Here is a 72089-nt window from a genome sequence, read left to right on the forward strand (position 1 = left end):
CACGTTCTGGTTCAATTGAGTTTTTCTGCAAATTCTAAGATATACTTGGGTGTAACTCCCCAGGGAAACATCAGATCACAAAATGGGTTGGTTTTTTAGCATTCCCGACTCAGGACACTACTAATATACGTTTGTTTTTCGGATCTGAGCTTTGGTTCAAAAGTAACACGTTCTGGTTCAATTGAGTTTTTCTGCAAATTCTAAGATATACTTGGGTGTAACTCCCCAGGGAAACATCAGATCACAAAATGGGTTGGTTTTTTAGCATTCCCGACTCAGGACACTACTAATATACGTTTGTTTTTCGGATCTGAGCTTTGGTTCAAAAGTAACACATTCTGTTTCAATTGAGTTTTTCTGCAAATTCTAATATATACTTGGGTGTAACTCCCCAGGGAAACATCAGATCACAAAATGGGTTGGTTTTTTAGCATTCCCGACTCAGGACACTACTAATGTACGTTTGTTTTTCGAATCTGAGCTTTGGTTCAAAAGTTACACGTTCTGGTTCAATTGAGTTTTTCTGCAAATTCTAAGATGTACTTGGGTGAAATTCCCCAGGGAAAGATCAGATCACAAAATGGGTTGGTTTTTTAGCATTCCCGACTCAGGACACTACTAATATACGTTTGTTTTTCGAATCTGAGCTTTGGTTCAAAAGTTACACGTTCTGGTTCAATTGAGATTTTCTGCAGATATACTTGGGTGTAACTCCCCAGGGAAACATCAGATCACAAAATGGGTTGGTATTTTAGCATTCCCGACTCAGGACACTACTAATATACGTTTGTTTTTCGAATCTGAGCTTTGGTTCAAAAGTTACACCTATGGTTCAATTGAGTTTTTCTGCAAATTCTAAGATATACTTCGGTGTAACTCCCCAGGGAAACATCAGATCACAAAATGGGTGGATTTTTTAGCATTCCCGAATCAGGACACTACTAATATACGTTTGTTTTTCGAATCTGAGCTTTGGTTCAAAAGTTACACGTTCTGGTTCAATTGAGTTTTTCTGCAAATTCTAAGATATACTTGGGTGTAACTCCCCAGGGAAACATCAGATCACAAAATGGGTTGGTTTTTTAGCATTCCCGACTCAGGACACTACTAATGTACGTTTGTTTTTCGAATCTGAGCTTTGGTTCAAAAGTTACACGTTCTGGTTCAATTGAGTTTTTCTGCAAATTCTAAGATGTACTTGGGTGAAATTCCCCAGGGAAACATCAGATCACAAAATGGGTTGGTTTTTTAGCATTCCCGACTCAGGACACTACTAATATACGTTTGTTTTTCGAATCTGAGCTTTGGTTCAAAAGTTACACCTATGGTTCAATTGAGTTTTTCTGCAAATTCTAAGATATACTTGGGTGTAACTCCCCAGGGAAACATCAGATCACAAAATGGAGTGGTTTTTTAGCATTCCCGACTCAGGACACTACTAATATACGTTTGTTTTTCGAATCTGAGCTTTGGTTCAAAAGTTACACGTTCTGGTTCAATTGAGATTTTCTGCAAATTCTAAGATATACTTGGGTGTAACTCCCCAGGGAACATCAGATCACAAAATGGGTTGGTTTTTTAGCATTCCCGACTCAGGACACTACTAATATACGTTTGTTTTTCGAATCTGAGCTTTGGTTCAAAAGTTACACCTATGGTTCAATTGAGTTTTTCTGAAAATTCTAAGATATACTTGGGTGTAACTCCCCAGGGAAACATCAGATCACAAAATGGGTTGGTTTTTTAGCATTCCCGACTCAGGACACTACTAATATACTTTTGTTTTTCGGATCTGAGCTTTGGTTCAAAACTAACACGTTCTGGTTCAATTGAGATTTTCTGCAAATTCTAAGATATACTTGGGTGTAACTCCCCAGGGAAACATCAGATCACAAAATGGGTTGGTTTTTTAGCATTCCCGACTCAGGACACTACTAATATACGTTTGTTTTTCGGATCTGAGCTTTGGTTCAAAACAAGATATACTTTGGTGTAACTCCCCAGGGAAACATCAGATCACAAAATGGGTTGGTTTTTTAGCATTCCAGACTCAGGACACTACTAATATACGTTTGTTTTTCGGATCTGAGCTTTGGTTCAAAACTAACACGTTCTGGTTCAATTGAGATTTTCTGCAAATTCTAAGATATACTTGGGTGTAACTCCCCAGGGAAACATCAGATCACAAAATGGGTTGGTTTTTTAGCATTCCCGACTCAGGACACTACTAATATACGTTTGTTTTTCGAATCTGAGCTTTTGTTCAAAAGTAACACATTCTGGTTCAATTGAGTTTTTCTGCAAATTCTAAGATATACTTGGGGGTAACTCCCCAGGGAAACATCAGATCACAAAATGGGTTGGTTTTTTAGCATTCCCGACTCAGGACACTACTAATATACGTTTGTTTTTCGGATCTGAGCTTTGGTTCAAAACAAGATATACTTGGGTGTAACTCCCCAGGGAAACATCAGATCACAAAATGGGTTGGTTTTTTAGCATTCCCGACTCAGGACACTACTAATATACGTTTGTTTTTCGAATCTGAGCTTTGGTTCAAAAGTAACACGTTATGGTTCAATTGAGTTTTTCTGCAAATTCTAAGATATACTTGGGTGTAACTCCCCAGGGAAACATCAGATCACAAAATGGGTTGGTTTTTTAGCATTCCCGACTCAGGACACTACTAATATACGTTTGTTTTTCGAATCTGAGCTTTGGTTCAAAAGTTACACGTTCTGGTTCAATTGAGATTTTCTGCAAATTCTAAGATATACTTGGGTGTAACTCCCCAGGGAAACATCAGATCACAAAATGGGTTGGTTTTTTAGCATTCCCGACTCAGGACACTACTAATATACGTTTGTTTTTCGAATCTGAGCTTTGGTTCAAAAGTTACACGTTCTGGTTCAATTGAGATTTTCTGCAGATATACTTGGGTGTAACTCCCCAGGGAAACATCAGATCACAAAATGGGTTGGTATTTTAGCATTCCCGACTCAGGACACTACTAATATACGTTTGTTTTTCGAATCTGAGCTTTGGTTCAAAAGTTACACCTATGGTTCAATTGAGTTTTTCTGCAAATTCTAAGATATACTTCGGTGTAACTCCCCAGGGAAACATCAGATCACAAAATGGGTGGATTTTTTAGCATTCCCGAATCAGGACACTACTAATATACGTTTGTTTTTCGAATCTGAGCTTTGGTTCAAAAGTTACACGTTCTGGTTCAATTGAGTTTTTCTGCAAATTCTAAGATATACTTGGGTGTAACTCCCCAGGGAAACATCAGATCACAAAATGGGTTGGTTTTTTAGCATTCCCGACTCAGGACACTACTAATATACGTTTGTTTTTCGGATCTGAGCTTTGGTTCAAAAGTAACACATTCTGTTTCAATTGAGTTTTTCTGCAAATTCTAATATATACTTGGGTGTAACTCCCCAGGGAAACATCAGATCACAAAATGGGTTGGTTTTTTAGCATTCCCGACTCAGGACACTACTAATGTACGTTTGTTTTTCGAATCTGAGCTTTGGTTCAAAAGTTACACGTTCTGGTTCAATTGAGTTTTTCTGCAAATTCTAAGATGTACTTGGGTGAAATTCCCCAGGGAAAGATCAGATCACAAAATGGGTTGGTTTTTTAGCATTCCCGACTCAGGACACTACTAATATACGTTTGTTTTTCGAATCTGAGCTTTGGTTCAAAAGTTACACGTTCTGGTTCAATTGAGATTTTCTGCAGATATACTTGGGTGTAACTCCCCAGGGAAACATCAGATCACAAAATGGGTTGGTATTTTAACATTCCCGACTCAGGACACTACTAATATACGTTTGTTTTTCGAATCTGAGCTTTGGTTCAAAAGTTACACCTATGGTTCAATTGAGTTTTTCTGCAAATTCTAAGATATACTTCGGTGTAACTCCCCAGGGAAACATCAGATCACAAAATGGGTGGATTTTTTAGCATTCCCGAATCAGGACACTACTAATATACGTTTGTTTTTCGAATCTGAGCTTTGGTTCAAAAGTTACACGTTCTGGTTCAATTGAGTTTTTCTGCAAATTCTAAGATGTACTTGGGTGAAATTCCCCAGGGAAACATCAGATCACAAAATGGGTTGGTTTTTTAGCATTCCCGACTCAGGACACTACTAATATACGTTTGTTTTTCGAATCTGAGCTTTTGGTTCAAAAGTTACACCTATGGTTCAATTGAGTTTTTCTGCAAATTCTAAGATATACTTGGGTGTAACTCCCCAGGGAAACATCAGATCACAAAATGGAGTGGTTTTTTAGCATTCCCGACTCAGGGACACTACTAATATACGTTTGTTTTTCGAATCTGAGCTTTGGTTCAAAAGTTACACGTTCTGGTTCAATTGAGATTTTCTGCAAATTCTAAGATATACTTGGGTGTAACTCCCCAGGGAACATCAGATCACAAAATGGGTTGGTTTTTTAGCATTCCCGACTCAGGACACTACTAATATACGTTTTGTTTTTCGAATCTGAGCTTTGGTTCAAAAGTTACACCTATGGTTCAATTGAGTTTTTCTGAAAATTCTAAGATATACTTGGGTGTAACTCCCCAGGGAAACATCAGATCACAAAATGGGTTGGTTTTTTAGCATTCCCGACTCAGGACAATACTAATATACTTTTGTTTTTCGGATCTGAGCTTTGGTTCAAAACTAACACGTTCTGGTTCAATTGAGATTTTCTGCAAATTCTAAGATATACTTGGGTGTAACTCCCCAGGGAAACATCAGATCACAAAATGGGTTGGTTTTTTAGCATTCCCGACTCAGGACACTACTAATATACGTTTGTTTTTCGGATCTGAGCTTTGGTTCAAAACAAGATATACTTTGGTGTAACTCCCCAGGGAAACATCAGATCACAAAATGGGTTGGTTTTTTAGCATTCCAGACTCAGGACACTACTAATATACGTTTGTTTTTCGGATCTGAGCTTTGGTTCAAAACTAACACGTTCTGGTTCAATTGAGATTTTCTGCAAATTCTAAGATATACTTGGGTGTAACTCCCCAGGGAAACATCAGATCACAAAATGGGTTGGTTTTTTAGCATTCCCGACTCAGGACACTACTAATATACGTTTGTTTTTCGAATCTGAGCTTTTGTTCAAAAGTAACACATTCTGGTTCAATTGAGTTTTTCTGCAAATTCTAAGATATACTTGGGGGTAACTCCCCAGGGAAACATCAGATCACAAAATGGGTTGGTTTTTTAGCATTCCCGACTCAGGACACTACTAATATACGTTTGTTTTTCGGATCTGAGCTTTGGTTCAAAACAAGATATACTTGGGTGTAACTCCCCAGGGAAACATCAGATCACAAAATGGGTTGGTTTTTTAGCATTCCCGACTCAGGACACTACTAATATACGTTTGTTTTTCGAATCTGAGCTTTGGTTCAAAAGTAACACGTTATGGTTCAATTGAGTTTTTCTGCAAATTCTAAGATATACTTGGGTGTAACTCCCCAGGGAAACATCAGATCACAAAATGGGTTGGTTTTTTAGCATTCCCGACTCAGGACACTACTAATATACGTTTGTTTTTCGAATCTGAGCTTTGGTTCAAAAGTTACACGTTCTGGTTCAATTGAGATTTTCTGCAAATTCTAAGATATACTTGGGTGTAACTCCCCAGGGAAACATCAGATCACAAAATGGGTTGGTTTTTTAGCATTCCCGACTCAGGACACTACTAATATACGTTTGTTTTTCGAATCTGAGCTTTGGTTCAAAAGTTACACGTTCTGGTTCAATTGAGATTTTCTGCAGATATACTTGGGTGTAACTCCCCAGGGAAACATCAGATCACAAAATGGGTTGGTATTTTAGCATTCCCGACTCAGGACACTACTAATATACGTTTGTTTTTCGAATCTGAGCTTTGGTTCAAAAGTTACACCTATGGTTCAATTGAGTTTTTCTGCAAATTCTAAGATATACTTCGGTGTAACTCCCCAGGGAAACATCAGATCACAAAATGGGTGGATTTTTTAGCATTCCCGAATCAGGACACTACTAATATACGTTTGTTTTTCGAATCTGAGCTTTGGTTCAAAAGTTACACGTTCTGGTTCAATTGAGTTTTTCTGCAAATTCTAAGATATACTTGGGTGTAACTCCCCAGGGAAACATCAGATCACAAAATGGGTTGGTTTTTTAGCATTCCCGACTCAGGACACTACTAATGTACGTTTGTTTTTCGAATCTGAGCTTTGGTTCAAAAGTTACACGTTCTGGTTCAATTGAGTTTTTCTGCAAATTCTAAGATGTACTTGGGTGAAATTCCCCAGGGAAAGATCAGATCACAAAATGGGTTGGCTTTTTAGCATTCCCGACTCAGGACACTACTAATATACGTTTGTTTTTCGAATCTGAGCTTTGGTTCAAAAGTTACACGTTCTGGTTCAATTGAGATTTTCTGCAGATATACTTGGGTGTAACTCCCCAGGGAAACATCAGATCACAAAATGGGTTGGTATTTTAGCATTCCCGTCTCAGGACACTACTAATATACGTTTGTTTTTCGAATCTGAGCTTTGGTTCAAAAGTTACACCTATGGTTCAATTGAGTTTTTCTGCAAATTCTAAGATATACTTCGGTGTAACTCCCCAGGGAAACATCAGATCACAAAATGGGTTGGTTTTTTAGCATTCCCGACTCAGGACACTACTAATATACATTTGTTTTTCAGATCTGAGCTTTGGTTCAAAAGTTACATGTTCTGGTTCAATTGAGTTTTACTGCAAATTCTAAGATATACTTGGGTGTAACTCCCCAGGGAAACATCAGATCACAAAATCGGTTGGTTTTTTAACATTCCCGACTCAGGACACTACTAATATACGTTTGTTTTTCGGATCTGAGCTTTGGTTCAAAACTAACACGTTCTGGTTCAATTGAGATTTTCTGCAAATTCTAAGATATACTTGGGTGTAACTCCCCAGGGAAACATCAGATCACAAAATGGGTTGGTTTTTTTAGCATTTCCGACTCAGGACACTACTAATATACGTTTGTTTTTCGGATCTGAGCTTTGGTTCAAAACAAGATATACTTGGGTGTAACTCCCCAGGGAAACATCAGATCACAAAATGGGTTGGTTTTTTAGCATTCCCGACTCAGGACACTACTAATATACGTTTGTTTTTCGAATCTGAGCTTTGGTTCAAAAGTAACACGTTCTGGTTCAATTGAGTTTTTCTGCAAATTCTACGATATACTTGGGTGTAACTCCCCAGGGAAACATCAGATCACAAAATGGGTTGGTTTTTTAGCATTCCCGACTCAGGACACTACTAATATACGTTTGTTTTTCGGATCTGAGCTTTGGTTCAAAAGTAACACGTTCTGGTTCAATTGAGTTTTTCTGCAAATTCTAAGATATACTTGGGTGTAACTCCCCAGGGAAACATCAGATCACAAAATGGGTTGGTTTTTTAGCATTCCCGACTCAGGACACTACTAATATACGTTTGTTTTTCGGATCTGAGCTTTGGTTCAAAAGTAACACATTCTGTTTCAATTGAGTTTTTCTGCAAATTCTAATATATACTTGGGTGTAACTCACCAGGGAAACATCAGATCACAAAATGGGTTGGTTTTTTAGCATTCCCGACTCAGGACACTACTAATGTACGTTTGTTTTTCGAATCTGAGCTTTGGTTCAAAAGTTACACGTTCTGGTTCAATTGAGTTTTTCTGCAAATTCTAAGATGTACTTGGGTGAAATTCCCCAGGGAAAGATCAGATCACAAAATGGGTTGGTTTTTTAGCATTCCCGACTCAGGACACTACTAATATACGTTTGTTTTTCGAATCTGAGCTTTGGTTCAAAAGTTACACGTTCTGGTTCAATTGAGATTTTCTGCAGATATACTTGGGTGTAACTCCCCAGGGAAACATCAGATCACAAAATGGGTTGGTATTTTAGCATTCCCGACTCAGGACACTACTAATATACGTTTGTTTTTCGGATCTGAGCTTTGGTTCAAAAGTAACACGTTCTGGTTCAATTGAGTTTTTCTGCAAATTCTAAGATATACTTGGGTGTAACTCCCCAGGGAAACATCAGATCACAAAATGGGTTGGTTTTTTAGCATTCCCGACTCAGGACACTACTAATATACGTTTGTTTTTCGGATCTGAGCTTTGGTTCAAAAGTAACACATTCTGTTTCAATTGAGTTTTTCTGCAAATTCTAATATATACTTGGGTGTAACTCACCAGGGAAACATCAGATCACAAAATGGGTTGGTTTTTTAGCATTCCCGACTCAGGACACTACTAATGTACGTTTGTTTTTCGAATCTGAGCTTTGGTTCAAAAGTTACACGTTCTGGTTCAATTGAGTTTTTCTGCAAATTCTAAGATGTACTTGGGTGAAATTCCCCAGGGAAAGATCAGATCACAAAATGGGTTGGTTTTTTAGCATTCCCGACTCAGGACACTACTAATATACGTTTGTTTTTCGAATCTGAGCTTTGGTTCAAAAGTTACACGTTCTGGTTCAATTGAGATTTTCTGCAGATATACTTGGGTGTAACTCCCCAGGGAAACATCAGATCACAAAATGGGTTGGTATTTTAGCATTCCCGACTCAGGACACTACTAATATACGTTTGTTTTTCGAATCTGAGCTTTGGTTCAAAAGTTACACCTATGGTTCAATTGAGTTTTTCTGCAAATTCTAAGATATACTTCGGTGTAACTCCCCAGGGAAACATCAGATCACAAAATGGGTGGATTTTTTAGCATTCCCGAATCAGGACACTACTAATATACGTTTGTTTTTCGAATCTGAGCTTTGGTTCAAAAGTTACACGTTCTGGTTCAATTGAGTTTTTCTGCAAATTCTAAGATATACTTGGGTGTAACTCCCCAGGGAAACATCAGATCACAAAATGGGTTGGTTTTTTAGCATTCCCGACTCAGGACACTACTAATGTACGTTTGTTTTTCGAATCTGAGCTTTGGTTCAAAAGTTACACGTTCTGGTTCAATTGAGTTTTTCTGCAAATTCTAAGATGTACTTGGGTGAAATTCCCCAGGGAAACATCAGATCACAAAATGGGTTGGTTTTTTAGCATTCCCGACTCAGGACACTACTAATATACGTTTGTTTTTCGAATCTGAGCTTTGGTTCAAAAGTTACACCTATGGTTCAATTGAGTTTTTCTGCAAATTCGAAGATATACTTGGGTGTAACTCCCCAGGGAAACATCAGATCACAAAATGGGTTGGTTTTTTAGCATTCCCGACTCAGGACACTACTAATATACGTTTGTTTTTCGAATCTGAGCTTTGGTTCAAAAGTTACACGTTCTGGTTCAATTGAGATTTTCTGCAAATTCTAAGATATACTTGGGTGTAACTCCCCAGGGAAACATCAGATCACAAAATGGGTTGGTTTTTTAGCATTCCCGACTCAGGACACTACTAATATACGTTTGTTTTTCGAATCTGAGCTTTGGTTCAAAAGTTACACCTATGGTTCAATTGAGTTTTTCTGCAAATTCGAAGATATACTTGGGTGTAACTCCCCAGGGAAACATCAGATCACAAAATGGGTTGGTTTTTTAGCATTCCCGACTCAGGACACTACTAATATACGTTTGTTTTTCGAATCTGAGCTTTGGTTCAAAAGTTACACGTTTTGGTTCAATTGAGATTTTCTGCAAATTCTAAGATATACTTGGGTGTAACTCCCCAGGGAAACATCAGATCACAAAATGGGTTGGTTTTTTAGCATTCCCGACTCAGGACACTACTAATATACGTTTGTTTTTCGAATCTGAGCTTTGGTTCAAAAGTTACACCTATGGTTCAATTGAGTTTTTCTGAAAATTCTAAGATATACTTGGGTGTAACTCCCCAGGGAAACATCAGATCACAAAATGGGTTGGTTTTTTAGCATTCCCGACTCAGGACACTACTAATATACTTTTGTTTTTCGGATCTGAGCTTTGGTTCAAAACTAACACGTTCTGGTTCAATTGAGATTTTCTGCAAATTCTAAGATATACTTGGGTGTAACTCCCCAGGGAAACATCAGATCACAAAATGGGTTGGTTTTTTAGCATTCCCGACTCAGGACACTACTAATATACGTTTGTTTTTCGGATCTGAGCTTTGGTTCAAAACTAAAACGTTCTGGTTCAATTGAGTTTTTCTGCAAATTCTAAGATATACTTGGGTGTAACTCCCCAGGGAAACATCAGATCACAAAATGGGTTGGTTTTTTAGCATTCCCGACTCAGGACACTACTAATATACGTTTGTTTTTCGGATCTGAGCTTTGGTTCAAAACAAGATATACTTTGGTGTAACTCCCCAGGGAAACATCAGATCACAAAATGGGTTGGTTTTTTAGCACTCCAGACTCAGGACACTACTAATATACGTTTGTTTTTCGGATCTGAGCTTTGGTTCAAAACTAACACGTTCTGGTTCAATTGAGTTTTTCTGCAAATTCTAAGATATACTTGGGGGTAACTCCCCAGGGAAACATCAGATCACAAAATGGGTTGGTTTTTTAGCATTCCCGACTCAGGACACTACTAATATACGTTTGTTTTTCGGATCTGAGCTTTGGTTCAAAACAAGATATACTTGGGTGTAACTCCCCAGGGAAACATCAGATCACAAAATGGGTTGGTTTTTTAGCATTACCGACTCAGGATACTACTAATATACGTTTGTTTTTCGAATCTGAGCTTTGGTTCAAAAGTAACTCGTTCTGGTTCAATTGAGTTTTTCTGCAAATTCTAAAATATACTTTGGTGTAACTCCCCAGGGAAACTTCAGATCACAAAATGGGTTGGTTTTTTAGCATTCCCGACTCAGGACACTACTAATATACGTTTGTTTTTCGAATCTGAGCTTTGGTTCAAAAGTTACACGTTCTGGTTCAATTGAGTTTTACTGCAAATTCTAAGATATACTTGGGTGTAACTCCCCAGGGAAAGATCAGATCACAAAATGGAGTGGTTTTTTAGCATTCCTGACTCAGGACACTACTAATATACATTTGTTTTTCGGATCTGAGCTTTGGTTCAAAAGTTACATGTTCTGGTTCAATTGAGTTTTACTGCAAATTCTAAGATATACTTGGGTGTAACTCCCCAGGGAAACATCAGATCACAAAATGGGTTGGTTTTTTAGCATTCCAGACTCAGGACACTACTAATATACGTTTGTTTTTCGGATCTGAGCTTTGGTTCAAAACTAACACGTTCTGGTTCAATTGAGATTTTCTGCAAATTCTAAGATATACTTGGGTGTAACTCCCCAGGGAAACATCAGATCACAAAATGGGTTGGTTTTTTTAGCATTTCCGACTCAGGACACTACTAATATACGTTTGTTTTTCGGATCTGAGCTTTGGTTCAAAACAAGATATACTTGGGTGTAACTCCTCAGGGAAAGATCAGATCACAAAATGGAGTGGTTTTTTAGCATTCCTGACTCAGGACACTACTAATATACATTTGTTTTTCGGATCTGAGCTTTGGTTCAAAAGTTACATGTTCTGGTTCAATTGAGTTTTACTGCAAATTCTAAGATATACTTGGGTGTAACTCCCCAGGGAAACATCAGATCACAAAATCGGTTGGTTTTTTAACATTCCCGACTCAGGACACTACTAATATACGTTTGTTTTTCGGATCTGAGCTTTGGTTCAAAACTAACACGTTCTGGTTCAATTGAGATTTTCTGCAAATTCTAAGATATACTTGGGTGTAACTCCCCAGGGAAACATCAGATCACAAAATGGGTTGGTTTTTTAGCATTCCCGACTCAGGACACTACTAATATACGTTTGTTTTTCGAATCTGAGCTTTGGTTCAAAAGTAACTCGTTCTGGTTCAATTGAGTTTTTCTGCAAATTCTAAAATATACTTTGGTGTAACTCCCCAGGGAAACTTCAGATCACAAAATGGAGTGGTTTTTTAGCATTCCCGACTCAGGACACTACTAATATACGTTTGTTTTTCGAATCTGAGCTTTGGTTCAAAAGTTACACGTTCTGGTTCAATTGAGTTTTACTGCAAATTCTAAGATATACTTGGGTGTAACTCCCCAGGGAAAGATCAGATCACAAAATGGAGTGGTTTTTTAGCATTCCTGACTCAGGACACTACTAATATACATTTGTTTTTCGGATCTGAGCTTTGGTTCAAAAGTTACATGTTCTGGTTCAATTGAGTTTTACTGCAAATTCTAAGATATACTTGGGTGTAACTCCCCAGGGAAACATCAGATCACAAAATCGGTTGGTTTTTTAACATTCCCGACTCAGGACACTACTAATATACGTTTGTTTTTCGGATCTGAGCTTTGGTTCAAAACAAGATATACTTGGGTGTAACTCCCCAGGGAAACATCAGATCACAAAATGGGTTGGTTTTTTAGCATTCCCGACTCAGGACACTACTAATATACGTTTGTTTTTCGAATCTGAGCTTTGGTTCAAAAGTAACACGTTATGGTTCAATTGAGTTTTTCTGCAAATTCTAAGATATACTTGGGTGTAACTCCCCAGGGAAACATCAGATCACAAAATGGGTTGGTTTTTTAGCATTCCCGACTCAGGACACTACTAATATACGTTTGTTTTTCGAATCTGAGCTTTGGTTCAAAAGTTACACGTTCTGGTTCAATTGAGTTTTACTGCAAATTCTAAGATATACTTGGGTGTAACTCCCCAGGGAATGATCAGATCACAAAATGGAGTGGTTTTTTAGCATTCCTGACTCAGGACACTACTAATATACATTTGTTTTTCGGATCTGAGCTTTGGTTCAAAAGTTACATGTTCTGGTTCAATTGAGTTTTACTGCAAATTCTAAAATATACTTGGGTGTAACTCCCCAGGGAAACATCAGATCACAAAATCGGTTGGTTTTTTAACATTCCCGACTCAGGACACTACTAATATACGTTTGTTTTTCGGATCTGAGCTTTGGTTCAAAACTAACACGTTCTGGTTCAATTGAGATTTTCTGCAAATTCTAAGATATACTTGGGTGTAACTCCCCAGGGAAACATCAGATCACAAAATGGGTTGGTTTTTTTAGCATTTCCGACTCAGGACACTACTAATATACGTTTGTTTTTCGGATCTGAGCTTTGGTTCAAAACAAGATATACTTGGGTGTAACTCCCCAGGGAAACATCAGATCACAAAATGGGTTGGTTTATTAGCATTCCCGACTCAGGACACTACTAATATACGTTTGTTTTTCTAATCTGAGCTTTGGTTCAAAAGTAACACGTTCTGGTTCAATTGAGTTTTTCTGCAAATTCTAAGATATACTTGGGTGTAACTCCCCAGGGAAACATCAGATCACAAAATGGGTTGGTTTTTTAGCATTCCCGACTCAGGACACTACTAATATACGTTTGTTTTTCGGATCTGAGCTTTGGTTCAAAAGTTACATGTTCTGGTTCAATTGAGTTTTACTGCAAATTCTAAGATATACTTGGGTGTAACTCCCCAGGGAAACATCAGATCACAAAATCGGTTGGTTTTTTAACATTCCCGACTCAGGACACTACTAATATACGTTTGTTTTTCGGATCTGAGCTTTGGTTCAAAACTAACACGTTCTGGTTCAATTGAGATTTTCTGCAAATTCTAAGATATACTTGGGTGTAACTCCCCAGGGAAACATCAGATCACAAAATGGGTTGGTTTTTTTAGCATTTCCGACTCAGGACACTACTAATATACGTTTGTTTTTCGGATCTGAGCTTTGGTTCAAAACAAGATATACTTGGGTGTAACTCCCCAGGGAAACATCAGATCACAAAATGGGTTGGTTTTTTAGCATTCCCGACTCAGGACACTACTAATATACGTTTGCTTTTCGAATCTGAGCTTTGGTTCAAAAGTAACACGTTCTGGTTCAATTGAGTTTTTCTGCAAATTCTAAGATATACTTGGGTGTAACTCCCCAGGGAAACATCAGATCACAAAATGGGTTGGTTTTTTAGCATTCCCGACTCAGGACACTACTAATATACGTTTGTTTTTCGGATCTGAGCTTTGGTTCAAAAGTAACACGTTCTGGTTCAATTGAGTTTTTCTGCAAATTCTAAGATATACTTGGGTGTAACTCCCCAGGGAAACATCAGATCACAAAATGGGTTGGTTTTTTAGCATTCCCGACTCAGGACACTACTAATATACGTTTGTTTTTCGGATCTGAGCTTTGGTTCAAAAGTAACACATTCTGTTTCAATTGAGTTTTTCTGCAAATTCTAATATATACTTGGGTGTAACTCCCCAGGGAAACATCAGATCACAAAATGGGTTGGTTTTTTAGCATTCCCGACTCAGGACACTACTAATGTACGTTTGTTTTTCTAATCTGAGCTTTGGTTCAAAAGTTACACGTTCTGGTTCAATTGAGTTTTTCTGCAAATTCTAAGATGTACTTGGGTGAAATTCCCCAGGGAAAGATCAGATCACAAAATGGGTTGGTTTTTTAGCATTCCCGACTCAGGACACTACTAATATTCGTTTGTTTTTCGAATCTGAGCTTTGGTTCAAAAGTTACACGTTCTGGTTCAATTGAGTTTTTCTGCAAATTCTAAGATATACTTGGGTGTAACTCCCCAGGGAAACATCAGATCACAAAATGGGTTGGTTTTTTAGCATTCCCGACTCAGGACACTACTAATGTACGTTTGTTTTTCGAATCTGAGCTTTGCTTCAAAAGTTACACGTTCTGGTTCAATTGAGTTTTTCTGCAAATTCTAAGATGTACTTGGGTGAAATTCCCCAGGGAAACATCAGATCACAAAATGGGTTGGTTTTTTAGCATTCCCGACTCAGGACACTACTAATATACGTTTGTTTTTCGAATCTGAGCTTTGGTTCAAAAGTTACACCTATGGTTCAATTGAGTTTTTCTGCAAATTCGAAGATATACTTGGGTGTAACTCCCCAGGGAAACATCAGATCACAAAATGGGTTGGTTTTTTAGCATTCCCGACTCAGGACACTACTAATATACGTTTGTTTTTCGAATCTGAGCTTTGGTTCAAAAGTTACACGTTCTGGTTCAATTGAGATTTTCTGCAAATTCTAAGATATACTTGTGTGTAACTCCTCAGGGAAACATCAGATCACAAAATGGGTTGGTTTTTTAGCATTCCCGACTCAGGACACTATTAATATACGTTTGTTTTTCGAATCTGAGCTTTGGTTCAAAAGTTACACCTATGGTTCAATTGAGTTTTTCTGAAAATTCTAAGATATACTTGGGTGTAACTCCCCAGGGAAACATCAGATCACAAAATGGGTTGGTTTTTTAGCATTCCCGACTCAGGACACTACTAATATACGTTTGTTTTTCGAATCTGAGCTTTGGTTCAAAAGTAACACATTCTGGTTCAATTGAGTTTTTCTGCAAATTCTAAGATATACTTGGGTGTAACTCCCCAGGGAAACATCAGATCACAAAATGGGTTGGTTTTTTAGCATTCCCGACTCAGGACACTACTAATATACGTTTGTTTTTCGGATCTGAGCTTTGGTTCAAAACAAGATATACTTTGGTGTAACTCCCCAGGGAAACATCAGATCACAAAATGGGTTGGTTTTTTAGCATTCCAGACTCAGGACACTACTAATATACGTTTGTTTTTCGGATCTGAGCTTTGGTTCAAAACTAACACGTTCTGGTTCAATTGAGATTTTCTGCAAATTCTAAGATATACTTGGGTGTAACTCCCCAGGGAAACATCAGATCACAAAATGGGTTGGTTTTTTAGCATTCCCGACTCAGGACACTACTAATATACGTTTGTTTTTCGAATCTGAGCTTTTGTTCAAAAGTAACACATTCTGGTTCAATTGAGTTTTTCTGCAAATTCTAAGATATACTTGGGGGTAACTCCCCAGGGAAACATCAGATCACAAAATGGGTTGGTTTTTTAGCATTCCCGACTCAGGACACTACTAATATACGTTTGTTTTTCGGATCTGAGCTTTGGTTCAAAACAAGATATACTTGGGTGTAACTCCCCAGGGAAACATCAGATCACAAAATGGGTTGGTTTTTTAGCATTCCCGACTCAGGACACTACTAATATACGTTTGTTTTTCGAATCTGAGCTTTGGTTCAAAAGTAACACGTTATGGTTCAATTGAGTTTTTCTGCAAATTCTAAGATATACTTGGGTGTAACTCCCCAGGGAAACATCAGATCACAAAATGGGTTGGTTTTTTAGCATTACCGACTCAGGACACTACTAATATACGTTTGTTTTTCGAATCTGAGCTTTGGTTCAAAAGTAACTCGTTCTGGTTCAATTGAGTTTTTCTGCAAATTCTAAAATATACTTTGGTGTAACTCCCCAGGGAAACTTCAGATCACAAAATGGAGTGGTTTTTTAGCATTCCCGACTCAGGACACTACTAATATACGTTTGTTTTTCGAATCTGAGCTTTGGTTCAAAAGTTACACGTTCTGGTTCAATTGAGTTTTACTGCAAATTCTAAGATATACTTGGGTGTAACTCCCCAGGGAAAGATCAGATCACAAAATGGAGTGGTTTTTTAGCATTCCTGACTCAGGACACTACTAATATACATTTGTTTTTCGGATCTGAGCTTTGGTTCAAAAGTTACATGTTCTGGTTCAATTGAGTTTTACTGCAAATTCTAAGATATACTTGGGTGTAACTCCCCAGGGAAAGATCAGATCACAAAATGGAGTGGTTTTTTAGCATTCCTGACTCAGGACACTACTAATATACATTTGTTTTTCGGATCTGAGCTTTGGTTCAAAAGTTACATGTTCTGGTTCAATTGAGTTTTACTGCAAATTCTAAGATATACTTGGGGGTAACTCCCCAGGGAAACATCAGATCACAAAATGGGTTGGTTTTTTCGCATTCCCGACTCAGGACACTACTAATATACGTTTGTTTTTCGGATCTGAGCTTTGGTTCAAAACAAGATATACTTGGGTGTAACTCCCCAGGGAAACATCAGATCACAAAATGGGTTGGTTTTTTAGCATTCCCGACTCAGGACACTACTAATATACGTTTGTTTTTCGAATCTGAGCTTTGGTTCAAAAGTAACACGTTATGGTTCAATTGAGTTTTTCTGCAAATTCTAAGATATACTTGGGTGTAACTCCCCAGGGAAACATCAGATCACAAAATGGGTTGGTTTTTTAGCATTACCGACTCAGGACACTACTAATATACGTTTGTTTTTCGAATCTGAGCTTTGGTTCAAAAGTAACTCGTTCTGGTTCAATTGAGTTTTTCTGCAAATTCTAAAATATACTTTGGTGTAACTCCCCAGGGAAACTTCAGATCACAAAATGGAGTGGTTTTTTAGCATTCCCGACTCAGGACACTACTAATATACGTTTGTTTTTCGAATCTGAGCTTTGGTTCAAAAGTTACACGTTCTGGTTCAATTGAGTTTTACTGCAAATTCTAAGATATACTTGGGTGTAACTCCCCAGGGAAAGATCAGATCACAAAATGGAGTGGTTTTTTAGCATTCCTGACTCAGGACACTACTAATATACATTTGTTTTTCGGATCTGAGCTTTGGTTCAAAAGTTACATGTTCTGGTTCAATTGAGTTTTACTGCAAATTCTAAGATATACTTGGGTGTAACTCCCCAGGGAAACATCAGATCACAAAATCGCTTGGTTTTTTAACATTCCCGACTCAGGACACTACTAATATACGTTTGTTTTTCGGATCTGAGCTTTGGTTCAAAACTAACACGTTCTGGTTCAATTGAGATTTTCTGCAAATTCTAAGATATACTTGGGTGTAACTCCCCAGGGAAACATCAGATCACAAAATGGGTTGGTTTTTTTAGCATTTCCGACTCAGGACACTACTAATATACGTTTGTTTTTCGGATCTGAGCTTTGGTTCAAAACAAGATATACTTGGGTGTAACTCCCCAGGGAAAGATCAGATCACAAAATGGAGTGGTTTTTTAGCATTCCTGACTCAGGACACTACTAATATACATTTGTTTTTCGGATCTGAGCTTTGGTTCAAAAGTTACATGTTCTGGTTCAATTGAGTTTTACTGCAAATTCTAAGATATACTTGGGTGTAACTCCCCAGGGAAACATCAGATCACAAAATCGGTTGGTTTTTTAACATTCCCGACTCAGGACACTACTAATATACGTTTGTTTTTCGGATCTGAGCTTTGGTTCAAAACTAACACGTTCTGGTTCAATTGAGATTTTCTGCAAATTCTAAGATATACTTGGGTGTAACTCCCCAGGGAAACATCAGATCACAAAATGGGTTGGTTTTTTAGCATTCCCGACTCAGGACACTACTAATATACGTTTGTTTTTCGAATCTGAGCTTTGGTTCAAAAGTAACACGTTCTGGTTCAATTGAGTTTTTCTGCAAATTCTAAGATATACTTGGGTGTAACTCCCCAGGGAAACATCAGATCACAAAATGGGTTGGTTTTTTAGCATTCCCGACTCAGGACACTACTAATGTACGTTTGTTTTTCGAATCTGAGCTTTGGTTCAAAAGTTACACGTTCTGGTTCAATTTAGTTTTTCTGCAAATTCTAAGATGTACTTGGGTGAAATTCCCCAGGGAAACATCAGATCACAAAATGGGTTGGTTTTTTAGCATTCCCGACTCAGGACACTACTAATATACGTTTGTTTTTCGAATCTGAGCTTTGGTTCAAAAGTTACACCTATGGTTCAATTGAGTTTTTCTGCAAATTCGAAGATATACTTGGGTGTAACTCCCCAGGGAAACATCAGATCACAAAATGGGTTGGTTTTTTAGCATTCCCGACTCAGGACACTACTAATATACGTTTGTTTTTCGAATCTGAGCTTTGGTTCAAAAGTTACACGTTCTGGTTCAATTAAGATTTTCTGCAAATTCTAAGATATACTTGGGTGTAACTCCCCAGGGAAACATCAGATCACAAAATGGGTTGGTTTTTTAGCATTCCCGACTCAGGACACTACTAATATACGTTTGTTTTTCGGATCTGAGCTTTGGTTCAAAACAAGTTATACTTGGGTGTAACTCCCCAGGGAAACATCAGATCACAAAATGGGTTGGTTTTTTAGCATTCCAGACTCAGGACACTACTAATATACGTTTGTTTTTCGGATCTGAGCTTTGGTTCAAAACTAACACGTTCTGGTTCAATTGAGATTTTCTGCAAATTCTAAGATATACTTGGGTGTAACTCCCCAGGGAAACATCAGATCACAAAATGGGTTGGTTTTTTAGCATTCCCGACTCAGGACACTACTAATATACGTTTGTTTTTCGGATCTGAGCTTTGGTTCAAAACAAGATATACTTGGGTGTAACTCCCCAGGGAAACATCAGATCACAAAATGGGTTGGTTTTTTAGCATTCCAGACTCAGGACACTACTAATATAAGTTTGTTTTTCGGATCTGAGCTTTGGTTCAAAACTAACACGTTCTGGTTCAATTGAGATTTTCTGCAAATTCTAAGATATACTTGGGTGTAACTCCCCAGGGAAACATCAGATCACAAAATGGGTTGGTTTTTTAGCATTCCCGACTCAGGACACTACTAATATACGTTTGTTTTTCGAATCTGAGCTTTTGTTCAAAAGTAACACATTCTGGTTCAATTGAGTTTTTCTGCAAATTCTAAGATATACTTGGGGGTAACTCCCCAGGGAAACATCAGATCACAAAATGGGTTGGTTTTTTAGCATTCCCGACTCAGGACACTACTAATATACGTTTGTTTTTCGGATCTGAGCTTTGGTTCAAAACAAGATATACTTGGGTGTAACTCCCCAGGGAAACATCAGATCACAAAATGGGTTGGTTTTTTAGCATTCCCGACTCAGGACACTACTAATATACGTTTGTTTTTCGAATCTGAGCTTTGGTTCAAAAGTAACACGTTATGGTTCAATTGAGTTTTTCTGCAAATTCTAAGATATACTTGGGTGTAACTCCCCAGGGAAACATCAGATCACAAAATGGGTTGGTTTTTTAGCATTACCGACTCAGGACACTACTAATATACGTTTGTTTTTCGAATCTGAGCTTTGGTTCAAAAGTAACTCGTTCTGGTTCAATTGAGTTTTTCTGCAAATTCTAAAATATACTTTGGTGTAACTCCCCAGGGAAACTTCAGATCACAAAATGGAGTGGTTTTTTAGCATTCCCGACTCAGGACACTACTAATATACGTTTGTTTTTCGAATCTGAGCTTTGGTTCAAAAGTTACACGTTCTGGTTCAATTGAGTTTTACTGCAAATTCTAAGATATACTTGGGTGTAACTCCCCAGGGAAAGATCAGATCACAAAATGGAGTGGTTTTTTAGCATTCCTGACTCAGGACACTACTAATATACATTTGTTTTTCGGATCTGAGCTTTGGTTCAAAAGTTACATGTTCTGGTTCAATTGAGTTTTACTGCAAATTCTGAGATATACTTGGGTGTAACTCCCCAGGGAAACATCAGATCACAAAATCGGTTGGTTTTTTAACATTCCCGACTCAGGACACTACTAATATACGTTTGTTTTTCGGATCTGAGCTTTGGTTCAAAACTAACACGTTCTGGTTCAATTGAGATTTTCTGCAAATTCTAAGATATACTTGGGTGTAACTCCCCAGGGAAACATCAGATCACAAAATGGGTTGGTTTTTTTAGCATTTCCAACTCAGGACACTACTAATATATGTTTGTTTTTCGGATCTGAGCTTTGGTTCAAAACAAGATATACTTGGGTGTAACTCCCCAGGGAAACATCAGATCACAAAATGGGTTGGTTTTTTAGCATTCCCGACTCAGGACACTACTAATATACGTTTGTTTTTCGAATCTGAGCTTTGGTTCAAAAGTAACACGTTCTGGTTCAATTGAGTTTTTCTGCAAATTCTAAGATATACTTGGGTGTAACTCCCCAGGGAAACATCAGATCACAAAATGGGTTGGTTTTTTAGCATTCCCGACTCAGGACACTACTAATATACGTTTGTTTTTCGGATCTGAGCTTTGGTTCAAAAGTAACACGTTCTGGTTCAATTGAGTTTTTCTGCAAATTCTAAGATATACTTGGGTGTAACTCCCCAGGGAAACATCAGATCACAAAATGGGTTGGTTTTTTAGCATTCCCGACTCAGGACACTACTAATATACGTTTGTTTTTCGGATCTGAGCTTTGGTTCAAAAGTAACACATTCTGTTTCAATTGAGTTTTTCTGCAAATTCTAATATATACGTGGGTGTAACTCACCAGGGAAACATCAGATCACAAAATGGGTTGGTTTTTTAGCATTCCCGACTCAGGACACTACTAATGTACGTTTGTTTTTCGAATCTGAGCTTTGGTTCAAAAGTTACACGTTCTGGTTCAATTGAGTTTTTCTGCAAATTCTAAGATGTACTTGGGTGAAATTCCCCAGGGAAAGATCAGATCACAAAATGGGTTGGTTTTTTAGCATTCCCGACTCAGGACACTACTAATATACGTTTGTTTTTCGAATCTGAGCTTTGGTTCAAAAGTTACACGTTCTGGTTCAATTGAGATTTTCTGCAGATATACTTGGGTGTAACTCCCCAGGGAAACATCAGATCACAAAATGGGTTGGTATTTTAGCATTCCCGACTCAGGACACTACTAATATACATTTGTTTTTCGAATCTGAGCTTTGGTTCAAAAGTTACACCTATGGTTCAATTGAGTTTTTCTGCAAATTCTAAGATATACTTCGGTGTAACTCCCCAGGGAAACATCAGATCACAAAATGGGTGGATTTTTTAGCATTCCCGAATCAGGACACTACTAATATACGTTTGTTTTTCGAATCTGAGCTTTGGTTCAAAAGTTACACGTTCTGGTTCAATTGAGTTTTTCTGCAAATTCTAAGATATACTTGGGTGTAACTCCCCAGGGAAACATCAGATCACAAAATGGGTTGGTTTTTTAGCATTCCCGACTCAGGACACTACTAATGTACGTTTGTTTTTCGAATCTGAGCTTTGGTTCAAAAGTTACACGTTCTGGTTCAATTGAGTTTTTCTGCAAATTCTAAGATGTACTTGGGTGAAATTCCCCAGGGAAACATCAGATCACAAAATGGGTTGGTTTTTTAGCATTCCCGACTCAGGACACTACTAATATACGTTTGTTTTTCGAATCTGAGCTTTGGTTCAAAAGTTACACCTATGGTTCAATTGAGTTTTTCTGCAACTTCGAAGATATACTTGGGTGTAACTCCCCAGGGAAACATCAGATCACAAAATGGGTTGGTTTTTTAGCATTCCCGACTCAGGACACTACTAATATACGTTTGTTTTTCGAATCTGAGCTTTGGTTCAAAAGTTACACGTTCTGGTTCAATTGAGATTTTCTGCAAATTCTAAGATATACTTGGGTGTAACTCCCCAGGGAAACATCAGATCACAAAATGAGTTGGTTTTTTAGCATTCCCGACTCAGGACACTACTAATATACGTTTGTTTTTCGAATCTGAGCTTTGGTTCAAAAGTTACACCTATGGTTCAATTGAGTTTTTCTGAAAATTCTAAGATATACTTGGGTGTAACTCCCCAGGGAAACATCAGATCACAAAATGGGTTGGTTTTTTAGCATTCCCGACTCAGGACACTACTAATATACTTTTGTTTTTCGGATCTGAGCTTTGGTTCAAAACTAACACGTTCTGGTTCAATTGAGATTTTCTGCAAATTCTAAGATATACTTGGGTGTAACTCCCCAGGGAAACATCAGATCACAAAATGGGTTGGTTTTTTAGCATTCCCGACTCAGGACACTACTAATATACGTTTGTTTTTCGAATCTGAGCTTTGGTTCAAAAGTAACACATTCTGGTTCAATTGAGTTTTTCTGCAAATTCTAAGATATACTTGGGTGTAACTCCCCAGGGAAACATCAGATCACAAAATGGGTTGGTTTTTTAGCATTCCCGACTCAGGACACTACTAATATACGTTTGTTTTTCGGATCTGAGCTTTGGTTGAAAACAAGGTATACTTTGGTGTAACTCCCCAGGGAAACATCAGATCACAAAATGGGTTGGTTTTTTAGCATTCCAGACTCAGGACACTACTAATATACGTTTGTTTTTCGGATCTGAGCTTTGGTTCAAAACTAACACGTTCTGGTTCAATTGAGATTTTCTGCAAATTCTAAGATATACTTGGGTGTAACTCCCCAGGGAAACATCAGATCACAAAATGGGTTGGTTTTTTAGCATTCCCGACTCAGGACACTACTAATATACGTTTGTTTTTCGAATCTGAGCTTTTGTTCAAAAGTAACACGTTCTGGTTCAATTGAGTTTTTCTGCAAATTCTAAGATATACTTGGGGGTAACTCCCCAGGGAAACATCAGATCACAAAATGGGTTGGTTTTTTAGCATTCCCGACTCAGGACACTACTAATATACGTTTGTTTTTCGGATCTGAGCTTTGGTTCAAAACAAGATATACTTGGGTGTAACTCCCCAGGGAAACATCAGATCACAAAATGGGTTGGTTTTTTAGCATTCCCGACTCAGGACACTACTAATATACGTTTGTTTTTCGAATCTGAGCTTTGGTTCAAAAGTAACACGTTATGGTTCAATTGAGTTTTTCTGCAAATTCTAAGATATACTTGGGTGTAACTCCCCAGGGAAACATCAGATCACAAAATGGGTTGGTTTTTTAGCATTACCGACTCAGGACACTACTAATATACGTTTGTTTTTCGAATCTGAGCTTTGGTTCAAAAGTAACTCGTTCTGGTTCAATTGAGTTTTTCTGCAAATTCTAAAATATACTTTGGTGTAACTCCCCAGGGAAAGATCAGATCACAAAATGGGTTGGTTTTTTAGCATTCCCGACTCAGGACACTACTAATATACGTTTGTTTTTCGAATCTGAGCTTTGGTTCAAAAGTTACACGTTCTGGTTCAATTGAGATTTTCTGCAGATATACTTGGGTGTAACTCCCCAGGGAAACATCAGATCACAAAATGGGTTGGTATTTTAGCATTCCCGACTCAGGACACTACTAATATACGTTTGTTTTTCGAATCTGAGCTTTGGTTCAAAAGTTACACCTATGGTTCAATTGAGTTTTTCTGCAAATTCTAAGATATACTTCGGTGTAACTCCCCAGGGAAACATCAGATCACAAAATGGGTGGATTTTTTAGCATTCCCGAATCAGGACACTACTAATATACGTTTGTTTTTCGAATCTGAGCTTTGGTTCAAAAGTTACACGTTCTGGTTCAATTGAGTTTTTCTGCAAATTCTAAGATATACTTGGGTGTAACTCCCCAGGGAAACATCAGATCACAAAATGGGTTGGTTTTTTAGCATTCCCGACTCAGGACACTACTAATGTACGTTTGTTTTTCGAATCTGAGCTTTGGTTCAAAAGTTACACGTTCTGGTTCAATTGAGTTTTTCTGCAAATTCTAAGATGTACATGGGTGAAATTCCCCAGGGAAACATCAGATCACAAAATGGGTTGGTTTTTTAGCATTCCCGACTCAGGACACTACTAATATACGTTTGTTTTTCGAATCTGAGCTTTGGTTCAAAAGTTACACCTATGGTTCAATTGAGTTTTTCTGCAACTTCGAAGATATACTTGGGTGTAACTCCCCAGGGAAACATCAGATCACAAAATGGGTTGGTTTTTTAGCATTCCCGACTCAGGACACTACTAATATACGTTTGTTTTTCGAATCTGAGCTTTGGTTCAAAAGTTACACGTTCTGGTTCAATTGAGATTTTCTGCAAATTCTAAGATATACTTGGGTGTAACTCCCCAGGGAAACATCAGATCACAAAATGAGTTGGTTTTTTAGCATTCCCGACTCAGGACACTACTAATATACGTTTGTTTTTCGAATCTGAGCTTTGGTTCAAAAGTTACACCTATGGTTCAATTGAGTTTTTCTGAAAATTCTAAGATATACTTGGGTGTAACTCCCCAGGGAAACATCAGATCACAAAATGGGTTGGTTTTTTAGCATTCCCGACTCAGGACACTACTAATATACTTTTGTTTTTCGGATCTGAGCTTTGGTTCAAAACTAACACGTTCTGGTTCAATTGAGATTTTCTGCAAATTCTAAGATATACTTGGGTGTAACTCCCCAGGGAAACATCAGATCACAAAATGGGTTGGTTTTTTAGCATTCCCGACTCAGGACACTACTAATATACGTTTGTTTTTCGAATCTGAGCTTTGGTTCAAAAGTAACACATTCTGGTTCAATTGAGTTTTTCTGCAAATTCTAAGATATACTTGGGTGTAACTCCCCAGGGAAACATCAGATCACAAAATGGGTTGGTTTTTTAGCATTCCCGACTCAGGACACTACCAATATACGTTTGTTTTTCGGATCTGAGCTTTGGTTGAAAACAAGATATACTTTGGTGTAACTCCCCAGGGAAACATCAGATCACAAAATGGGTTGGTTTTTTAGCATTCCAGACTCAGGACACTACTAATATACGTTTGTTTTTCGGATCTGAGCTTTGGTTCAAAACTAACACGTTCTGGTTCAATTGAGATTTTCTGCAAATTCTAAGATATACTTGGGTGTAACTCCCCAGGGAAACATCAGATCACAAAATGGGTTGGTTTTTTAGCATTCCCGACTCAGGACACTACTAATATACGTTTGTTTTTCGAATCTGAGCTTTTGTTCAAAAGTAACACGTTCTGGTTCAATTGAGTTTTTCTGCAAATTCTAAGATATACTTGGGGGTAACTCCCCAGGGAAACATCAGATCACAAAATGGGTTGGTTTTTTAGCATTCCCGACTCAGGACACTACTAATATACGTTTGTTTTTCGGATCTGAGCTTTGGTTCAAAACAAGATATACTTGGGTGTAACTCCCCAGGGAAACATCAGATCACAAAATGGGTTGGTTTTTTAGCATTCCCGACTCAGGACACTACTAATATACGTTTGTTTTTCGAATCTGAGCTTTGGTTCAAAAGTAACACGTTATGGTTCAATTGAGTTTTTCTGCAAATTCTAAGATATACTTGGGTGTAACTCCCCAGGGAAACATCAGATCACAAAATGGGTTGGTTTTTTAGCATTACCGACTCAGGACACTACTAATATACGTTTGTTTTTCGAATCTGAGCTTTGGTTCAAAAGTAACTCGTTCTGGTTCAATTGAGTTTTTCTGCAAATTCTAAAATATACTTTGGTGTAACTCCCCAGGGAAACTTCAGATCACAAAATGGAGTGGTTTTTTAGCATTCCCGACTCAGGACACTACTAATATACGTTTGTTTTTCGAATCTGAGCTTTGGTTCAAAAGTTACACGTTCTGGTTCAATTGAGTTTTACTGCAAATTCTAAGATATACTTGGGTGTAACTCCCCAGGGAAATATCAGATCACAAAATGGAGTGGTTTTTTAGCATTCCTGACTCAGGACACTACTAATATACATTTGTTTTTCGGATCTGAGCTTTGGTTCAAAAGTTACACGTTCTGGTTCAATTGAGATTTTCTGCAGATATACTTGGGTGTAACTCCCCAGGGAAACATCAGATCACAAAATGGGTTGGTATTTTAGCATTCCCGACTCAGGACACTACTAATATACGTTTGTTTTTCGAATCTGAGCTTTGGTTCAAAAGTTACACGTTCTGGTTCAATTGAGATTTTCTGCAGATATACTTGGGTGTAACTCCCCAGGGAAACATCAGATCACAAAATGGAGTGGTTTTTTAGCATTCCCGACTCAGGACACTACTAATATACGTTTGTTTTTCGAATCTGAGCTTTGGTTCAAAAGTTACACGTTCAGGTTCAATTGAGTTTTACTGCAAATTCTAAGATATACTTGGGTGTAACTCCCCAGGGAAAGATCAGATCACAAAATGGAGTGGTTTTTTAGCATTCCTGACTCAGGACACTACTAATGTACATTTGTTTTTCGGATCTGAGCTTTGGTTCAAAAGTTACATGTTCTGGTCCAATTGAGTTTTACTGCAAATTCTAAGATATACTTGGGTGTAACTCCCCAGGGAAACATCAGATCACAAAATCGGTTGGTTTTTTAACATTCCCGACTCAGGACACTACTAATATACGTTTGTTTTTCGGATCTGAGCTTTGGTTCAAAACAAGATATACTTGGGTGTAACTCCCCAGGGAAACATCAGATCACAAAATGGGTTGGTTTTTTAGCATTCCCGACTCAGGACACTACTAATATACGTTTGTTTTTCGAATCTGAGCTTTGGTTCAAAAGTAACACGTTATGGTTCAATTGAGTTTTTCTGCAAATTCTAAGATATACTTGGGTGTAACTCCCCAGGGAAACATCAGATCACAAAATGGGTTGGTTTTTTAGCATTACCGACTCAGGACACTACTAATATACGTTTGTTTTTCGAATCTGAGCTTTGGTTCAAAAGTAACTCGTTCTGGTTCAATTGAGTTTTTCTGCAAATTCTAAAATATACTTTGGTGTAACTCCCCAGGGAAACTTCAGATCACAAAATGGAGTGGTTTTTTAGCATTCCCGACTCAGGACACTACTAATATACGTTTGTTTTTCGAATCTGAGCTTTGGTTCAAAAGTTACACGTTCTGGTTCAATTGAGTTTTACTGCAAATTCTAAGATATACTTGGGTGTAACTCCCCAGGGAAAGATCAGATCACAAAATGGAGTGGTTTTTTAGCATTCCTGACTCAGGACACTACTAATATACATTTGTTTTTCGGATCTGAGCTTTGGTTCAAAAGTTACATGTTCTGGTTCAATTGAGTTTTACTGCAAATTCTAAAATATACTTGGGTGTAACTCCCCAGGGAAACATCAGATCACAAAATCGGTTGGTTTTTTAACATTCCCGACTCAGGACACTACTAATATATGTTTGTTTTTCGGATCTGAGCTTTGGTTCAAAACTAACACGTTCTGGTTCAATTGAGATTTTCTGCAAATTCTAAGATATACTTGGGTGTAACTCCCCAGGGAAACATCAGATCACAAAATGGGTTGGTTTTTTTAGCATTTCCGACTCAGGACACTACTAATATACGTTTGTTTTTCGGATCTGAGCTTTGGTTCAAAACAAGATATACTTGGGTGTAACTCCCCAGGGAAACATCAGATCACAAAATGGGTTGGTTTTTTAGCATTCCCGACTCAGGACACTACTAATATACGTTTGTTTTTCGAATCTGAGCTTTGGTTCAAAAGTTACACCTATGGTTCAATTGAGTTTTTCTGCAACTTCGAAGATATACTTGGGTGTAACTCCCCAGGGAAACATCAGATCACAAAATGGGTTGGTTTTTTAGCATTCCCGACTCAGGACACTACTAATATACGTTTGTTTTTCGAATCTGAGCTTTGGTTCAAAAGTTACACGTTCTGGTTCAATTGAGATTTTCTGCAAATTCTAAGATATACTTGGGTGTAACTCCCCAGGGAAACATCAGATCACAAAATGAGTTGGTTTTTTAGCATTCCCGACTCAGGACACTACTAATATACGTTTGTTTTTCGAATCTGAGCTTTGGTTCAAAAGTTACACCTATGGTTCAATTGAGTTTTTCTGAAAATTCTAAGATATACTTGGGTGTAACTCCCCAGGGAAACATCAGATCACAAAATGGGTTGGTTTTTTAGCATTCCCGACTCAGGACACTACTAATATACTTTTGTTTTTCGGATCTGAGCTTTGGTTCAAAACTAACACGTTCTGGTTCAATTGAGATTTTCTGCAAATTCTAAGATATACTTGGGTGTAACTCCCCAGGGAAACATCAGATCACAAAATGGGTTGGTTTTTTAGCATTCCCGACTCAGGACACTACTAATATACGTTTGTTTTTCGAATCTGAGCTTTGGTTCAAAAGTAACACATTCTGGTTCAATTGAGTTTTTCTGCAAATTCTAAGATATACTTGGGTGTAACTCCCCAGGGAAACATCAGATCACAAAATGGGTTGGTTTTTTAGCATTCCCGACTCAGGACACTACTAATATACGTTTGTTTTTCGGATCTGAGCTTTGGTTGAAAACAAGATATACTTTGGTGTAACTCCCCAGGGAAACATCAGATCACAAAATGGGTTGGTTTTTTAGCATTCCAGACTCAGGACACTACTAATATACGTTTGTTTTTCGGATCTGAGCTTTGGTTCAAAACTAACACGTTCTGGTTCAATTGAGATTTTCTGCAAATTCTAAGATATACTTGGGTGTAACTCCCCAGGGAAACATCAGATCACAAAATGGGTTGGTTTTTTAGCATTCCCGACTCAGGACACTACTAATATACGTTTGTTTTTCGAATCTGAGCTTTTGTTCAAAAGTAACACGTTCTGGTTCAATTGAGTTTTTCTGCAAATTCTAAGATATACTTGGGGGTAACTCCCCAGGGAAACATCAGATCACAAAATGGGTTGGTTTTTTAGCATTCCCGACTCAGGACACTACTAATATACGTTTGTTTTTCGGATCTGAGCTTTGGTTCAAAACAAGATATACTTGGGTGTAACTCCCCAGGGAAACATCAGATCACAAAATGGGTTGGTTTTTTAGCATTCCCGACTCAGGACACTACTAATATACGTTTGTTTTTCGAATCTGAGCTTTGGTTCAAAAGTAACACGTTATGGTTCAATTGAGTTTTTCTGCAAATTCTAAGATATACTTGGGTGTAACTCCCCAGGGAAACATCAGATCACAAAATGGGTTGGTTTTTTAGCATTACCGACTCAGGACACTACTAATATACGTTTGTTTTTCGAATCTGAGCTTTGGTTCAAAAGTAACTCGTTCTGGTTCAATTGAGTTTTTCTGCAAATTCTAAAATATACTTTGGTGTAACTCCCCAGGGAAACTTCAGATCACAAAATGGAGTGGTTTTTTAGCATTCCCGACTCAGGACACTACTAATATACGTTTGTTTTTCGAATCTGAGCTTTGGTTCAAAAGTTACACGTTCTGGTTCAATTGAGTTTTACTGCAAATTCTAAGATATACTTGGGTGTAACTCCCCAGGGAAATATCAGATCACAAAATGGAGTGGTTTTTTAGCATTCCTGACTCAGGACACTACTAATATACATTTGTTTTTCGGATCTGAGCTTTGGTTCAAAAGTTACACGTTCTGGTTCAATTGAGATTTTCTGCAGATATACTTGGGTGTAACTCCCCAGGGAAACATCAGATCACAAAATGGGTTGGTATTTTAGCATTCCCGACTCAGGACACTACTAATATACGTTTGTTTTTCGAATCTGAGCTTTGGTTCAAAAGTTACACGTTCTGGTTCAATTGAGATTTTCTGCAGATATACTTGGGTGTAACTCCCCAGGGAAACATCAGATCACAAAATGGAGTGGTTTTTTAGCATTCCCGACTCAGGACACTACTAATATACGTTTGTTTTTCGAATCTGAGCTTTGGTTCAAAAGTTACACGTTCAGGTTCAATTGAGTTTTACTGCAAATTCTAAGATATACTTGGGTGTAACTCCCCAGGGAAACATCAGATCACAAAATGGGTTGGTTTTTTAGCATTCCCGACTCAGGACACTACTAATATACGTTTGTTTTTCGAATCTGAGCTTTGGTTCAAAAGTAACACGTTATGGTTCAATTGAGTTTTTCTGCAAATTCTAAGATATACTTGGGTGTAACTCCCCAGGGAAACATCAGATCACAAAATGGGTTGGTTTTTTAGCATTACCGACTCAGGACACTACTAATATACGTTTGTTTTTCGAATCTGAGCTTTGGTTCAAAAGTAACTCGTTCTGGTTCAATTGAGTTTTTCTGCAAATTCTAAAATATACTTTGGTGTAACTCCCCAGGGAAACTTCAGATCACAAAATGGAGTGGTTTTTTAGCATTCCCGACTCAGGACACTACTAATATACGTTTGTTTTTCGAATCTGAGCTTTGGTTCAAAAGTTACACGTTCTGGTTCAATTGAGTTTTACTGCAAATTCTAAGATATACTTGGGTGTAACTCCCCAGGGAAAGATCAGATCACAAAATGGAGTGGTTTTTTAGCATTCCTGACTCAGGACACTACTAATATACATTTGTTTTTCGGATCTGAGCTTTGGTTCAAAAGTTACATGTTCTGGTTCAATTGAGTTTTACTGCAAATTCTAAAATATACTTGGGTGTAACTCCCCAGGGAAACATCAGATCACAAAATCGGTTGGTTTTTTAACATTCCCGACTCAGGACACTACTAATATATGTTTGTTTTTCGGATCTGAGCTTTGGTTCAAAACTAACACGTTCTGGTTCAATTGAGATTTTCTGCAAATTCTAAGATATACTTGGGTGTAACTCCCCAGGGAAACATCAGATCACAAAATGGGTTGGTTTTTTTAGCATTTCCGACTCAGGACACTACTAATATACGTTTGTTTTTCGGATCTGAGCTTTGGTTCAAAACAAGATATACTTGGGTGTAACTCCCCAGGGAAACATCAGATCACAAAATGGGTTGGTTTTTTAGCATTCCCGACTCAGGACACTACTAATATACGTTTGTTTTTCGAATCTGAGCTTTGGTTCAAAAGTAACACGTTCTGGTTCAATTGAGTTTTTCTGCAAATTCTAAGATATACTTGGGTGTAACTCCCCAGGGAAACATCAGATCACAAAATGGGTTGGTTTTTTAGCATTCCCGACTCAGGACACTACTAATATACGTTTGTTTTTCGGATCTGAGCTTTGGTTCAAAAGTAACACGTTCTGGTTCAATTGAGTTTTTCTGCAAATTCTAAGATATACTTGGGTGTAACTCCCCAGGGAAACATCAGATCACAAAATGGGTTGGTTTTTTAGCATTCCCGACTCAGGACACTACTAATATACGTTTGTTTTTCGGATCTGAGCTTTGGTTCAAAAGTAACACATTCTGTTTCAATTGAGTTTTTCTGCAAATTCTAATATATACTTGGGTGTAACTCCCCAGGGAAACATCAGATCACAAAATGGGTTGGTTTTTTAGCATTCCCGACTCAGGACACTACTAATGTACGTTTGTTTTTCGAATCTGAGCTTTGGTTCAAAAGTTACACGTTCTGGTTCAATTGAGTTTTTCTGCAAATTCTAAGATGTACTTGGGTGAAATTCCCCAGGGAAAGATCAGATCACAAAATGGGTTGGTTTTTTAGCATTCCCGACTCAGGACACTACTAATATACGTTTGTTTTTCGAATCTGAGCTTTGGTTCAAAAGTTACACGTTCTGGTTCAATTGAGTTTTTCTGCAAATTCTAAGATATACTTGGGTGTAACTCCCCAGGGAAACATCAGATCACAAAATGGGTTGGTTTTTTAGCATTCCCGACTCAGGACACTACTAATGTATGTTTGTTTTTCGAATCTGAGCTTTGGTTCAAAAGTTACACGTTCTGGTTCAATTGAGTTTTTCTGCAAATTCTAAGATGTACTTGGGTGAAATTCCCCAGGGAAACATCAGATCACAAAATGGGTTGGTTTTTTAGCATTCCCGACTCAGGACACTACTAATATACGTTTGTTTTTCGAATCTGAGCTTTGGTTCAAAAGTTACACCTATGGTTCAATTGAGTTTTTCTGCAAATTCGAAGATATACTTGGGTGTAACTCCCCAGGGAAACATCAGATCACAAAATGGGTTGGTTTTTTAGCATTCCCGACTCAGGACACTACTAATATACGTTTGTTTTTCGAATCTGAGCTTTGGTTCAAAAGTTACACGTTCTGGTTCAATTGAGATTTTCTGCAAATTCTAAGATATACTTGGGTGTAACTCCCCAGGGAAACATCAGATCACAAAATGGGTTGGTTTTTTAGCATTCCCGACTCAGGACACTACTAATATACGTTTGTTTTTCGAATCTGAGCTTTGGTTCAAAAGTTACACCTATGGTTCAATTGAGTTTTTCTGCAAATTCTAAGATATACTTGGGTGTAACTCCCCAGGGAAACATCAGATCACAAAATGGGTTGGTTTTTTAGCATTCCCGACTCAGGACACTACTAATATACTTTTGTTTTTCGGATCTGAGATTTGGTTCAAAACTAACACGTTCTGGTTCAATTGAGATTTTCTGCAAATTCTAAGATATACTTGGGTGTAACTCCCCAGGGAAACATCAGATCACAAAATGGGTTGGTTTTTTAGCATTCCCGACTCAGGACACTACTAATATACGTTTGTTTTTCGAATCTGAGCTTTGGTTCAAAAGTAACACATTCTGGTTCAATTGAGTTTTTCTGCAAATTCTAAGATATACTTGGGTGTAACTCCCCAGGGAAACATCAGATCACAAAATGGGTTGGTTTTTTAGCATTCCCGACTCAGGACACTACTAATATACGTTTGTTTTTCGGATCTGAGCTTTGGTTCAAAACAAGATATACTTTGGTGTAACTCCCCAGGGAAACATCAGATCACAAAATGGGTTGGTTTTTTAGCATTCCAGACTCAGGACACTACTAATATACGTTTGTTTTTCGGATCTGAGCTTTGGTTCAAAACTAACACGTTCTGGTTCAATTGAGATTTTCTGCAAATTCTAAGATATACTTGGGTGTAACTCCCCAGGGAAACATCAGATCACAAAATGGGTTGGTTTTTTAGCATTCCCGACTCAGGACACTACTAATATACGTTTGTTTTTCGAATCTGAGCTTTTGTTCAAAAGTAACACATTCTGGTTCAATTGAGTTTTTCTGCAAATTCTAAGATATACTTGGGGGTAACTCCCCAGGGAAACATCAGATCACAAAATGGGTTGGTTTTTTAGCATTCCCGACTCAGGACACTACTAATATACGTTTGTTTTTCGGATCTGAGCTTTGGTTCAAAACAAGATATACTTGGGTGTAACTCCCCAGGGAAACATCAGATCACAAAATGGGTTGGTTTTTTAGCATTCCCGACTCAGGACACTACTAATATACGTTTGTTTTTCGAATCTGAGCTTTGGTTCAAAAGTAACACGTTATGGTTCAATTGAGTTTTTCTGCAAATTCTAAGAGATACTTGGGTGTAACTCCCCAGGGAAACATCAGATCACAAAATGGGTTGGTTTTTTAGCATTACCGACTCAGGACACTACTAATATACGTTTGTTTTTCGAATCTGAGCTTTGGTTCAAAAGTAACTCGTTCTGGTTCAATTGAGTTTTTCTGCAAATTCTAAAATATACTTTGGTGTAACTCCCCAGGGAAACTTCAGATCACAAAATGGAGTGGTTTTTTAGCATTCCCGACTCAGGACACTACTAATATACGTTTGTTTTTCGAATCTGAGCTTTGGTTCAAAAGTTACACGTTCTGGTTCAATTGAGTTTTACTGCAAATTCTAAGATATACTTGGGTGTAACTCCCCAGGGAAAGATCAGATCACAAAATGGAGTGGTTTTTTAGCATTCCTGACTCAGGACACTACTAATATACATTTGTTTTTCGGATCTGAGCTTTGGTTCAAAAGTTACATGTTCTGGTTCAATTGAGTTTTACTGCAAATTCTAAGATATACTTGGGTGTAACTCCCCAGGGAAACATCAGATCACAAAATCGGTTGGTTTTTTAACATTCCCGACTCAGGACACTACTAATATACGTTTGTTTTTCGGATCTGAGCTTTGGTTCAAAACTAACACGTTCTGGTTCAATTGAGATTTTCTGCAAATTCTAAGATATACTTGGGTGTAACTCCCCAGGGAAACATCAGATCACAAAATGGGTTGGTTTTTTTAGCATTTCCGACTCAGGACACTACTAATATACGTTTGTTTTTCGGATCTGAGCTTTGGTTCAAAACAAGATATACTTGGGTGTAACTCCCCAGGGAAAGATCAGATCACAAAATGGAGTGGTTTTTTAGCATTCCTGACTCAGGACACTACTAATATACATTTGTTTTTCGGATCTGAGCTTTGGTTCAAAAGTTACATGTTCTGGTTCAATTGAGTTTTACTGCAAATTCTAAGATATACTTGGGTGTAACTCCCCAGGGAAACATCAGATCACAAAATCGGTTGGTTTTTTAACATTCCCGACTCAGGACACTACTAATATACGTTTGTTTTTCGGATCTGAGCTTTGGTTCAAAACTAACACGTTCTGGTTCAATTGAGATTTTCTGCAAATTCTAAGATATACTTGGGTGTAACTCCCCAGGGAAACATCAGATCACAAAATGGGTTGGTTTTTTAGCATTCCCGACTCAGGACACTACTAATATACGTTTGTTTTTCGAATCTGAGCTTTGGTTCAAAAGTAACACGTTCTGGTTCAATTGAGTTTTTCTGCAAATTCTAAGATATACTTGGGTGTAACTCCCCAGGGAAACATCAGATCACAAAATGGGTTGGTTTTTTAGCATTCCCGACTCAGGACACTACTAATATACGTTTGTTTTTCGGATCTGAGCTTTGGTTCAAAAGTAACACGTTCTGGTTCAATTGAGTTTTTCTGCAAATTCTAAGATATACTTGGGTGTAACTCCCCAGGGAAACATCAGATCACAAAATGGGTTGGTTTTTTAGCATTCCCGACTCAGGACACTACTAATATACGTTTGTTTTTCGGATCTGAGCTTTGGTTCAAAAGTAACACATTCTGTTTCAATTGAGTTTTTCTGCAAATTCTAATATATACTTGGGTGTAACTCCCCAGGGAAACATCAGATCACAAAATGGGTTGGTTTTTTAGCATTCCCGACTCAGGACACTACTAATATACGTTTGTTTTTCGGATCTGAGCTTTGGTTCAAAAGTTACACGTTCTGGTTCAGTTGAGTTTTTCTGCAAATTCTAAGATATACTTGGGTGTAACTCCCCAGGGAAACATCAGATCACAAAATGGGTTGGTTTTTAGCATTCCCGACTCAGGACACTACTAATATACGTTTGTTTTTCGAATCTGAGCTTTGGTTCAAAAGTTACACGTTCTGGTTCAATTGAGTTTTTCTGCAAATTCTAAGATATACTTGGGTGTAACTCCCCAGGGAAACATCAGATCACAAAATGGGTTGGTTTTTTAGCATTCCCAACTCAGGACACTACTAATATACGTTTGTTTTTCGAATCTGAGCTTTGGTTCAAAAGTAACACGTTCTGGTTCAATTGAGATTTTCTGCAAATTCTAAGATATACTTGGGTGTAACTCCCCAGGGAAACATCAGATCACAAAATGGGTTTGTTTTTTAGCATTCCCAACTCAGGTCACTACTAATATACGTTTGTTTTTCGAATCTCAGCTTTTGTTCAAAAGTAACACATTCTGGTTCAATTGAGTTTTTCTGCAAATTCTAAGATATACTTGGGTGTAACTCCCCAGGGAAACATCAGATCACAAAATGGGTTGGTTTTCAGCATTCCCGACTCAGGACACTACTAATATACGTTTGTTTTTCGAATCTGAGCTTTGGTTCAAAAGTTACACGTTCTGGTTCAATTGAGTTTTACTGCAAATTCTAAGATATACTTGGGTGTAACTCCCCAGGGAAACATCAGATCACAAAATGGGTTGGTTTTTTAGCATTACCGACTCAGGACACTACTAATATACTTTTGTTTTTCGGATCTGAGCTTTGGTTCAAAAGTAACACATTCTGGTTCAATTGAGTTTTTCTGCAAATTCTAACATATACTTGGGTGTAACTCCCCAGGGAAACATCAGATCACAAAATGGGTTGGTTTTTTAGCATTCCCGACTCAGGACACTACTAATATACGTTTGTTTTTCGGATCTGAGCTTTGGTTCAAAACAATATATACTTTGGTGTAACTCCCCAGGGAAACATCAGATCACAAAATGGGTTGGTTTTTTAGCATTCCAGACTCAGGACACTACTAATATACGTTTGTTTTTCGGATCTGAGCTTTGGTTCAAAAGTTACATGTTCTGGTTCAATTGAGTTTTACTGCAAATTCTAAGATATACTTGGGTGTAACTCCCCAGGGAAACATCAGATCACAAAATCGGTTGGTTTTTTAACATTCCCGACTCAGGACACTACTAATATACGTTTGTTTTTCGGATCTGAGCTTTGGTTCAAAACTAACACGTTCTGGTTCAATTGAGATTTTCTGCAAATTCTAAGATATACTTGGGTGTAACTCCCCAGGGAAACATCAGATCACAAAATGGGTTGGTTTTTTTAGCATTTCCGACTCAGGACACTACTAATATACGTTTGTTTTTCGGATCTGAGCTTTGGTTCAAAACAAGATATACTTGGGTGTAACTCCCCAGGGAAAGATCAGATCACAAAATGGAGTGGTTTTTTAGCATTCCTGACTCAGGACACTACTAATATACATTTGTTTTTCGGATCTGAGCTTTGGTTCAAAAGTTACATGTTCTGGTTCAATTGAGTTTTACTGCAAATTCTAAGATATACTTGGGTGTAACTCCCCAGGGAAACATCAGATCACAAAATCGGTTGGTTTTTTAACATTCCCGACTCAGGACACTACTAATATACGTTTGTTTTTCGGATCTGAGCTTTGGTTCAAAACTAACACGTTCTGGTTCAATTGAGATTTTCTGCAAATTCTAAGATATACTTGGGTGTAACTCCCCAGGGAAACATCAGATCACAAAATGGGTTGGTTTTTTAGCATTCCCGACTCAGGACACTACTAATATACGTTTGTTTTTCGAATCTGAGCTTTGGTTCAAAAGTAACACGTTCTGGTTCAATTGAGTTTTTCTGCAAATTCTAAGATATACTTGGGTGTAACTCCCCAGGGAAACATCAGATCACAAAATGGGTTGGTTTTTTAGCATTCCCGACTCAGGACACTACTAATATACGTTTGTTTTTCGGATCTGAGCTTTGGTTCAAAAGTAACACGTTCTGGTTCAATTGAGTTTTTCTGCAAATTCTAAGATATACTTGGGTGTAACTCCCCAGGGAAACATCAGATCACAAAATGGGTTGGTTTTTTAGCATTCCCGACTCAGGACACTACTAATATACGTTTGTTTTTCGGATCTGAGCTTTGGTTCAAAAGTAACACATTCTGTTTCAATTGAGTTTTTCTGCAAATTCTAATATATACTTGGGTGTAACTCCCCAGGGAAACATCAGATCACAAAATGGGTTGGTTTTTTAGCATTCCCGACTCAGGACACTACTAATATACGTTTGTTTTTCGGATCTGAGCTTTGGTTCAAAAGTTACACGTTCTGGTTCAGTTGAGTTTTTCTGCAAATTCTAAGATATACTTGGGTGTAACTCCCCAGGGAAACATCAGATCACAAAATGGGTTGGTTTTTAGCATTCCCGACTCAGGACACTACTAATATACGTTTGTTTTTCGAATCTGAGCTTTGGTTCAAAAGTTACACGTTCTGGTTCAATTGAGTTTTTCTGCAAATTCTAAGATATACTTGGGTGTAACTCCCCAGGGAAACATCAGATCACAAAATGGGTTGGTTTTTTAGCATTCCCGACTCAGGACACTACTAATATACGTTTGTTTTTCGGATCTGAGCTTTGGTTCAAAAGTAACACATTCTGTTTCAATTGAGTTTTTCTGCAAATTCTAATATATACTTGGGTGTAACTCCCCAGGGAAACATCAGATCACAAAATGGGTTGGTTTTTTAGCATTCCCGACTCAGGACACTACTAATATACGTTTGTTTTTCGGATCTGAGCTTTGGTTCAAAAGTTACACGTTCTGGTTCAGTTGAGTTTTTCTGCAAATTCTAAGATATACTTGGGTGTAACTCCCCAGGGAAACATCAGATCACAAAATGGGTTTGTTTTTTAGCATTCCCAACTCAGGTCACTACTAATATACGTTTGTTTTTCGAATCTGAGCTTTTGTTCAAAAGTAACACATTCTGGTTCAATTGAGTTTTTCTGCAAATTCTAAGATATACTTGGGTGTAACTCCCCAGGGAAACATCAGATCACAAAATGGGTTGGTTTTCAGCATTCCCGACTCAGGACACTACTAATATACGTTTGTTTTTCGAATCTGAGCTTTGGTTCAAAAGTTACACGTTCTGGTTCAATTGAGTTTTTCTGCAAATTCTAAGATATACTTGGGTGTAACTCCCCAGGGAAACATCAGATCACAAAATGGGTTGGTTTTTTAGCATTCCCAACTCAGGACACTACTAATATACGTTTGTTTTTCGAATCTGAGCTTTGGTTCAAAAGTTACACGTTCTGGTTCAATTGAGTTTTACTGCAAATTCTAAGATATACTTGGGTGTAACTCCCCAGGGAAACATCAGATCACAAAATGGGTTGGTTTTTTAGCATTCCCGACTCAGGACACTACTAATATACGTTTGTTTTTCGGATCTGAGCTTTGGTTCAAAACAAGATATACTTGGGTGTAACTCCCCAGGGAAACATCAGATCACAAAATGGGTTGGTTTTTTAGCATTACCGACTCAGGACACTACTAATATACTTTTGTTTTTCGGATCTGAGCTTTGGTTCAAAAGTAACACATTCTGGTTCAATTGAGTTTTTCTGCAAATTCTAAGATATACTTGGGTGTAACTCCCCAGGGAAACATCAGATCACAAAATGGGTTGGTTTTTTAGCATTCCCGACTCAGGACACTACTAATATACGTTTGTTTTTCGGATCTGAGCTTTGGTTCAAAACAATATATACTTTGGTGTAACTCCCCAGGGAAACATCAGATCACAAAATCGGTTGGTTTTTTAGCATTCCAGACTCAGGACACTACTAATATACGTTTGTTTTTCGGATCTGAGCTTTGGTTCAAAACTAACACGTTCTGGTTCAATTGAGATTTTCTGCAAATTCTAAGATATACTTGGGTGTAACTCCCCAGGGAAACATCAGATCACAAAATGGGTTGGTTTTTTAGCATTCCCGACTCAGGACACTACTAATATACGTTTGTTTTTCGAATCTGAGCTTTTGTTCAAAAGTAACACATTCTGGTTCAATTGAGTTTTTCTGCAAATTCTAAGATATACTTGGGGGTAACTCCCCAGGGAAACATCAGATCACAAAATGGGTTGGTTTTTTAGCATTCCCGACTCAGGACACTACTAATATACGTTTGTTTTTCGGATCTGAGCTTTGGTTCAAAACAAGATATACTTGGGTGTAACTCCCCACGGAAACATCAGATCACAAAATGGGTTGGTTTTTTAGCATTCCAGACTCAGGACACTACTAATATACGTTTGTTTTTCGAATCTGAGCTTTGGTTCAAAAGTAACACGTTCTGGTTCAATTGAGTTTTTCTGCAAATTCTAAGATATACTTGGGTGTAACTCCCCAGGGAAACATCAGATCACAAAATGGGTTGGTTTTTTAGCATTCCCGACTCAGGACACTACTAATATACGTTTGTTTTTCGGATCTGAGCTTTGGTTCAAAAGTTACACGTTCTGGTTCAATTGAGTTTTTCTGCAAATTCTAAGATATACTTGGGTGTAACTCCCCAGGGAAACATCAGATCACAAAATGGGTTGGTTTTTTAGCATTCCCGACTCAGGACACTACTAATATACGTTTGTTTTTCGGATCTGAGCTTTGGTTCAAAAGTTACACGTTCTGGTTCAATTGAGTTTTTCTGCAAATTCTAATATATACTTGGGTGTAACTCCCCAGGGAAACATCAGATCACAAAATGGCTTGGTTTTTAGCATTCCCGACTCAGGACACTACTAATATATGTTTGTTTTTCGAATCTGAGCTTTGGTTCAAAAGTTACACGTTCTGGTTCAATTGAGTTTTTCTGCAAATTCTAAGATATACTTGGGTGTAACTCCCCAGGGAAACATCAGATCACAAAATGGGTTGTTTTTTTAGCATTCCCGACTCAGGACACTACTAATATATGTTTGTTTTTCGAATCTGAGCTTTGGTTCAAAACAAACACGTTCTGGTTCAATTGAGTTTTTCTGCAAATTCTAAGATATACGTGGGTGTAACTCCCCAGGGAAACATCAGATCACAAAATGGGTTGGTTTTTTAGCATTCCCGACTCAGGACACTACTAATATACGTTTCTTTTTCGAATCTGACATTTGGTTCAAATGTAACACGTTCTGGTTCAATTGAGTTTTTCTGCAAATTCTAAGATATACTTGGGTGTAACTCCCCAGGGAAACATCAGATCACAAAATGGGTTGGTTTTTTAGCATTCCCGACTCAGGACACTACTAATATACGTTTGTTTTTCGGATCTGAGCTTTGGTTCAAAACAATATATACTTTGGTGTAACTCCCCAGGGAAACATCAGATCACAAAATCGGTTGGTTTTTTAGCATTCCAGACTCAGGACACTACTAATATACGTTTGTTTTTCGGATCTGAGCTTTGGTTCAAAACTAACACGTTCTGGTTCAATTGAGATTTTCTGCAAATTCTAAGATATACTTGGGTGTAACTCCCCAGGGAAACATCAGATCACAAAATGGGTTGGTTTTTTAGCATTCCCGACTCAGGACACTACTAATATACGTTTGTTTTTCGAATCTGAGCTTTTGTTCAAAAGTAACACATTCTGGTTCAATTGAGTTTTTCTGCAAATTCTAAGATATACTTGGGGGTAACTCCCCAGGGAAACATCAGATCACAAAATGGGTTGGTTTTTTAGCATTCCCGACTCAGGACACTACTAATATACGTTTGTTTTTCGGATCTGAGCTTTGGTTCAAAACAAGATATACTTGGGTGTAACTCCCCACGGAAACATCAGATCACAAAATGGGTTGGTTTTTTAGCATTCCAGACTCAGGACACTACTAATATACGTTTGTTTTTCGAATCTGAGCTTTGGTTCAAAAGTAACACGTTCTGGTTCAATTGAGTTTTTCTGCAAATTCTAAGATATACTTGGGTGTAACTCCCCAGGGAAACATCAGATCACAAAATGGGTTGGTTTTTTAGCATTACCGACTCAGGACACTACTAATATACGTTTGTTTTTCGAATCTGAGCTTTGGTTCAAAAGTTACACCTATGGTTCAATTGAGTTTTTCTGCAAATTCTAAGATATACTTGGGTGTAACTCCCCAGGGAAACATCAGATCACAAAATGGGTTGGTTTTTTAGCATTCCCGACTCAGGACACTACTAATATACGTTTGTTTTTCGGATCTGAGCTTTGGTTCAAAAGTTACACGTTCTGGTTCAATTGAGTTTTTCTGCAAATTCTAAGATATACTTGGGTGTAACTCCCCAGGGAAACATCAGATCACAAAATGGGTTGGTTTTTTAGCATTCCCGACTCAGGACACTACTAATATACGTTTGTTTTTCGGATCTGAGCTTTGGTTCAAAAGTTACACGTTCTGGTTCAATTGAGTTTTTCTGCAAATTCTAATATATACTTGGGTGTAACTCCCCAGGGAAACATCAGATCACAAAATGGCTTGGTTTTTAGCATTCCCGACTCAGGACACTACTAATATATGTTTGTTTTTCGAATCTGAGCTTTGGTTCAAAAGTTACACGTTCTGGTTCAATTGAGTTTTTCTGCAAATTCTAAGATATACTTGGGTGTAACTCCCCAGGGAAACATCAGATCACAAAATGGGTTGTTTTTTTAGCATTCCCGACTCAGGACACTACTAATATATGTTTGTTTTTCGGATCTGAGCTTTGGTTCAAAACAAGATATACTTGGGTGTAACTCCCCACGGAAACATCAGATCACAAAATGGGTTGGTTTTTTAGCATTCCAGACTCAGGACACTACTAATATACGTTTGTTTTTCGAATCTGAGCTTTGGTTCAAAAGTAACACGTTCTGGTTCAATTGAGTTTTTCTGCAAATTCTAAGATATACTTGGGTGTAACTCCCCAGGGAAACATCAGATCACAAAATGGGTTGGTTTTTTAGCATTACCGACTCAGGACACTACTAATATACGTTTGTTTTTCGAATCTGAGCTTTGGTTCAAAAGTTACACCTATGGTTCAATTGAGTTTTTCTGCAAATTCTAAGATATACTTGGGTGTAACTCCCCAGGGAAACATCAGATCACAAAATGGGTTGGTTTTTTAGCATTCCCGACTCAGGACACTACTAATATACGTTTGTTTTTCGGATCTGAGCTTTGGTTCAAAAGTTACACGTTCTGGTTCAATTGAGTTTTTCTGCAAATTCTAAGATATACTTGGGTGTAACTCCCCAGGGAAACATCAGATCACAAAATGGGTTGGTTTTTTAGCATTCCCGACTCAGGACACTACTAATATACGTTTGTTTTTCGGATCTGAGCTTTGGTTCAAAAGTTACACGTTCTGGTTCAATTGAGTTTTTCTGCAAATTCTAATATATACTTGGGTGTAACTCCCCAGGGAAACATCAGATCACAAAATGGCTTGGTTTTTAGCATTCCCGACTCAGGACACTACTAATATATGTTTGTTTTTCGAATCTGAGCTTTGGTTCAAAAGTTACACGTTCTGGTTCAATTGAGTTTTTCTGCAAATTCTAAGATATACTTGGGTGTAACTCCCCAGGGAAACATCAGATCACAAAATGGGTTGTTTTTTTAGCATTCCCGACTCAGGACACTACTAATATATGTTTGTTTTTCGAATCTGAGCTTTGGTTCAAAACAAACACGTTCTGGTTCAATTGAGTTTTTCTGCAAATTCTAAGATATACGTGGGTGTAACTCCCCAGGGAAACATCAGATCACAAAATGGGTTGGTTTTTTAGCATTCCCGACTCAGGACACTACTAATATACGTTTCTTTTTCGAATCTGACATTTGGTTCAAATGTAACACGTTCTGGTTCAATTGAGTTTTTCTGCAAATTCTAAGATATACTTGGGTGTAACTCCCCAGGGAAACATCAGATCACAAAATGGGTTGGTTTTTTAGCATTCCCGAATCAGGACACTACTAATATACGTTTGTTTTTCGAATCTGAGCTTAGGTTTAAAAGTTACACGTTCTGGTTCAATTGAGTTTTTCTGCAAATTCTAAGATATACTTGGGTGTAACTCCCCAGGGAAACATCAGATCACAAAATGGGTTGGTTTTTTAGCATTCCCGACTCAGGACACTACTAATATAAGTTTGTTTTTCGGATCTGAGCTTTGGTTCAAAACTAAAACGTTCTGGTTCAATTGAGTTTTTCTGCAAATTCTAAGATATACTTGGGTGTAACTCCCCAGGGAAACATCAGATCACAAAATGGAGTGGTTTTTTTTAGCATTCCTGACTCAGGACACTACTAATATACATTTGTTTTTCGGATCTGAGCTTTGGTTCAAAACAAGATATACTTTGGTGTAACTCCCCAGGGAAACATCAGATCACAAAATGGGTTGGTTTTTTAGCATTCCAGACTCAGGACACTACTAATATACGTTTGTTTTTCGGATCTGAGCTTTGGTTCAAAACTAACACGTTCTGGTTCAATTGAGATTTTCTGCAAATTCTAAGATATACTTGGGTGTAACTCCCCAGGGAAACATCAGATCACAAAATGGAGTGGTTTTTTAGCATTCCCGACTCAGGACACTACTAATATACGTTTGTTTTTCGAATCTGAGCTTTGGTTCAAAAGTAACACGTTCTGGTTGAATTGAGTTTTTCTGCAAATTCTAAAATATACTTTGGTGTAACTCCCCAGGGAAACATCGGATCACAAAATGGAGTGGTTTTTTAGCATTCCTGACTCAGGACACTACTAATATACGTTTGTTTTTCGAATCTGAGCTTTGGTTCAAAAGTTACATGTTCTGGTTCAATTGAGTTTTACTGCAAATTCTAAGATATACTTGGGTGTAACTCCCCAGGGAAACATCAGATCACAAAATGGGTTGGTTTTTTAGCATTCCCAACTCAGGACACTACTAATATACGTTTGTTTTTCGGATCTGAGCTTTGGTTCAAAAGTAACACGTTCTGGTTCAATTGAGATTTTCTGCAAATTCTAAGATATACTTGGGTGTAACTCCCCAGGGAAACATCGGATCACAAAATGGAGTGGTTTTTTAGCATTCCCGACTCAGGACACTACTAATATACGTTTGTTTTTCGAATCTGAGCTTTGGTTCAAAACTAACACGTTCTGGTTCAATTGAGTTTTTCTGCAAATTCTAAGATATACTTGGGTGTAACTCCCCAGGGAAACATCAGATCACAAAATGGGTTGGTTTTTTAGCATTCCCGACGCAGGACACTACTAATATACGTTTGTTTTTCGGATCTGAGCTATGGTTCAAAACTAACACGTACTGGTTCAATTGAGATTTTCTGCAAATTCTAAGATATACTTGGGTGTAACTCCCCAGGGAAACATCAGATCACAAAATGGGTTGGTTTTTTAGCATTCCTGACTCAGGACACTACTAATATATGTTTGTTTTTCGGATCTGAGCTTTGGTTCAAAACTAACACGTTCTGGTTCAATTGAGATTTTCTGCAAATTCTAAGATATACTTGGGTGTAACTCCCCAGGGAAACATCAGATCACAAAATGGAGGGTTTTTTTAGCATTCCTGACTCAGGACACTACTAATATACATTTGTTTTTCGGATCTGAGCTTTGGTTCAAAACAAGATATACTTTGGTGTAACTCCCCAGGGAAACATCAGATCACAAAATGGGTTGGTTTTTTAGCATTCCCGACTCAGGACACTACTAATATACGTTTGTTTTTCGGATCTGAGCTTTGGTTCAAAACTAACACGTTCTGGTTCAATTGAGATTTTCTGCAAATTCTAAGCTATACTTGGGTGTAACTCCCCAGGGAAACATCAGATCACAAAATGGAGTGGTTTTTTAGCATTCCCGACTCAGGACACTACTAATATACGTTTGTTTTTCGAATCTGAGCTTTGGTTCAAAAGTAACACGTTCTGGTTGAATTGAGTTTTTCTGCAAATTCTAAAATATACTTTGGTGTAACTCCCCAGGGAAACATCGGATCACAAAATGGAGTGGTTTTTTAGCATTCCTGACTCAGGACACTACTAATATACGTTTGTTTTTCGAATCTGAGCTTTGGTTCAAAAGTTACATGTTCTGGTTCAATTGAGTTTTACTGCAAATTCTAAGATATACTTGGGTGTAACTCCCCAGGGAAACATCAGATCACAAAATGGGTTGGTTTTTTAGCATTCCCAACTCAGGACACTACTAATATACGTTTGTTTTTCGGATCTGAGCTTTGGTTCAAAAGTAACACGTTCTGGTTCAATTGAGATTTTCTGCAAATTCTAAGATATACTTGGGTGTAACTCCCCAGGGAAACATCAGATCACAAAATGGGTTGGTTTTTTAGCATTCCCAACTCAGGACACTACTAATATACGTTTGTTTTTCGGATCTGAGCTTTGGTTCAAAACTAAAACGTTCTGGTTCAATTGAGTTTTTCTGCAAATTCTAAGATATACTTGGGTGTAACTCCCCAGGGAAACATCAGATCACAAAATGGGTTGGTTTTTTAGCATTCCCGACTCAGGACACTAGTAATATACGTTTGTTTCTCGGATCTGAGCTTTGGTTCAAAACTAACACGTTCTGGTTCAACTGAGATTTTCTGCAAATTCTAAGATATACTTGGGTGTAACTCCCCAGGGAAACATCGGATCACAAAATGGAGTGGTTTTTTAGCATTCCTGACTCAGGACACTACTAATATACGTTTGTTTTTCGAATCTGAGCTTTGGTTAAAAAGTTACACGTTCTGGTTCAATTGAGTTTTACTGCAAATTCTAAGATATACTTGGGTGTAACTCCCCAGGGAAACATCGGATCACAAAATGGAGTGGTTTTTTAGCATTCCCGACTCAGGACACTATTAATATACGTTTGTTTTTCGAATCTGAGCTTTGGTTCAAAACTAACACGTTCTGGTTCAATTGAGTTTTTCTGCAAATTCTAAGATATACTTGGGTGTAACTCCCCAGGGAAACATCAGATCACAAAATGGGTTGATTTTTTAGCATTCCCGACGCAGGACACTACTAATATACGTTTGTTTTTCGGATCTGAGCTATGGTTCAAAACTAACACGTACTGGTTCAATTGAGATTTTCTGCAAATTCTAAGATATACTTGGGTGTAACTCCCCAGGGAAACATCAGATCACAAAATGGAGGGTTTTTTTAGCATTCCTGACTCAGGACACTACTAATATACATTTGTTTTTCGGATCTGAGCTTTGGTTCAAAACAAGATATACTTGGGTGTAACTCCCCAGGGAAACATCAGATCACAAAATGGGTTGGTTTTTTAGCATTCCTGACTCAGGACACTACTAATATATGTTTGTTTTTCGGATCTGAGCTTTGGTTCAAAACTAACACGTTCTGGTTCAATTGAGATTTTCTGCAAATTCTAAGATATACTTGGGTGTAACTCCCCAGGGAAACATCAGATCACAAAATGGAGGGTTTTTTTAGCATTCCTGACTCAGGACACTACTAATATACATTTGTTTTTCGGATCTGAGCTTTGGTTCAAAACAAGATATACTTTGGTGTAACTCCCCAGGGAAACATCAGATCACAAAATGGGTTGGTTTTTTAGCATTCCCGACTCAGGACACTACTAATATACGTTTGTTTTTCGGATCTGAGCTTTGGTTCAAAACTAACACGTTCTGGTTCAATTGAGATTTTCTGCAAATTCTAAGATATACTTGGGTGTAACTCCCCAGGGAAACATCAGAACACAAAATGGGTTGGTTTTTAAGCATTCCCGAATCAGGACACTACTAATATACGTTTGTTTTTCGAATCTGAGCTTAGGTTTAAAAGTTACACGTTCTGGTTCAATTGAGTTTTTCTGCAAATTCTAAGATATACTTGGGTGTAACTCCCCAGGGAAACATCAGATCACAAAATGGGTTGGTTTTTTAGCATTCCCGACTCAGGACACTACTAATATACGTTTGTTTTTCGGATCTGAGCTTTGGTTCAAAACTAAAACGTTCTGGTTCAATTGAGTTTTTCTGCAAATTCTAAGATATACTTGGGTGTAACTCCCCAGGGAAACATCAGATCACAAAATGGGTTGGTTTTTTAGCATTCCTGACTCAGGACACTAGTAATATACGTTTGTTTCTCGGATCTGAGCTTTGGTTCAAAACTAACACGTTCTGGTTCAACTGAGATTTTCTGCAAATTCTAAGATATACTTGGGTGTAACTCCCCAGGGAAACATCGGATCACAAAATGGAGTGGTTTTTTAGCATTCCTGACTCAGGACACTACTAATATACGTTTGTTATTCGAATCTGAGCTTTGGTTAAAAAGTTACACGTTCTGGTTCAATTGAGTTTTACTGCAAATTCTAAGATATACTTGGGTGTAACTCCCCAGGGAAACATCGGATCACAAAATGGAGTGGTTTTTTAGCATTCCCGACTCAGGACACTACTAATATACGTTTGTTTTTCGAATCTGAGCTTTGGTTCAAAACTAACACGTTCTGGTTCAATTGAGTTTTTCTGCAAATTCTAAGATATACTTGGGTGTAACTCCCCAGGGAAACATCAGATCACAAAATGGGTTGATTTTTTAGCATTCCCGACGCAGGACACTACTAATATACGTTTGTTTTTCGGATCTGAGCTATGGTTCAAAACTAACATGTACTGGTTCAATTGAGATTTTCTGCAAATTCTAAGATATACTTGGGTGTAACTCCCCAGGGAAACATCAGATCACAAAATGGGTTGGTTTTTTAGCATTCCTGACTCAGGACACTACAATTATATGTTTGTTTTTCGGATCTGAGCTTTGGTTCAAAACAAGATATACTTGGGTGTAACTCCCCAGGGAAACATCAGATCACAAAATGGGTTGGTTTTTTAGCATTCCCGACTCAGGACACTACTAATATACGTTTGTTTTTCGAATCTGAGCTTTGGTTCAAAAGTAACACGTTATGCTTCAATTGAGTTTTTCTGCAAATTCTAAGATATACTTGGGTGTAACTCCCCAGGGAAACATCAGATCAAAAAATGGGTTGGTTTTTTAGCATTACCGACTCAGGACACTACTAATATACGTTTGTTTTTCGAATCTGAGCTTTGGTTCAAAAGTAACTCGTTCTGGTTCAATTGAGTTTTACTGCAAATTCTAAGATATACTTGGGTGTAACTCCCCAGGGAAACATCAGATCACAAAATCGGTTGGTTTTTTAACATTCCCGACTCAGGACACTACTAATATACGTTTGTTTTTCGAATCTGAGCTTTGGTTCAAAAGTAACACGTTCTGGTTCAATTGAGTTTTTCTGCAAATTCTAAGATATACTTGGGTGTAACTCCCCAGGGAAACATCAGATCACAAAATGGGTTGGTTTTTTAGCATTCCCGACTCAGGACACTACTAATATACGTTTGTTTTTCGGATCTGAGCTTTGGTTCAAAAGTAACACGTTCTGGTTCAATTGAGTTTTTCTGCAAATTCTAAGATATACTTGGGTGTAACTCCCCAGGGAAACATCAGATCACAAAATGGGTTGGTTTTTTAGCATTCCCGACTCAGGACACTACTAATATACGTTTGTTTTTCGGATCTGAGCTTTGGTTCAAAAGTAACACATTCTGTTTCAATTGAGTTTTTCTGCAAATTCTAATATATACTTGGGTGTAACTCCCCAGGGAAACATCAGATCACAAAATGGGTTGGTTTTTTAGCATTCCCGACTCAGGACACTACTAATATACGTTTGTTTTTCGGATCTGAGCTTTGGTTCAAAAGTTACACGTTCTGGTTCAGTTGAGTTTTTCTGCAAATTCTAAGATATACTTGGGTGTAACTCCCCAGGGAAACATCAGATCACAAAATGGGTTGGTTTTTAGCATTCCCGACTCAGGACACTACTAATATACGTTTGTTTTTCGAATCTGAGCTTTGGTTCAAAAGTTACACGTTCTGGTTCAATTGAGTTTTTCTGCAAATTCTAAGATATACTTGGGTGTAACTCCCCAGGGAAACATCAGATCACAAAATGGGTTGGTTTTTTAGCATTCCCAACTCAGGACACTACTAATATACGTTTGTTTTTCGAATCTGAGCTTTGGTTCAAAAGTAACACGTTCTGGTTCAATTGAGATTTTCTGCAAATTCTAAGATATACTTGGGTGTAACTCCCCAGGGAAACATCAGATCACAAAATGGGTTTGTTTTTTAGCATTCCCAACTCAGGTCACTACTAATATACGTTTGTTTTTCGAATCTCAGCTTTTGTTCAAAAGTAACACATTCTGGTTCAATTGAGTTTTTTTGCAAATTCTAAGATATACTTGGGTGTAACTCCCCAGGGAAACATCAGATCACAAAATGGGTTGGTTTTTTAGCATTCCCAACTCAGGACACTACTAATATACGTTTGTTTTTCGAATCTGAGCTTTGGTTCAAAAGTTACACGTTCTGGTTCAATTGAGTTTTACTGCAAATTCTAAGATATACTTGGGTGTAACTCCCCAGGGAAACATCAGATCACAAAATGGGTTGGTTTTTTAGCATTACCGACTCAGGACACTACTAATATACTTTTGTTTTTCGGATCTGAGCTTTGGTTCAAAAGTAACACGTTCTGGTTCAATTGAGTTTTTCTGCAAATTCTAAGATATACTTGGGTGTAACTCCCCAGGGAAACATCAGATCACAAAATGGGTTGGTTTTTTAGCATTCCCGACTCAGGACACTACTAATATACGTTTGTTTTTCGAATCTGAGCTTTGGTTCAAAAGTTACACGTTCTGGTTCAATTGAGTTTTACTGCAAATTCTAAGATATACTTGGGTGTAACTCCCCAGGGAAACATCAGATCACAAAATGGGTTGGTTTTTTAGCATTACCGACTCAGGACACTACTAATATACTTTTGTTTTTCGGATCTGAGCTTTGGTTCAAAAGTAACACATTCTGGTTCAATTGAGTTTTTCTGCAAATTCTAAGATATACTTGGGTGTAACTCCCCAGGGAAACATCAGATCACAAAATGGGTTGGTTTTTTAGCATTCCCGACTCAGGACACTACTAATATACGTTTGTTTTTCGGATCTGAGCTTTGGTTCAAAACAATATATACTTTGGTGTAACTCCCCAGGGAAACATCAGATCACAAAATGGGTTGGTTTTTTAGCATTCCTGACTCAGGACACTACTAATATATGTTTGTTTTTCGGATCTGAGCTTTGGTTCAAAACTAACACGTTCTGGTTCAATTGAGATTTTCTGCAAATTCTAAGATATACTTGGGTGTAACTCCCCAGGGAAACATCAGATCACAAAATGGAGGGTTTTTTTAGCATTCCTGACTCAGGACACTACTAATATACATTTGTTTTTCGGATCTGAGCTTTGGTTCAAAACAAGATATACTTTGGTGTAACTCCCCAGGGAAACATCAGATCACAAAATGGGTTGGTTTTTTAGCATTCCCGACTCAGGACACTACTAATATACGTTTGTTTTTCGGATCTGAGCTTTGGTTCAAAACTAACACGTTCTGGTTCAATTGAGATTTTCTGCAAATTCTAAGCTATACTTGGGTGTAACTCCCCAGGGAAACATCAGATCACAAAATGGAGTGGTTTTTTAGCATTCCCGACTCAGGACACTACTAATATACGTTTGTTTTTCGAATCTGAGCTTTGGTTCAAAAGTAACACGTTCTGGTTGAATTGAGTTTTTCTGCAAATTCTAAAATATACTTTGGTGTAACTCCCCAGGGAAACATCGGATCACAAAATGGAGTGGTTTTTTAGCATTCCTGACTCAGGACACTACTAATATACGTTTGTTTTTCGAATCTGAGCTTTGGTTCAAAAGTTACATGTTCTGGTTCAATTGAGTTTTACTGCAAATTCTAAGATATACTTGGGTGTAACTCCCCAGGGAAACATCAGATCACAAAATGGGTTGGTTTTTTAGCATTCCCAACTCAGGACACTACTAATATACGTTTGTTTTTCGGATCTGAGCTTTGGTTCAAAAGTAACACGTTCTGGTTCAATTGAGATTTTCTGCAAATTCTAAGATATACTTGGGTGTAACTCCCCAGGGAAACATCAGATCACAAAATGGGTTGGTTTTTTAGCATTCCCGACTCAGGACACTACTAATATACGTTTGTTTTTCGGATCTGAGCTTTGGTTCAAAAGTAACACATTCTGTTTCAATTGAGTTTTTCTGCAAATTCTAATATATACTTGGGTGTAACTCCCCAGGGAAACATCAGATCACAAAATGGGTTGGTTTTTTAGCATTCCCGACTCAGGACACTACTAATATACGTTTGTTTTTCGGATCTGAGCTTTGGTTCAAAAGTTACACGTTCTGGTTCAGTTGAGTTTTTCTGCAAATTCTAAGATATACTTGGGTGTAACTCCCCAGGGAAACATCAGATCACAAAATGGGTTGGTTTTTAGCATTCCCGACTCAGGACACTACTAATATACGTTTGTTTTTCGAATCTGAGCTTTGGTTCAAAAGTTACACGTTCTGGTTCAATTGAGTTTTTCTGCAAATTCTAAGATATACTTGGGTGTAACTCCCCAGGGAAACATCAGATCACAAAATGGGTTGGTTTTTTAGCATTCCCAACTCAGGACACTACTAATATACGTTTGTTTTTCGAATCTGAGCTTTGGTTCAAAAGTAACACGTTCTGGTTCAATTGAGATTTTCTGCAAATTCTAAGATATACTTGGGTGTAACTCCCCAGGGAAACATCAGATCACAAAATGGGTTTGTTTTTTAGCATTCCCAACTCAGGTCACTACTAATATACGTTTGTTTTTCGAATCTCAGCTTTTGTTCAAAAGTAACACATTCTGGTTCAATTGAGTTTTTTTGCAAATTCTAAGATATACTTGGGTGTAACTCCCCAGGGAAACATCAGATCACAAAATGGGTTGGTTTTTTAGCATTCCCAACTCAGGACACTACTAATATACGTTTGTTTTTCGAATCTGAGCTTTGGTTCAAAAGTTACACGTTCTGGTTCAATTGAGTTTTACTGCAAATTCTAAGATATACTTGGGTGTAACTCCCCAGGGAAACATCAGATCACAAAATGGGTTGGTTTTTTAGCATTACCGACTCAGGACACTACTAATATACTTTTGTTTTTCGGATCTGAGCTTTGGTTCAAAAGTAACACGTTCTGGTTCAATTGAGTTTTTCTGCAAATTCTAAGATATACTTGGGTGTAACTCCCCAGGGAAACATCAGATCACAAAATGGGTTGGTTTTTTAGCATTCCCGACTCAGGACACTACTAATATACGTTTGTTTTTCGAATCTGAGCTTTGGTTCAAAAGTTACACGTTCTGGTTCAATTGAGTTTTACTGCAAATTCTAAGATATACTTGGGTGTAACTCCCCAGGGAAACATCAGATCACAAAATGGGTTGGTTTTTTAGCATTACCGACTCAGGACACTACTAATATACTTTTGTTTTTCGGATCTGAGCTTTGGTTCAAAAGTAACACATTCTGGTTCAATTGAGTTTTTCTGCAAATTCTAAGATATACTTGGGTGTAACTCCCCAGGGAAACATCAGATCACAAAATGGGTTGGTTTTTTAGCATTCCCGACTCAGGACACTACTAATATACGTTTGTTTTTCGGATCTGAGCTTTGGTTCAAAACAATATATACTTTGGTGTAACTCCCCAGGGAAACATCAGATCACAAAATGGGTTGGTTTTTTAGCATTCCTGACTCAGGACACTACTAATATATGTTTGTTTTTCGGATCTGAGCTTTGGTTCAAAACTAACACGTTCTGGTTCAATTGAGATTTTCTGCAAATTCTAAGATATACTTGGGTGTAACTCCCCAGGGAAACATCAGATCACAAAATGGAGGGTTTTTTTAGCATTCCTGACTCAGGACACTACTAATATACATTTGTTTTTCGGATCTGAGCTTTGGTTCAAAACAAGATATACTTTGGTGTAACTCCCCAGGGAAACATCAGATCACAAAATGGGTTGGTTTTTTAGCATTCCCGACTCAGGACACTACTAATATACGTTTGTTTTTCGGATCTGAGCTTTGGTTCAAAACTAACACGTTCTGGTTCAATTGAGTTTTACTGCAAATTCTAAGATATACTTGGGTGTAACTCCCCAGGGAAACATCAGATCACAAAATGGGTTGGTTTTTTAGCATTACCGACTCAGGACACTACTAATATACTTTTGTTTTTCGGATCTGAGCTTTGGTTCAAAAGTAACACGTTCTGGTTCAATTGAGTTTTTCTGCAAATTCTAAGATATACTTGGGTGTAACTCCCCAGGGAAACATCAGATCACAAAATGGGTTGGTTTTTTAGCATTCCCGACTCAGGACACTACTAATATACGTTTGTTTTTCGAATCTGAGCTTTGGTTCAAAAGTTACACGTTCTGGTTCAATTGAGTTTTACTGCAAATTCTAAGATATACTTGGGTGTAACTCCCCAGGGAAACATCAGATCACAAAATGGGTTGGTTTTTTAGCATTACCGACTCAGGACACTACTAATATACTTTTGTTTTTCGGATCTGAGCTTTGGTTCAAAAGTAACACATTCTGGTTCAATTGAGTTTTTCTGCAAATTCTAAGATATACTTGGGTGTAACTCCCCAGGGAAACATCAGATCACAAAATGGGTTGGTTTTTTAGCATTCCCGACTCAGGACACTACTAATATACGTTTGTTTTTCGGATCTGAGCTTTGGTTCAAAACAATATATACTTTGGTGTAACTCCCCAGGGAAACATCAGATCACAAAATGGGTTGGTTTTTTAGCATTCCTGACTCAGGACACTACTAATATATGTTTGTTTTTCGGATCTGAGCTTTGGTTCAAAACTAACACGTTCTGGTTCAATTGAGATTTTCTGCAAATTCTAAGATATACTTGGGTGTAACTCCCCAGGGAAACATCAGATCACAAAATGGAGGGTTTTTTTAGCATTCCTGACTCAGGACACTACTAATATACATTTGTTTTTCGGATCTGAGCTTTGGTTCAAAACAAGATATACTTTGGTGTAACTCCCCAGGGAAACATCAGATCACAAAATGGGTTGGTTTTTTAGCATTCCCGACTCAGGACACTACTAATATACGTTTGTTTTTCGGATCTGAGCTTTGGTTCAAAACTAACACGTTCTGGTTCAATTGAGATTTTCTGCAAATTCTAAGCTATACTTGGGTGTAACTCCCCAGGGAAACATCAGATCACAAAATGGAGTGGTTTTTTAGCATTCCCGACTCAGGACACTACTAATATACGTTTGTTTTTCGAATCTGAGCTTTGGTTCAAAAGTAACACGTTCTGGTTGAATTGAGTTTTTCTGCAAATTCTAAAATATACTTTGGTGTAACTCCCCAGGGAAACATCGGATCACAAAATGGAGTGGTTTTTTAGCATTCCTGACTCAGGACACTACTAATATACGTTTGTTTTTCGAATCTGAGCTTTGGTTCAAAAGTTACATGTTCTGGTTCAATTGAGTTTTACTGCAAATTCTAAGATATACTTGGGTGTAACTCCCCAGGGAAACATCAGATCACAAAATGGGTTGGTTTTTTAGCATTCCCAACTCAGGACACTACTAATATACGTTTGTTTTTCGGATCTGAGCTTTGGTTCAAAAGTAACACGTTCTGGTTCAATTGAGATTTTCTGCAAATTCTAAGATATACTTGGGTGTAACTCCCCAGGGAAACATCAGATCACAAAATGGGTTGGTTTTTTAGCATTCCCAACTCAGGACACTACTAATATACGTTTGTTTTTCGGATCTGAGCTTTGGTTCAAAACTAAAACGTTCTGGTTCAATTGAGTTTTTCTGCAAATTCTAAGATATACTTGGGTGTAACTCCCCAGGGAAACATCAGATCACAAAATGGGTTGGTTTTTTAGCATTCCCGACTCAGGACACTAGTAATATACGTTTGTTTCTCGGATCTGAGCTTTGGTTCAAAACTAACACGTTCTGGTTCAACTGAGATTTTCTGCAAATTCTAAGATATACTTGGGTGTAACTCCCCAGGGAAACATCGGATCACAAAATGGAGTGGTTTTTTAGCATTCCTGACTCAGGACACTACTAATATACGTTTGTTTTTCGAATCTGAGCTTTGGTTAAAAAGTTACACGTTCTGGTTCAATTGAGTTTTACTGCAAATTCTAAGATATACTTGGGTGTAACTCCCCAGGGAAACATCGGATCACAAAATGGAGTGGTTTTTTAGCATTCCCGACTCAGGACACTATTAATATACGTTTGTTTTTCGAATCTGAGCTTTGGTTCAAAACTAACACGTTCTGGTTCAATTGAGTTTTTCTGCAAATTCTAAGATATACTTGGGTGTAACTCCCCAGGGAAACATCAGATCACAAAATGGGTTGATTTTTTAGCATTCCCGACGCAGGACACTACTAATATACGTTTGTTTTTCGGATCTGAGCTATGGTTCAAAACTAACACGTACTGGTTCAATTGAGATTTTCTGCAAATTCTAAGATATACTTGGGTGTAACTCCCCAGGGAAACATCAGATCACAAAATGGAGGGTTTTTTTAGCATTCCTGACTCAGGACACTACTAATATACATTTGTTTTTCGGATCTGAGCTTTGGTTCAAAACAAGATATACTTGGGTGTAACTCCCCAGGGAAACATCAGATCACAAAATGGGTTGGTTTTTTAGCATTCCTGACTCAGGACACTACTAATATATGTTTGTTTTTCGGATCTGAGCTTTGGTTCAAAACTAACACGTTCTGGTTCAATTGAGATTTTCTGCAAATTCTAAGATATACTTGGGTGTAACTCCCCAGGGAAACATCAGATCACAAAATGGAGGGTTTTTTTAGCATTCCTGACTCAGGACACTACTAATATACATTTGTTTTTCGGATCTGAGCTTTGGTTCAAAACAAGATATACTTTGGTGTAACTCCCCAGGGAAACATCAGATCACAAAATGGGTTGGTTTTTTAGCATTCCCGACTCAGGACACTACTAATATACGTTTGTTTTTCGGATCTGAGCTTTGGTTCAAAACTAACACGTTCTGGTTCAATTGAGATTTTCTGCAAATTCTAAGATATACTTGGGTGTAACTCCCCAGGGAAACATCAGAACACAAAATGGGTTGGTTTTTAAGCATTCCCGAATCAGGACACTACTAATATACGTTTGTTTTTCGAATCTGAGCTTAGGTTTAAAAGTTACACGTTCTGGTTCAATTGAGTTTTTCTGCAAATTCTAAGATATACTTGGGTGTAACTCCCCAGGGAAACATCAGATCACAAAATGGGTTGGTTTTTTAGCATTCCCGACTCAGGACACTACTAATATACGTTTGTTTTTCGGATCTGAGCTTTGGTTCAAAACTAAAACGTTCTGGTTCAATTGAGTTTTTCTGCAAATTCTAAGATATACTTGGGTGTAACTCCCCAGGGAAACATCAGATCACAAAATGGGTTGGTTTTTTAGCATTCCTGACTCAGGACACTAGTAATATACGTTTGTTTCTCGGATCTGAGCTTTGGTTCAAAACTAACACGTTCTGGTTCAACTGAGATTTTCTGCAAATTCTAAGATATACTTGGGTGTAACTCCCCAGGGAAACATCGGATCACAAAATGGAGTGGTTTTTTAGCATTCCTGACTCAGGACACTACTAATATACGTTTGTTATTCGAATCTGAGCTTTGGTTAAAAAGTTACACGTTCTGGTTCAATTGAGTTTTACTGCAAATTCTAAGATATACTTGGGTGTAACTCCCCAGGGAAACATCGGATCACAAAATGGAGTGGTTTTTTAGCATTCCCGACTCAGGACACTACTAATATACGTTTGTTTTTCGAATCTGAGCTTTGGTTCAAAACTAACACGTTCTGGTTCAATTGAGTTTTTCTGCAAATTCTAAGATATACTTGGGTGTAACTCCCCAGGGAAACATCAGATCACAAAATGGGTTGATTTTTTAGCATTCCCGACGCAGGACACTACTAATATACGTTTGTTTTTCGGATCTGAGCTATGGTTCAAAACTAACATGTACTGGTTCAATTGAGATTTTCTGCAAATTCTAAGATATACTTGGGTGTAACTCCCCAGGGAAACATCAGATCACAAAATGGGTTGGTTTTTTAGCATTCCTGACTCAGGACACTACAATTATATGTTTGTTTTTCGGATCTGAGCTTTGGTTCAAAACAAGATATACTTGGGTGTAACTCCCCAGGGAAACATCAGATCAAAAAATGGGTTGGTTTTTTAGCATTACCGACTCAGGACACTACTAATATACGTTTGTTTTTCGAATCTGAGCTTTGGTTCAAAAGTAACTCGTTCTGGTTCAATTGAGTTTTACTGCAAATTCTAAGATATACTTGGGTGTAACTCCCCAGGGAAACATCAGATCACAAAATCGGTTGGTTTTTTAACATTCCCGACTCAGGACACTACTAATATACGTTTGTTTTTCGAATCTGAGCTTTGGTTCAAAAGTAACACGTTCTGGTTCAATTGAGTTTTTCTGCAAATTCTAAGATATACTTGGGTGTAACTCCCCAGGGAAACATCAGATCACAAAATGGGTTGGTTTTTTAGCATTCCCGACTCAGGACACTACTAATATACGTTTGTTTTTCGGATCTGAGCTTTGGTTCAAAAGTAACACGTTCTGGTTCAATTGAGTTTTTCTGCAAATTCTAAGATATACTTGGGTGTAACTCCCCAGGGAAACATCAGATCACAAAATGGGTTGGTTTTTTAGCATTCCCGACTCAGGACACTACTAATATACGTTTGTTTTTCGGATCTGAGCTTTGGTTCAAAAGTAACACATTCTGTTTCAATTGAGTTTTTCTGCAAATTCTAATATATACTTGGGTGTAACTCCCCAGGGAAACATCAGATCACAAAATGGGTTGGTTTTTTAGCATTCCCGACTCAGGACACTACTAATATACGTTTGTTTTTCGGATCTGAGCTTTGGTTCAAAAGTTACACGTTCTGGTTCAGTTGAGTTTTTCTGCAAATTCTAAGATATACTTGGGTGTAACTCCCCAGGGAAACATCAGATCACAAAATGGGTTGGTTTTTAGCATTCCCGACTCAGGACACTACTAATATACGTTTGTTTTTCGAATCTGAGCTTTGGTTCAAAAGTTACACGTTCTGGTTCAATTGAGTTTTTCTGCAAATTCTAAGATATACTTGGGTGTAACTCCCCAGGGAAACATCAGATCACAAAATGGGTTGGTTTTTTAGCATTCCCAACTCAGGACACTACTAATATACGTTTGTTTTTCGAATCTGAGCTTTGGTTCAAAAGTAACACGTTCTGGTTCAATTGAGATTTTCTGCAAATTCTAAGATATACTTGGGTGTAACTCCCCAGGGAAACATCAGATCACAAAATGGGTTTGTTTTTTAGCATTCCCAACTCAGGTCACTACTAATATACGTTTGTTTTTCGAATCTCAGCTTTTGTTCAAAAGTAACACATTCTGGTTCAATTGAGTTTTTTTGCAAATTCTAAGATATACTTGGGTGTAACTCCCCAGGGAAACATCAGATCACAAAATGGGTTGGTTTTTTAGCATTCCCAACTCAGGACACTACTAATATACGTTTGTTTTTCGAATCTGAGCTTTGGTTCAAAAGTTACACGTTCTGGTTCAATTGAGTTTTACTGCAAATTCTAAGATATACTTGGGTGTAACTCCCCAGGGAAACATCAGATCACAAAATGGGTTGGTTTTTTAGCATTACCGACTCAGGACACTACTAATATACTTTTGTTTTTCGGATCTGAGCTTTGGTTCAAAAGTAACACGTTCTGGTTCAATTGAGTTTTTCTGCAAATTCTAAGATATACTTGGGTGTAACTCCCCAGGGAAACATCAGATCACAAAATGGGTTGGTTTTTTAGCATTCCCGACTCAGGACACTACTAATATACGTTTGTTTTTCGAATCTGAGCTTTGGTTCAAAAGTTACACGTTCTGGTTCAATTGAGTTTTACTGCAAATTCTAAGATATACTTGGGTGTAACTCCCCAGGGAAACATCAGATCACAAAATGGGTTGGTTTTTTAGCATTACCGACTCAGGACACTACTAATATACTTTTGTTTTTCGGATCTGAGCTTTGGTTCAAAAGTAACACATTCTGGTTCAATTGAGTTTTTCTGCAAATTCTAAGATATACTTGGGTGTAACTCCCCAGGGAAACATCAGATCACAAAATGGGTTGGTTTTTTAGCATTCCCGACTCAGGACACTACTAATATACGTTTGTTTTTCGGATCTGAGCTTTGGTTCAAAACAATATATACTTTGGTGTAACTCCCCAGGGAAACATCAGATCACAAAATGTGTTGGTTTTTTAGCATTCCAGACTCAGGACACTACTAATATACGTTTGTTTTTCGGATCTGAGCTTTGGTTCAAAAGTTACATGTTCTGGTTCAATTGAGTTTTACTGCAAATTCTAAGATATACTTGGGTGTAACTCCCCAGGGAAACATCAGATCACAAAATCGGTTGGTTTTTTAACATTCCCGACTCAGGACACTACTAATATACGTTTGTTTTTCGGATCTGAGCTTTGGTTCAAAACTAACACGTTCTGGTTCAATTTAGATTTTCTGCAAATTCTAAGATATACTTGGGTGTAACTCCCCAGGGAAACATCAGATCACAAAATGGGTTGGTTTTTTTAGCATTTCCGACTCAGGACACTACTAATATACGTTTGTTTTTCGGATCTGAGCTTTGGTTCAAAACAAGATATACTTGGGTGTAACTCCCCAGGGAAAGATCAGATCACAAAATGGAGTGGTTTTTTAGCATTCCTGACTCAGGACACTACTAATATACATTTGTTTTTCGGATCTGAGCTTTGGTTCAAAAGTTACATGTTCTGGTTCAATTGAGTTTTACTGCAAATTCTAAGATATACTTGGGTGTAACTCCCCAGGGAAACATCAGATCACAAAATCGGTTGGTTTTTTAACATTCCCGACTCAGGACACTACTAATATACGTTTGTTTTTCGGATCTGAGCTTTGGTTCAAAACTAACACGTTCTGGTTCAATTGAGATTTTCTGCAAATTCTAAGATATACTTGGGTGTAACTCCCCAGGGAAACATCAGATCACAAAATGGGTTGGTTTTTTAGCATTCCCGACTCAGGACACTACTAATATACGTTTGTTTTTCGAATCTGAGCTTTGGTTCAAAAGTAACACGTTCTGGTTCAATTGAGTTTTTCTGCAAATTCTAAGATATACTTGGGTGTAACTCCCCAGGGAAACATCAGATCACAAAATCGGTTGGTTTTTTAGCATTCCCGACTCAGGACACTACTAATATACGTTTGTTTTTCGGATCTGAGCTTTGGTTCAAAAGTAACACGTTCTGGTTCAATTGAGTTTTTCTGCAAATTCTAAGATATACTTGGGTGTAACTCCCCAGGGAAACATCAGATCACAAAATGGGTTGGTTTTTTAGCATTCCCGACTCAGGACACTACTAATATACGTTTGTTTTTCGGATCTGAGCTTTGGTTCAAAAGTAACACATTCTATTTCAATTGAGTTTTTCTGCAAATTCTAATATATACTTGGGTGTAACTCCCCAGGGAAACATCAGATCACAAAATGGGTTGGTTTTTTAGCATTCCCGACTCAGGACACTACTAATATACGTTTGTTTTTCGGATCTGAGCTTTGGTTCAAAAGTTACACGTTCTGGTTCAGTTGAGTTTTTCTGCAAATTCTAAGATATACTTGGGTGTAACTCCCCAGGGAAACATCAGATCACAAAATGGGTTGGTTTTTAGCATTCCCGACTCAGGACACTACTAATATACGTTTGTTTTTCGAATCTGAGCTTTGGTTCAAAAGTTACACGTTCTGGTTCAATTGAGTTTTTCTGCAAATTCTAAGATATACTTGGGTGTAACTCCCCAGGGAAACATCAGATCACAAAATGGGTTGGTTTTTTAGCATTCCCAACTCAGGACACTACTAATATACGTTTGTTTTTCGAATCTGAGCTTTGGTTCAAAAGTAACACGTTCTGGTTCAATTGAGATTTTCTGCAAATTCTAAGATATACTTGGGTGTAACTCCCCAGGGAAACATCAGATCACAAAATGGGTTTGTTTTTTAGCATTCCCAACTCAGGTCACTACTAATATACGTTTGTTTTTCGAATCTGAGCTTTTGTTCAAAAGTAACACATTCTGGTTCAATTGAGTTTTTCTGCAAATTCTAAGATATACTTGGGTGTAACTCCCCAGGGAAACATCAGATCACAAAATGGGTTGGTTTTCAGCATTCCCGACTCAGGACACTACTAATATACGTTTGTTTTTCGAATCTGAGCTTTGGTTCAAAAGTTACACGTTCTGGTTCAATTGAGTTTTTCTGCAAATTCTAAGATGTACTTGGGTGTAACTCCCCAGGGAAACATCAGATCACAAAATGGGTTGGTTTTTTAGCATTCCCAACTCAGGACACTACTAATATACGTTTGTTTTTCGAATCTGAGCTTTGGTTCAAAAGTTACACGTTCTGGTTCAATTGAGTTTTACTGCAAATTCTAAGATATACTTGGGTGTAACTCCCCAGGGAAACATCAGATCACAAATTGGGTTGGTTTTTTAGCATTCCCCACTCAGGACACTACTAATATACGTTTGTTTTTCGGATCTGAGCTTTGGTTCAAAACAAGATATACTTGGGTGTAACTCCCCAGGGAAACATCAGATCACAAAATGGGTTGGTTTTTTAGCATTACCGACTCAGGACACTACTAATATACTTTTGTTTTTCGGATCTGAGCTTTGGTTCAAAAGTAACACATTCTGGTTCAATTGAGTTTTTCTGCAAATTCTAAGATATACTTGGGTGTAACTCCCCAGGGAAACATCAGATCACAAAATGGGTTGGTTTTTTAGCATTCCCGACTCAGGACACTACTAATATACGTTTGTTTTTCGGATCTGAGCTTTGGTTCAAAACAATATATACTTTGGTGTAACTCCCCAGGGAAACATCAGATCACAAAATGGGTTGGTTTTTTAGCATTCCAGACTCAGGACACTACTAATATACGTTTGTTTTTCGGATCTGAGCTTTGGTTCAAAACTAACACGTTCTGGTTCAATTGAGATTTTCTGCAAATTCTAAGATATACTTGGGTGTAACTCCCCAGGGAAACATCAGATCACAAAATGGGTTGGTTTTTTAGCATTCCCGACTCAGGACACTACTAATATACGTTTGTTTTTCGAATCTGAGCTTTTGTTCAAAAGTAACACATTCTGGTTCAATTGAGTTTTTCTGCAAATTCTAAGATATACTTGGGGGTAACTCCCCAGGGAAACATCAGATCACAAAATGGGTTGGTTTTTTAGCATTCCCGACTCAGGACACTACTAATATACGTTTGTTTTTCGGATCTGAGCTTTGGTTCAAAACAAGATATACTTGGGTGTAACTCCCCACGGAAACATCAGATCACAAAATGGGTTGGTTTTTTAGCATTCCAGACTCAGGACACTACTAATATACGTTTGTTTTTCGAATCTGAGCTTTGGTTCAAAAGTAACACGTTCTGGTTCAATTGAGTTTTTCTGCAAATTCTAAGATATACTTGGGTGTAACTCCCCAGGGAAACATCAGATCACAAAATGGGTTGGTTTTTTAGCATTACCGACTCAGGACACTACTAATATACGTTTGTTTTTCGAATCTGAGCTTTGGTTCAAAAGTTACACCTATGGTTCAATTGAGTTTTTCTGCAAATTCTAAGATATACTTGGGTGTAACTCCCCAGGGAAACATCAGATCACAAAATGGGTTGGTTTTTTAGCATTCCCGACTCAGGACACTACTAATATACGTTTGTTTTTCGGATCTGAGCTTTGGTTCAAAAGTTACACGTTCTGGTTCAATTGAGTTTTTCTGCAAATTCTAAGATATACTTGGGTGTAACTCCCCAGGGAAACATCAGATCACAAAATGGGTTGGTTTTTTAGCATTCCCGACTCAGGACACTACTAATATACGTTTGTTTTTCGGATCTGAGCTTTGGTTCAAAAGTTACACGTTCTGGTTCAATTGAGTTTTTCTGCAAATTCTAAGATATACTTGGGTGTAACTCCCCAGGGAAACATCAGATCACAAAATGGGTTGGTTTTTTAGCATTCCCGACTCAGGACACTACTAATATACGTTTGTTTTTCGGATCTGAGCTTTGGTTCAAAAGTTACACGTTCTGGTTCAATTGAGTTTTTCTGCAAATTCTAATATATACTTGGGTGTAACTCCCCAGGGAAACATCAGATCACAAAATGGCTTGGTTTTTAGCATTCCCGACTCAGGACACTACTAATATATGTTTGTTTTTCGAATCTGAGCTTTGGTTCAAAAGTTACACGTTCTGGTTCAATTGAGTTTTTCTGCAAATTCTAAGATATACTTGGGTGTAACTCCCCAGGGAAACATCAGATCACAAAATGGGTTGTTTTTTTAGCATTCCCGACTCAGGACACTACTAATATATGTTTGTTTTTCGAATCTGAGCTTTGGTTCAAAACAAACACGTTCTGGTTCAATTGAGTTTTTCTGCAAATTCTAAGATATACGTGGGTGTAACTCCCCAGGGAAACATCAGATCACAAAATGGGTTGGTTTTTTAGCATTCCCGACTCAGGACACTACTAATATACGTTTCTTTTTCGAATCTGACATTTGGTTCAAATGTAACACGTTCTGGTTCAATTGAGTTTTTCTGCAAATTCTAAGATATACTTGGGTGTAACTCCCCAGGGAAACATCAGATCACAAAATGGGTTGGTTTTTTAGCATTCCCGAATCAGGACACTACTAATATACGTTTGTTTTTCGAATCTGAGCTTAGGTTTAAAAGTTACACGTTCTGGTTCAATTGAGTTTTTCTGCAAATTCTAAGATATACTTGGGTGTAACTCCCCAGGGAAACATCAGATCACAAAATGGGTTGGTTTTTTAGCATTCCCGACTCAGGACACTACTAATATAAGTTTGTTTTTCGGATCTGAGCTTTGGTTCAAAACTAAAACGTTCTGGTTCAATTGAGTTTTTCTGCAAATTCTAAGATATACTTGGGTGTAACTCCCCAGGGAAACATCAGATCACAAAATGGAGTGGTTTTTTTTAGCATTCCTGACTCAGGACACTACTAATATACATTTGTTTTTCGGATCTGAGCTTTGGTTCAAAACAAGATATACTTTGGTGTAACTCCCCAGGGAAACATCAGATCACAAAATGGGTTGGTTTTTTAGCATTCCAGACTCAGGACACTACTAATATACGTTTGTTTTTCGGATCTGAGCTTTGGTTCAAAACTAACACGTTCTGGTTCAATTGAGATTTTCTGCAAATTCTAAGATATACTTGGGTGTAACTCCCCAGGGAAACATCAGATCACAAAATGGAGTGGTTTTTTAGCATTCCCGACTCAGGACACTACTAATATACGTTTGTTTTTCGAATCTGAGCTTTGGTTCAAAAGTAACACGTTCTGGTTGAATTGAGTTTTTCTGCAAATTCTAAAATATACTTTGGTGTAACTCCCCAGGGAAACATCGGATCACAAAATGGAGTGGTTTTTTAGCATTCCTGACTCAGGACACTACTAATATACGTTTGTTTTTCGAATCTGAGCTTTGGTTCAAAAGTTACATGTTCTGGTTCAATTGAGTTTTACTGCAAATTCTAAGATATACTTGGGTGTAACTCCCCAGGGAAACATCAGATCACAAAATGGGTTGGTTTTTTAGCATTCCCAACTCAGGACACTACTAATATACGTTTGTTTTTCGGATCTGAGCTTTGGTTCAAAAGTAACACGTTCTGGTTCAATTGAGATTTTCTGCAAATTCTAAGATATACTTGGGTGTAACTCCCCAGGGAAACATCAGATCACAAAATGGAGTGGTTTTTTAGCATTCCCGACTCAGGACACTACTAATATACGTTTGTTTTTCGAATCTGAGCTTTGGTTCAAAACTAACACGTTCTGGTTCAATTGAGTTTTTCTGCAAATTCTAAGATATACTTGGGTGTAACTCCCCAGGGAAACATCAGATCACAAAATGGGTTGGTTTTTTAGCATTCCCGACGCAGGACACTACTAATATACGTTTGTTTTTCGGATCTGAGCTATGGTTCAAAACTAACACGTACTGGTTCAATTGAGATTTTCTGCAAATTCTAAGATATACTTGGGTGTAACTCCCCAGGGAAACATCAGATCACAAAATGGGTTGGTTTTTTAGCATTCCTGACTCAGGACACTACTAATATATGTTTGTTTTTCGGATCTGAGCTTTGGTTCAAAACTAACACGTTCTGGTTCAATTGAGATTTTCTGCAAATTCTAAGATATACTTGGGTGTAACTCCCCAGGGAAACATCAGATCACAAAATGGAGGGTTTTTTTAGCATTCCTGACTCAGGACACTACTAATATACATTTGTTTTTCGGATCTGAGCTTTGGTTCAAAACAAGATATACTTTGGTGTAACTCCCCAGGGAAACATCAGATCACAAAATGGGTTGGTTTTTTAGCATTCCCGACTCAGGACACTACTAATATACGTTTGTTTTTCGGATCTGAGCTTTGGTTCAAAACTAACACGTTCTGGTTCAATTGAGATTTTCTGCAAATTCTAAGATATACTTGGGTGTAACTCCCCAGGGAAACATCAGATCACAAAATGGAGTGGTTTTTTAGCATTCCCGACTCAGGACACTACTAATATACGTTTGTTTTTCGAATCTGAGCTTTGGTTCAAAAGTAACACGTTCTGGTTGAATTGAGTTTTTCTGCAAATTCTAAAATATACTTTGGTGTAACTCCCCAGGGAAACATCGGATCACAAAATGGAGTGGTTTTTTAGCATTCCTGACTCAGGACACTACTAATATACGTTTGTTTTTCGAATCTGAGCTTTGGTTCAAAAGTTACATGTTCTGGTTCAATTGAGTTTTACTGCAAATTCTAAGATATACTTGGGTGTAACTCCCCAGGGAAACATCAGATCACAAAATGGGTTGGTTTTTTAGCATTCCCAACTCAGGACACTACTAATATACGTTTGTTTTTCGGATCTGAGCTTTGGTTCAAAAGTAACACGTTCTGGTTCAATTGAGATTTTCTGCAAATTCTAAGATATACTTGGGTGTAACTCCCCAGGGAAACATCAGATCACAAAATGGGTTGGTTTTTTAGCATTCCCAACTCAGGACACTACTAATATACGTTTGTTTTTCGGATCTGAGCTTTGGTTCAAAACTAAAACGTTCTGGTTCAATTGAGTTTTTCTGCAAATTCTAAGATATACTTGGGTGTAACTCCCCAGGGAAACATCAGATCACAAAATGGGTTGGTTTTTTAGCATTCCCGACTCAGGACACTAGTAATATACGTTTGTTTCTCGGATCTGAGCTTTGGTTCAAAACTAACACGTTCTGGTTCAACTGAGATTTTCTGCAAATTCTAAGATATACTTGGGTGTAACTCCCCAGGGAAACATCGGATCACAAAATGGAGTGGTTTTTTAGCATTCCTGACTCAGGACACTACTAATATACGTTTGTTTTTCGAATCTGAGCTTTGGTTAAAAAGTTACACGTTCTGGTTCAATTGAGTTTTACTGCAAATTCTAAGATATACTTGGGTGTAACTCCCCAGGGAAACATCGGATCACAAAATGGAGTGGTTTTTTAGCATTCCCGACTCAGGACACTATTAATATACGTTTGTTTTTCGAATCTGAGCTTTGGTTCAAAACTAACACGTTCTGGTTCAATTGAGTTTTTCTGCAAATTCTAAGATATACTTGGGTGTAACTCCCCAGGGAAACATCAGATCACAAAATGGGTTGATTTTTTAGCATTCCCGACGCAGGACACTACTAATATACGTTTGTTTTTCGGATCTGAGCTATGGTTCAAAACTAACACGTACTGGTTCAATTGAGATTTTCTGCAAATTCTAAGATATACTTGGGTGTAACTCCCCAGGGAAACATCAGATCACAAAATGGAGGGTTTTTTTAGCATTCCTGACTCAGGACACTACTAATATACATTTGTTTTTCGGATCTGAGCTTTGGTTCAAAACAAGATATACTTGGGTGTAACTCCCCAGGGAAACATCAGATCACAAAATGGGTTGGTTTTTTAGCATTCCTGACTCAGGACACTACTAATATATGTTTGTTTTTCGGATCTGAGCTTTGGTTCAAAACTAACACGTTCTGGTTCAATTGAGATTTTCTGCAAATTCTAAGATATACTTGGGTGTAACTCCCCAGGGAAACATCAGATCACAAAATGGAGGGTTTTTTTAGCATTCCTGACTCAGGACACTACTAATATACATTTGTTTTTCGGATCTGAGCTTTGGTTCAAAACAAGATATACTTTGGTGTAACTCCCCAGGGAAACATCAGATCACAAAATGGGTTGGTTTTTTAGCATTCCCGACTCAGGACACTACTAATATACGTTTGTTTTTCGGATCTGAGCTTTGGTTCAAAACTAACACGTTCTGGTTCAATTGAGATTTTCTGCAAATTCTAAGATATACTTGGGTGTAACTCCCCAGGGAAACATCAGAACACAAAATGGGTTGGTTTTTAAGCATTCCCGAATCAGGACACTACTAATATACGTTTCTTTTTCGAATCTGAGCTTAGGTTTAATAGTTACACGTTCTGGTTCAATTGAGTTTTTCTGCAAATTCTAAGATATACTTGGGTGTAACTCCCCAGGGAAACATCAGATCACAAAATGGGTTGGTTTTTTAGCATTCCCGACTCAGGACACTACTAATATACGTTTGTTTTTCGGATCTGAGCTTTGGTTCAAAACTAAAACGTTCTGGTTCAATTGAGTTTTTCTGCAAATTCTAAGATATACTTGGGTGTAACTCCCCAGGGAAACATCAGATCACAAAATGGGTTGGTTTTTTAGCATTCCTGACTCAGGACACTAGTAATATACGTTTGTTTCTCGGATCTGAGCTTTGGTTCAAAACTAACACGTTCTGGTTCAACTGAGATTTTCTGCAAATTCTAAGATATACTTGGGTGTAACTCCCCAGGGAAACATCGGATCACAAAATGGAGTGGTTTTTTAGCATTCCTGACTCAGGACACTACTAATATACGTTTGTTTTTCGAATCTGAGCTTTGGTTAAAAAGTTACACGTTCTGGTTCAATTGAGTTTTACTGCAAATTCTAAGATATACTTGGGTGTAACTCCCCAGGGAAACATCGGATCACAAAATGGAGTGGTTTTTTAGCATTCCCGACTCAGGACACTACTAATATACGTTTGTTTTTCGAATCTGAGCTTTGGTTCAAAACTAACACGTTCTGGTTCAATTGAGTTTTTCTGCAAATTCTAAGATATACTTGGGTGTAACTCCCCAGGGAAACATCAGATCACAAAATGGGTTGATTTTTTAGCATTCCCGACGCAGGACACTACTAATATACGTTTGTTTTTCGGATCTGAGCTATGGTTCAAAACTAACATGTACTGGTTCAATTGAGATTTTCTGCAAATTCTAAGATATACTTGGGTGTAACTCCCCAGGGAAACATCAGATCACAAAATGGGTTGGTTTTTTAGCATTCCTGACTCAGGACACTACTATTATATGTTTGTTTTTCGGATCTGAGCTTTGGTTCAAAACAAGATATACTTGGGTGTAACTCCCCAGGGAAACATCAGATCACAAAATGGGTTGGTTTTTTAGCATTCCCGACTCAGGACACTACTAATATACGTTTGTTTTTCGAATCTGAGCTTTGGTTCAAAAGTAACACGTTATGCTTCAATTGAGTTTTTCTGCAAATTCTAAGATATACTTGGGTGTAACTCCCCAGGGAAACATCAGATCAAAAAATGGGTTGGTTTTTTAGCATTACCGACTCAGGACACTACTAATATACGTTTGTTTTTCGAATCTGAGCTTTGGTTCAAAAGTAACTCGTTCTGGTTCAATTGAGTTTTACTGCAAATTCTAAGATATACTTGGGTGTAACTCCCCAGGGAAACATCAGATCACAAAATCGGTTGGTTTTTTAACATTCCCGACTCAGGACACTACTAATATACGTTTGTTTTTCGAATCTGAGCTTTGGTTCAAAAGTAACACGTTCTGGTTCAATTGAGTTTTTCTGCAAATTCTAAGATATACTTGGGTGTAACTCCCCAGGGAAACATCAGATCACAAAATGGGTTGGTTTTTTAGCATTCCCGACTCAGGACACTACTAATATACGTTTGTTTTTCGGATCTGAGCTTTGGTTCAAAAGTAACACGTTCTGGTTCAATTGAGTTTTTCTGCAAATTCTAAGATATACTTGGGTGTAACTCCCCAGGGAAACATCAGATCACAAAATGGGTTGGTTTTTTAGCATTCCCGACTCAGGACACTACTAATATACATTTGTTTTTCGGATCTGAGCTTTGGTTCAAAAGTAACACATTCTGTTTCAATTGAGTTTTTCTGCAAATTCTAATATATACTTGGGTGTAACTCCCCAGGGAAACATCAGATCACAAAATGGGTTGGTTTTTTAGCATTCCCGACTCAGGACACTACTAATATACGTTTGTTTTTCGGATCTGAGCTTTGGTTCAAAAGTTACACGTTCTGGTTCAGTTGAGTTTTTCTGCAAATTCTAAGATATACTTGGGTGTAACTCCCCAGGGAAACATCAGATCACAAAATGGGTTGGTTTTTAGCATTCCCGACTCAGGACACTACTAATATACGTTTGTTTTTCGAATCTGAGCTTTGGTTCAAAAGTTACACGTTCTGGTTCAATTGAGTTTTTCTGCAAATTCTAAGATATACTTGGGTGTAACTCCCCAGGGAAACATCAGATCACAAAATGGGTTGGTTTTTTAGCATTCCCAACTCAGGACACTACTAATATACGTTTGTTTTTCGAATCTGAGCTTTGGTTCAAAAGTAACACGTTCTGGTTCAATTGAGATTTTCTGCAAATTCTAAGATATACTTGGGTGTAACTCCCCAGGGAAACATCAGATCACAAAATGGGTTTGTTTTTTAGCATTCCCAACTCAGGTCACTACTAATATACGTTTGTTTTTCGAATCTCAGCTTTTGTTCAAAAGTAACACATTCTGGTTCAATTGAGTTTTTTTGCAAATTCTAAGATATACTTGGGTGTAACTCCCCAGGGAAACATCAGATCACAAAATGGGTTGGTTTTCAGCATTCCCGACTCAGGACACTACTAATATACGTTTGTTTTTCGAATCTGAGCTTTGGTTCAAAAGTTACACGTTCTGGTTCAATTGAGTTTTTCTGCAAATTCTAAGATATACTTGGGTGTAACTCCCCAGGGAAACATCAGATCACAAAATGGGTTGGTTTTTTAGCATTCCCAACTCAGGACACTACTAATATACGTTTGTTTTTCGAATCTGAGCTTTGGTTCAAAAGTTACACGTTCTGGTTCAATTGAGTTTTACTGCAAATTCTAAGATATACTTGGGTGTAACTCCCCAGGGAAACATCAGATCACAAAATGGGTTGGTTTTTTAGCATTACCGACTCAGGACACTACTAATATACTTTTGTTTTTCGGATCTGAGCTTTGGTTCAAAAGTAACACGTTCTGGTTCAATTGAGTTTTTCTGCAAATTCTAAGATATACTTGGGTGTAACTCCCCAGGGAAACATCAGATCACAAAATGGGTTGGTTTTTTAGCATTCCCGACTCAGGACACTACTAATATACGTTTGTTTTTCGAATCTGAGCTTTGGTTCAAAAGTTACACGTTCTGGTTCAATTGAGTTTTACTGCAAATTCTAAGATATACTTGGGTGTAACTCCCCAGGGAAACATCAGATCACAAAATGGGTTGGTTTTTTAGCATTACCGACTCAGGACACTACTAATATACTTTTGTTTTTCGGAT

This window comes from Thamnophis sirtalis, unplaced genomic scaffold (assembly GCF_051295495.1).
Source record: "Thamnophis sirtalis isolate CommonGarterSnake01/CBP01778 unplaced genomic scaffold, rThaSir2_p1.2 scaffold_10, whole genome shotgun sequence".
NCBI lineage: Eukaryota > Metazoa > Chordata > Lepidosauria > Squamata > Natricidae > Thamnophis > Thamnophis sirtalis.